The following is a 72,089-nucleotide window of genomic DNA, read 5'->3' as shown; positions in this document are numbered from 1 at the left end:
CACTGTGTTTTGGGTTTTATTACTGGCTGTGTCTACACCACAGTACTCTGGACACTACTGTCGAGCTGCTATCAATCAATGAGCCCAGAAGTTCCCATTAGACTTTTACATATTAATCTCTCCTCTGGCTGGTTCTTTCTTACATGTGTAGAAATCCAAACCAATCTGTCCTGCAAGCTTCCTATGTTCTACAGATGTTTGCACCTTGAAGTCAAATCTAAAGAATCTGGAAAATAAGACTCCTGGTTAATTATTTTTAAAAGCATCAGCCTCTTTATTTTGGTTAGTTTTAGAAAATTCTACCGGGTTCTGCTTGTAATAAAGTAGGTTAGTTTCCCAGTTGTCATTTTGAATTCGAAGTTGTCCCAATTTACAAGCCGGAATATCAAAGTAATAATATTAATTATAATTATAGCTGAGATGTGAGATTAAAGTGGCATGGATGGAAGTCCCAGACAGTCTTATCATTGCAAAATAACACACGCAAAGTATTCAGACAAAAGAGCCAGCCTTTTAACATTGTAAATCCACTCAATACATTGTAACACTTGCTGCTTGGTGTGTCTCAAGTTAGACCAAACATGCACTGCATTTGTATTTGTATTAGCATTGTGTACATGTGTGTGATAGTCTCTCTGTGTAGGCTTGGTGAAAAAGATAATCCATAAAGTCTATCTCATTCAAGGTGAAACATTTTTCATCCCTTTTTTCACCCTTCCTCATGTTCTTTTCTGACTCGTGAAAAGGCATTTTGTTGCAATCATATCAAAGAGTACATATTCGTGCAGTGGACCATGCATTCACTCTAAGCACATGGAGAAACACAAACCAGAGTGAAATAAGGCTTAAATCATGTTTCCAGTCATTAATATAGAGTACACGTCCTCATACAGTAAATTTATCAACTCTGGAATCCTACCCACCCAAACTGAGATATGCTGTACAGCCTGTGTGCCAGATACTTCTTTCACATTAAATCACTGGCCACACTTTTCAGCCAGACACAAATCTGATAAAGTAATTATTGAATCACTCTTGAAAAAGTTATTATTTGTCAGACCACTGAAATATGATATCAAATACAAGACAGGAAAATAAAGTTCCATTACCATTTCTTGCTTTCCTGTTCAGCAGCATCGCTCAGGTGTACGCACATCTTTGAGACAAGATCTTTGAAGTCGTACACACACTCACCACCCCATCCTAACCAAAGACCAATGGATGATGGTGATATAAACAGAAATAGGTGATTGATTTCCAAAACCAAACATAGCTAGACAAAGGGGACAAGGAGGATGACTATTGAGTGTGAATAAGCGTTAATAGATTTCACCTCACTTCTTTGCCCAACAAGTTGGTATATGTGTTTTTATATTAGCGTGATAAAGACAAGATGGTTTTTAACAACCTTTCTACCACCCTTATTTTCTTTTGTCAGCAAACCGCATCAGAAAATCCAAATATCCTGTGAAACCATTTTGTGAAAACAGCAACACCCACTGTGCAAAGTCCCCCTTCTTACTCTCATTTTCTTTCTCTTTCACTCCCGCATCGCTTCTCTCCAGGGGAATTTCCGTGAAAGAGAGAAAGAGAGGGAGTTTGATAAATGACTGCATGCTTCCTTGATGAACTGGGAATTGCCTACACCAACTACATTGTCCGTGTTGTATTCAGAACAGAGCAATTAGCTGACATGTATGGCCTTATCTTCTCTGTGGGAGTACAGCTGGAGTGTCATCTTACTGCTTGAGAAAAAGAGAAACAGACACATTCGCCTGAGTCTCCTGGTTTTATCCTTTGTAACCATTTGTACTTTTATATCCAAGCTATTTATGAATGAGAGTCACATTCACTGATAAAAAAAATCTGTCGACATGATTCACTCATGTATGCACAGCTGCACAGCTGCACAGCTGTTCCTGATGCTGATGTTGTAAACCTCTCACTCATACTATTTAAAAATCACACCACAGAAAAAACTCCTCCCAGTGGTAATGTCATAAATTTGTACAAAAAGACAGAGATCTGCAAGAAGAGAGGATGCAGGTGGCCCACTGAGACCCAAACTAATCTTACAATGATGGATGTCATTCAGAAAGGCACACAGAGTCCAGGTAGGCTGCCCAAAGGATGTGTGAGGGACTGATGCAATCCCCTGTCAGCTGCTACAGGCTGCACAACTATCACTATGAAAAACATGTTGTATATTAAAGTACATTCAAAGCTCTGTATTTTATATTTAAAGTATTGGTATTGGTGATAACATCCCATGGCATAATTTGGGATTAAAAGTTGTTAAATTCCAAAACTGACATATTCTCGGTCAGTCAGCGACTGCTCATTGTTTTTCTCAGCTGAAGTCTCATCAACATGTGAATGCACGTCATGAGTACTTTTCAAATCAGTCTGTGTGTTTCATGACAATACCCCACAACAACATCAATTTGACAAACAAAACTCCAGGCATGTTGCTTACTTAAATGTCTCTAAGGCTCTATTTCATAGTGAAAGACATTTCAACTGAACCTCGAGTGATGCTACCGAGTCCGTTGCCAAAGCATAAATAAAATGTTTACAAAGTGAGGTATGCCATGGTTGAAGAAGACATTTTTTTCTAGGTTCTTGACTTTATCTTTAAAGATAGGAATAATATTAGAAACTGAAGATAAAATCTTCAGTTTCTAAAAATAAAAAAATAAAAAAGGATATTGTAACATATTATTTTAACAGATTGAAAATGACATCAGTTTCTGGCTTCTCTGTTTTCTGTCTAAGCAGGGGAGTCTCAGAAAGACAGTGAATGGGAACAATACCGGACGGAAAGAGCTCTAATCTGATGAAACAGTTGTATTGGTCTATTCCACATTCGACCAGCGCTCTGCTAGTAACTTGTGTTAATCAACCACCCTGCCACCAAATGACAATTTTTTGACATACTGTGGTCCACTTCGCCATTTGCCATTTGCCATTTGCCATTAGCTGCCATGCCATCCCACATGGAAAATCATCTATCAGTTGGGCAACTTACTTTTAAACTCAAATGTGCTCAGCATACTGATATCACTCAGGAATGGAAGGTGTTGAGTTTGGAAACCTATTGCCTTTTTATCTATTTGCATTTTAATCTGAGTAGGAAATTTAAACTGGAACAAACCCTAAAGTAAGATTTCCTACTCCAGCCCTAGCATCACAATCCAAGATTGCTGCTCAACAGTAGTAAAAGCTATAGAAATAATAATGATAATAATAATAGTAATAATATTAATAAGTAAATTAGAGTGTGGTTTAGACCAACGTTATCTGTAAAGTGTCCTAAGATAACTTATGTTATGAATTGACCTTTTAAATAAAATTGAATTGAATCTAGCGATCACAGCCCTGCTAGCAGGCAATGGTCCTGGACTCTCTGGATTGCCTTGAAGAAGTAGTTAAATTTTTTGGTAAATACGCTTGTCACTTTCCTTACTGATAAGAGAAGATTAATGCCAATGTCTAGAGCAAGGGCATGGTCAGCCTAGCTGACTAATCAGTCCCTCCAGGATTTTGCAATGTCGCGATCACGCCAATTTACGCCAATTTTACAAAACCCCATGAATTTGGTGCAACTTGCAATTTGGACCAATCACCGCAACTATTCCGCAAATTTGAACAATAACCGGAGTTTCCAGCAACTTCAACCAATCCCAGCAGTCCCACGTAAACTCTGATAGACAATTACCAAGCGGGAGTGAGAACGGGTCAAATTCTTTTCCTTTTTTCTGACATGCAGATGAGACGTGTGTGACTCGAACATCCCACATTTACCAACAAAACGTACAGTGGATGAGCATCCTGCCAACCTGTACACTGTTTAACTTCAACGTAATGATGTTTCACTCTAAAGTTGCTAAAAAAGCTGCCACTGTTTAAATCCTGTCGACTCTCTGCCCCTCGCAACTGACGCGCGCACACACACGCAAACACGTTGGATGGAGGCAAAACCGGAGATGAGACGTACAGGACGACCTAAATTAAGGACAGCAACGCTTGTTGTTGTAAGTGTGATGAGAAGTTAAAGTCCAATAAGATGTAACAACGTAAAGCTCAACAAGCCACTGACAGACATGGTCATATTTGATTTATTCAATAAATATATTATATATAATTATCTTAAATCCACCAGTCATTTTCAAATTATACCAACATTTCCAGCATGACATCAATGTTCACGTGGTGAGATGTGTATCTCAGGTCAAAAATTTTAGTTTACCCACCTTAAGGGGGAGATGTGATGATAAGTGACTGCAGGCCACGGTAGTCGGAGTTGTGGCGTTATCTGTGTTCGCCTAGAATGATTGATAAAACGTGTATGCTCATCAATAAAGAAGCAGGTTAAACTCCAGTCAGACTAACAAATTCTTTCTCAGTTATTACCATTCATGACAGAAAGTGATGACTGTTCCCATGAAACAAGCATTACATACAGTATCCAGTGGCAATCGTTTAATCAACTGTTTGTCTGGGACAGGCACAAGCCGCTGTCTGACCTTTCTCATGCTGGTAGCTCAGAGATTGAACTATACTAATGACAGATGAATGTGCAGAAACAACACTTGTGCAAGAAGATAATCATCAATTTATGCATTTTATAATGACAAATTCAAAATTGGAAGCAGACTGTTTCCTCTTATGAAATGTTATGCATCATTGATTAGCTGCAGATGACCACTAATACATAAATGTGAGCTTAGTTTGACAATAGTACAGTACTTTGGCATCATCAACAAGAGAAGAGCTCAGCAGTTTAGGTTTCACTGACATTAGGATAGTAATCATATTGATATCAATTTTGACCTTTTTCATATCTTGTGTGTGACAGATATAAGGTAAATATCTGCACATATGCAATTTATTTGACAGACGTTGTTGTACGGTACCAGAATTAGTATGTAGTTTTATTTATATATAAGCCAATAAACAGTGTTACCCTGGATCTGACTTTGCACTGAGCCAGCAGAACCCCCATAAGCAACTGTAATTACTATTTATGTATCGCCCTGATGTGAATCCAACAGCAAAACACATTCACTTAACAACCACCTCAAGACAATAAGCTTGGCAACAACAACAACAACTTAAATCACATTTACTACCAATGCAACTACTACACATATCTATAGGCAGATAGCAGCAGAACAAGAACAGATTCTAGCCTTCAGTAATATCAGCAGTGTGATATGGCCTTTCTATAGCCATTATTGCCAACTATTGTTTGTGTGTGATTGTGATTCAGCCATTTTCAACTGAATTACAATGTTTTAGAATTACACCCAACTGGCATATTGGCACTGGCATGATGATTTCTTTTTTTATTTTAAGTGGGCAGGTCTGACAGCTTAACAATTATTTCCATCTTCTGAATGAGCACAATATTTACACAGTCATTGTGAAAAAGGCCCCGCTGTCACAAGGTTTCCACAGCTCCTCACCTCTCCACCTGTCTCCTCCCATCAGTCATCAGAGCTGTCAGCGCCACATTGTGAACAAGGGGCCCGTTCTGTCACCTATCCATCTCCAATCGCTTAATCAAGTAGAAACCTGTGGGGCATAATTAAGGACATAAGTCTTTTTCTAAACGCGGCACCCGGGTTGACAATAGAGGTCGCTTTTGCCTTCAATCAAAGCGCAAGGGACATGCTCACATGTGAACGCACAATTTTGCCACCACCTCGCTCCTTCCAGAGAAGCGGATATTTACATAATGTACATAAATACGCAAAAACAAATTTAACTTGTCATGCTTCTGTTTCATCTGTCCTGTCACAGCTGATTGGGCAAGTTAAAGCTATAGTGCGTAGTTTCTGACCCCCTCATGAGGAATTGCAAGTAATGAAAACACTATCGGCGGGTCCACATGATACAGGCCTTGGCTCTATTTATTTATATATATCTTGATAAAATAAGAAATTGCTCAATCAGAGCTTTGGCACTCTTCTGCCAAACAACCAGATTGAAACTACAACTTAAGACGCCCCGGTGGGAAATTCATCAAGGCTTCCTCTTATTCATTTAGTTCAAGTATATCCAACAACATTGTGGGCCTTACTGTACTGTAGATTGTGGTGTGATGGAGGGATCACACAGATAATTTATGACCACGTTTTAATACATTTGTTAAAATATAACCCAACATGCAGGCACTTTATAGCTTTAGCGTGCGTGGTTGTGTTTGAACCACCTATTTACCTAATAGGCTTCTTCAACTTCTTGTCCAGCACCGGTCTATTATACTTCCCCCTATCCCTATGTCTTCTTGTGTCCCTGAGGATGTGATTGCATTAGAAGTGTCTGTGGTCCCAGTGGGAAATCCCTCATGTTGCAGCTGGTATGTCAATAGTAACTGATTTGGCCCAGGACTCACTGGCTGCTAAATTACTCTGCAGGGCTGACCGGGTCGTATGGAAAATACGAGATGAACAAGGAGGGGAGATAGATGAGATGCGAGAGCAAAGGGAGAAGGAACATGAAGCTGATGTGTTAAAAGAAGTGTACAGTCAGGAAGGAGGGAGGACTAGAGGAGTGTAGAAAAGGAAAAGCTAAAAGAGATGGTAGAGGAGAGGGAAGGAAGGGGGTAACAAAAGATGTCCATGCCAGGGATGGGAAAAGAAGAAGCACGAGGAATATAAAAGAAAAAAGAGAAGAAGAGGGAAATGAAAGAAAAAGAAGAACAAATGATGGAAAGCTCTCAGAACCTGCACACCAATATCATAATGTTGAAGAGTAATTCATTAAAACTTCTGTTTTAAACGACACCTTCCATCCTTCTGTTCATGGCACATATGCAGTTTACAATGACAACAGGGGCCGATTAACCTTTAAAACACTGAGTAACTTTGAAAACAATGGTCCTTGAGGCAGATAGGTAGACTAAACTAAACTTCACATTACAAAGGAGAAGGATTTCAAGATAAACTGTATTAACTTTCCTTGATTATCTCATGGTACTATTATTTCACAGTCACAGTATTATATAAATCCCAATATACCTTTTTCTCAAAAACCCGCAGCCATAGAACGTGTATGACTATTTTGGTCATGGGTTTCATACATTTTCTGTACTTGCAAAAATATTATTAGATGGAGGACCTTGGGAAAAGATTTTATCAAATGGAGGTCTGTAGTCTAATTTCTGTCTGTTTTGAGTTCCTTGACATGACAAAGTTGGGAACTGGTCTAAGGCAAAGGCCATGTCACTGTGGCATCCTGGTTCCACTCTGGCTCTTGACCTTTGTCACTTGTCAGCCTTCTTTATGTCTTCTCATGTTTCTTGTTGCTCTACTTTTAATTTCAAAGGCAAAGAGTGTGAAAACCAAGTAGCTGTTCTCAAAGCAGCAACTGAGTAATTTTTGTGGCATCAAAACCTGGAGAAAAAAAACTAATGAATCCTCCCAAATGATTGCAACACCGCAGAGTGGCACTCATTGTACTTCAGTTTATTACAAAGGTCCTTTTGACAGACTTTGTTTCTGTCCTTCAACAACAACAATGCTTTGTGTACCACTCCGTTATCTTATCACATCATTATTAATCTTAGCACCCAGTTGGATTCACACCTCACCGAACAAATCACTTCATTCCTCAACTGTCAAATAACAGATCTGCACTCTGTAATTTCACACTCCCCAATAACCCTCATGTTTATAAAATGGTAAAGCAGATCCCTCAGGGAAAATGATATATAATTGCATCAGATTGATGCAACACAGATTTGTGCTTCCTAAGCATGTCACTTTGATGACTTCTGTTGATCTGTGATGTTTGCAGGCAAACTGAGGGAGCAATCATTGTGAATTTCTTTCATCACTTGCTTGGCTTTTCACATCGCCAGTGACAAAGAGTATTAACGGTCAACTAAAAAGATAACACTTCAGGGTGAGGGTGTAACTGAAACATGCTCCTACATGCCAGAAGGCTCACTTGCAAACACACACTCATACACAAGCACACAACCTTAATGAGAAATTGAGAGCTCTGCAAGATTTACATCGATTCACTGGTTACATATTAGCAGCATTTGAAATGGAAAGGATGATTTTCTCATTCAATTGTGGTGTGTGTAGTGCTGACTTAGCACAGACATGCAGGCCCCTTGTTGCCAGGTTATCGATGGAGACAAAAAAAGCACATCTTGTGATAACATTACTCAAGTTTGAACAAGGCTGTATCAGCTACCTGTTGACCGGAAAACAATGATTTCACATTGCAGCCTGTGTGAGGCTTTAACAAACATACATTCAAGCCTGTTCTCCCTCCTCCTGTTTTCTAAGTGAATAACTTTCTCTAAACATTTTCTGCTACTTAAAAGCCACCAGGGAGCAACCAGAATCAAAAGGCCTCTTGTTCTTGAGAGATAAAAGCAAAAGCCACCAAATTAGTATTATTCCACAGCACTTAGTAAGATAAATAACCTCCAATATCTTTATTTCTATAGATCTCTGGTGTGACTACCGAGCAAACTCACCTATATTTCAAAAAGTGAATCAATGTGTTTTTTACATCTATGTGCTTTTCGTTTAACCTTCTTCCCATCTGATTTTTCCTGATTTGTTATTCTTTTTTGGGGGCGGGGGACAGTTGTTTGCGGTGTGAAGCATTTTTCATATTAGAAAAATGCCAGTTAAGAGTAATAATCGTTTCATTTGGGTTATTTGTCCACTGCCATCCCTCCAACCCTCCCTCCCACACACCCACACACACTTAGCAATGGGTTGCAAAAGGGTTTTTATTTTTTTTTAATTTCTTGAAATATGCTTTTTAATTTGGTCTCATTGAGTAATGTCTTCCTTCTGCTCGGAGCACTACTGTGCTCCAATTAAACTCATTCTGTTCTGGCTTCAAGCAGTCCGAGTTGCATTCATTTGCATACAGACTTGGCAGAGAATGCTTCTCTTAACTCTACTCCGTTTAATATATATGAAACTGGGTGAACTGGGAGCAATCCTTTTATCTTTGAGGATTTGTTGCTACCATGTTGTCTCATGTTTTAGCATAAAACAGTTGTCCTATTTTTACTTTAGTTGTAAAGCAAGCCAACATGATTTTTTGTGAGAAGAAAGAACACATTATTTCTTTCACAAGTGAAAAGTTGAATTCACAAGTAATAAAATGCACCATTACATCATACATTAGGGTTTTTTGTTGCTACATTCAACACTGGACCTTAGTGAGTCGGAGCAGCCAACAGAAACCCATTCTTCTTTCTTTCTGTTTTGGTTAGTTTTGTTTATTTAAGGTCACTTGCACATAACTTGGTTCGTATAGCTCTAAAGCCGGCCATGCTGGTGTTTTACTGGGTTGGTCTATGATGCAGCAAAGACAGGTGCCTTTGGCTGACAAAATGAGAGTCAACTCTGATGATCCAAATTAACTTCAACCCCAAAAGCATTTAGGATTTAGCTTCCCTACAATTATATTATATTTTTGCTTTGAGGAAGCTTCACAAAATAAAATTAGAAGTAGTAAGGTTTATTTTTAGGTGCATACTTGTATTTTGTTTTTTTTAAGAACATGTCCACATTCTTAATTAAATGCAATTAATTTTTGCAAATGTTGTACCTGTATTCTTAGCGCCTGTCTCTTTAAGCTGCCCTCCCGAAAAAGCTCCCTCTGCTCTGATTGGTCAGCGTCTCTGGGTCTACACCATCTGTGCTATCAGGCTCGTTCGAGATGAGCCAGGTCTGCGCAGAATCGATCCCCAGCGATCGCCGCCCAATGCATGCCGGTTAGATTTGTGTCCGACTTGATCCCGACTTACTCTGATGTCATGCACACATACAACAACCACATAAAGTCCAGTCGGCCGCAGGTTTAAGACACGGGCAGCCCAGTTGCTTTTCACCATCGTCAAGTACCAGGCGGATCCAGGCATGACGGGAAATGCTTGGCTCTCAGTCTATTGGTTCAGAATTGACTCAACATGATGACAAACTCTATAGTTTTTGAACTGGGGGGATTGGTCTGATTTAAAGGCTTATTCTGGACAGAAAATGTCCGGCTGATAGTTACGTTTAGAATTATAGAGACTCAATCTGTTCAGGTTACAGATCGTCTCGTCTGTTTTTTAACACCAGCAACAGATCGCGTGTAGAACATTTTGACAGCTACTCTGTCTCAATAAAAACAACTGGAGACTTGTACAAGCCAATATATGGGGCTGATAACATTTTATTAAAGTGAAATTGAACCAGGATGTAAGTGTTCCTGAGACTTCCTGTTCAGCCTGAAGGCTGCTGGAAATGCCTGGAAATCGTTCGACTCTACCTTGACGTTTTGTCAGCTCCCCGGCTGCTGCCACCTGCTCTTGTCTACTTTATAGGCGAGGCGCAGTTCATCTCAAACAAGCCTAATGAGTATGACAACGTGGTAGCTGCACTTTCTACATATAAATTATATACTGTTGTCAGTACACGATCCGTTCTGCCTGTACTATCCGTCCTGCGCATGCGCAAGATGCTCACGCACGAGGATTTAAAATACTGCACGAACTGTTCCACAGTAGCAATCTTTCCCTTAGCCTCCACTGGAGAGGTTATTTTAGTTTAGCTAACAGCTAATTCGGCAAACCGCTAGCTGAGACAGCACTGTAAAAGACACTCAAATATTATATATATATTATATTATTATGTGCATTTCTCTGTGGATTGTGTGTTGAGTGTTTTGATACTTTTACAGTATTTATATAGCACCAAAACTTGCTTTATGATAAAAAGGGATATGGAAATCTCACTTTTTATAATATGCGATGTTGGGTGACGTTAGTTCCTGTTGACGTTAGAAGTATTTTCAACAAAGCTCATCCCTCCCTCGTTCTCATCCCGTCCCCTCCCTTCTGTGCTTCGGCACACTAACCCCCCACCCCCAAATCCTTTTGTTGGTTATTGGCTGGAAAGCTGGAACACTGTGCATGCTTCGTGGTACAGGTGGGCACAATTTGTTTTGGTAGACCCTTGACTGTCTAGAGAGACAGAGTGTGTTCTGGTGACAGGCAGCTTGTGGATAGTGAGGAGATGTTTGCTGTATGTGACAACAACTGTTGTAGCCTAAAATACGCATCACGTTTAGAGCACCTTTAATGAACTACAGAACATCAGAAACTTTGGCTCAACTGTACAAAAGCAAGTTATAATTATAGTATGACCTGTAGGATTGTATTACCTGTAGTGTTCAGTGGTGCAAGATAAAACCAAGTGTTGTTTTGCCATTGTTCTATAGCTGTAAATGTGTTATGGTTTGGTGTTTTGTAATATATAACGTCCTTGTGATTGTGTTATTTTTTTTGGTCTTGCATATGTTTTAGTTCTTGGTTGCTCCCTGGTTTTATTTTAGTAGTCTGGTTTTCTGTGCTGTCTTGTCCTTAGTTTTACTTCCTGTGATTTCTTGCTCTTGTGATTACCTGATGTCTTCCACCTGTTTCCCACTCCTTGTGTCACCTGCCTCTTGTTATCTCGTTACCCTCTGTATTTAGTCTTGTTGTTCCCCTTGCCCAATGTCAGATCCTTGATGTGTTACTGTGTACCGTTTTGTTAGTCTTCCTGTGTCATGTTAGTGTTTCTGTGTTTTCTGTTTTTACTTGGACTTTATTTTTGGCTCCCAATTTTTCCTGCTTGTTTCCAGGACTCTGATTGTTTTTGTGCATTTCTGGATTCATTAAATCATCAAAACTACCTTCAGTTTCTGCCTCTACATTTTGGGTCCGACATTCACCAACCTTCCATAACAAAATGTCTAAAATCATCCTACAATACACGAACAATTGCTCTTCTTGTTATGGGATGATTTTGACAAGATTCATTATTTCTACATCCAGTATACTATAGATGCATAGATATACCCACCATGGTTTGGCACAGTTTATGTGAAAACTATCGTAACGAAATATAAAGTGCTCTCATTAAAAGGTGGTGCAGACATCTACGTGTCTTTCGTCTGGCTAATAGTTACACAGACAAAGAACTGTTTGCTTTTGACATGGTGCCACATCGTAATGTGGTTGTAGCTTTTACAAAAGCACTGGAAAAAATATGTGTTGATGTCGCATGAAAAGAGGTTATCCTGTAATTACCTGGTCCCTCTCAGACTGCAAAGCCTTTTTTCATTTAGTTGTTGCGGACATGTAAGGGGATCCACAAAGATGCATTAACCACTTCATAAGGGGGATCTCTAAAATGTTTAAATGAGAGAAAACAACGTACTGCCTCCTGGGGTAAAATGTGAGGGGACTATAACTAAGACATCTAAAAGCAAAGATTTTTCGGAAATAAATGGAAAACCAAACTTCATTTGCACAGTTAAAATTACTCAAGTTCATGAAAAGTATGTGTAATGTATAAAAGCTCAGGACTTACTTTCGCGCAATGCTTGCGATTGGACTGAATATCCCAGTAACTTTTAGTAGTTTGGAATAGTAATAATGCTTCATTTTCTTCACCAAAAAGCAGGTGATTAAATACTTTAGAACTTCAAATTGGACTTGGGTTTTAATTTAGGGGAAATCTTTTTTTTTTTTTTACTGACACAGTCCAAACAGTGACCAAGGTTCATGTTCCTGTGATACCGCCACCCTTGACATGACACAGCAGCGAATCAATAGTGTGTGATTACACAATGGTCACACCAACACTTTTATGCCAGCATTAGGTAATGCTCTCTGTGGCCCTTCATTAGTATACCTATAAATATTGGACTGATTAACCTGTCAGGGCTTTTCATAGAAGCCTGTTGCATATATATCAAAAGCCACACTGGCCCAGCTTTCTTCTGTTTGTGTCCTTGCATTTGTAGAAATAATACTCAAAGGGGCTCCTTTTATACACTGAGGAAGTAAAGCCTTTGATATTCATCTGTCCCTGAGTCCCAAGTTTCATTTAGATTAAAGATTTCTACATACTGCACTCCCTGATCCTTCAGTCAAAATTATTTAACACACAGTCTTGAAACCACTGGACTGGCATTGTAATAACGCCTGTCATGGCTGTAGCAACTGCTAATGTTGCAACTCAGAAATCTAACTTGTCTAAATTTGATAAAAATATATTTTAAATGGTTGGGAAATTAGGTGAAACACATTAATGTAATGGCCCAGCACATTGTTACGTTGATGGAGGTGAGCAGTTATAGTTATAAATATAAATGTGAGTGTGCCTGTACACCCTCAACCCCTCCAGGTTTTTTCCTCAACTAGTAATTAGCAAGTATAGAAAATGATTCATTGACATTACACTAACTACTTAAGAAGACATGTAATTCTTATTTTCAGGTAACACTACCACTTACACGTATTACTATTTGTTTTGTTAGGTTTTCATACCCCAAGCCCACTTTTCAGCAACAAAGATTTTGATCCTAAATTAAAATGCTTTCTTTATATATGTATGTATATATATATATATATATATATATATATATATATATATATATATATATATATATATACACACACACCACACCACTTTTTTTTTAAATAAAAAATTCCAATCTCTTCCACAACAGTCAACAAGATCCAATGCACAAAAGCAATCAGTCAGTCTGAATGAAGGGAACCACTTCACATTGGGGGAAAGCCATTTCAAATGAATCCGATAGATCTTTTGGTTGGTTAAGGCTTAAAAAAATGAAAAAAAGAGCCAAAACCATCAAAGCACAACAACAGCAATAGAAATAGACAAGAAGTAAAAACCCTTAGAATTGAGGGGAGCTGCTGGACCTGGTGACACCATTCCTCCAAAGCTATGCTGGTTGTCCAAACAATACATTCATCATACAGCAAAGGGACACTCAGTTGTTAGGACTCAGGACACTGCCCTGTGCCTCACCGACAGATATTAGATTTATTAAAAGATCAAACAATATTAAAATAGTTTATTATTTGAAAGTAGAGCTATTTCCACAAAATGTATGTTGCAATAAATTGTCGAATCTTTAATAATTAGGGGCAGGAAGAGTTGAGCATCAAGGCAGTCGTCAACTTATCTAACAATTAGACAACCACCTCAACTAGCTCTATCAATAAACACACTAAGGTATTTATAGCGGAGATAACCTGATCCATTGTCCCACTAATCTCCCTTTGTAGTCGGGCCACTGTTGTTTTCATGCTGATTGATGCAGTTAATTAAATGTCACCCTTTACGACCATTATAAAGAGAAAAATCTAAAAGCCGTCCGGCTAATTTTATAAAGACAAGCCAGTTTCATATTATCTAGGCAAATTAATAATAGGGGTGGGGGAATAAGTGCAACATCACTGCAGTTTCCTGCCTCATTATGAATTTCTCTCGAGATTCCCTGTTGTTGAAACACAGACATAAAACATGACTGTCAAGTCAGGCAGTTATAGCAGTGTTAAACTAGTGTTAAACTACGTTTAATGTAACCTGATTAAAAGAAGAGGGTAAAAAAGAAATGAACACAGGAGCAAAACTGTAATAGATAAGGTACACTCACTTACTGCAGTCAGTGCATTTTTTGTACAAATATTACCAACTTTCCACAGCAAGTGAGTGTTGATACTGTATACATTTTAAGATGTTTTCAGCCAGAGTGTACATAGTCAGTGCCATTTTGTCTCGTGCTTTAGCCAGTAAACAGTTGTCCTATTTTTGTCTGACTATCAGGCTGCTGGCTGCCCCACAGGGGTTTACCCCTCTGGCATGTGTGACCATAGCTGCACACTCTTCATTCCAGAGAGTGAGATGCACTTAAACAGCATAAGGGAAGGCTCAACATTCTGTTTAACTTTTATTTTCCACATGTACTATATGTATTTGTATGTATGTCACATGCTACCATGTTGATCTCATAGCTCTCTGTGAAGTGGTTTGACTAACCCTGTTGAAAACAGCTATGAATCTACAAAGAAATCCAATAACCTGAAAGTGTATATGCTGAACTGTATGTCCTTGTCTTCCTTAACTGATAGTCTTGAGCCACGTGAGTGTGTAATGAGAGTGCTCAAGTTGCCATTGATTTGAACACACATCAGTGTAGGTGTAGACCTGCAGAGAAGCAAACAGTAAAGTCACACAGTTTGCTTGTACACAAACTATGATTTTGGGAACAGTTTTAAGATTGATTGATTTATTTGATTAGGACAATGCACATTAATCTACATTTCTGTAACTGCGCAAGTGTCAGCCAGTGGGCAAAGTTTCAGCTGTAGTCCTAGTTATCTAGCATGCATGTCTTCATGGTGGGAAGAAACCTGAGTACACGGTAGAAACCCACGCAAACACGGGGAGAACATGCAAATTCCACACAGAAAGGCCCTGCCCGGTCAGAGGGTGAATCTCTGCAGGGTCAGCTTGCTGTGAGGCAGAAGTGCTAACCACTGGGCCAACATACCTAAGATGTTTCAGCTCATTGCTTTGGTTTTACAGCTCACTACTTTACTGTTGTGGTTTACCTTGCTCTCAAAGGCCCTGATTCATGAAACATGCGTACGACCTAAAACAGGCGTAGGACAGCCGTGCGCCAATTCCTACGCAAAGCTCTGCATTTATCAATTTAAACGTGAGCGTAGGCTGCAAAAAAATCTCACGTCTGGTCGGGCCTTGTGTACACAAGTTTTCAGTCAGTGTGGACTTGTGGTGCAGCACGTACGGAGTGTCGGAGCCAGATGACCCAATGCCCAGAGAGCAGTGTCCATCACAGCTCCCACTGGAGGCTATACGAAGGTTTCTACGTTAGGTTGATACATACATGAGGGCCTAAGTGTCATTTTTGGTGGCAGCAGGCAGCTGATTTGTAATAAACCCACTGTACCTCATAGAAAACTGGCAAAGTCGGGAACTTGTTGGTGAACATACACAAAAGATCAGATGTTTCTGTCAGGAGCATATGAAGACCAAAAACAAATCTAAAAAGAGTGTGAATATCAGGAGGCCAAAACACACCATATATTGTGTGTATAGTGCATAAACTTAAAATTTAAATGGGTAAAAAACAAAAGAATCATAACTCAAGGTCCACAAATGAACATTTTGTGGAGTTTTCAAATGTATCTGTAAGTCTTCCTTGGCGGGAGAAGACATTTTTCTTCTTTGTCACAGTTAAATGTTTTAAACCTGAAGTTGGGGACAGACGTGCGGGGACATACACTGGATTTGACACCCATCAGTCTACCACAAGATGATGTGTGGCATCATGAATTCCCTCACAACAGCCTCTCACAATGTATTCTCAGACAGCTTTTCCTGGCCACCCCTCTCCACGCCTCATCTAAGATATATTCTCCCCTCCTTTAACATGTCATGACAGGCTGTGTGCGGAGCATTTAAAGCATTGGCTCGAGTGACACTCGTGTCCAGATAAACTAGGGGGCTGTGGCAGACCTGCGTATTCGACCCGCGGACAATAAATCTATATGATGCATGGCACTGCACCTCATCTTGTCAAAGCCACGGGCGTATTAAGTTGCAGAGCAACGGTGGCCACTCTCCCAAGGTCAACGTGAGAGGGGAGGGCATTAGTAATGGAGTAGGGACTGGGGGAGGAGGGGGATTGAGAGGGCCAGATTGGAGGAAAGGGAGCAAGGGTAGAACAAAATGGGATGAGGGTTTAAAATACACTTTCACAAGAGAAACATCTTCAGTATCAAAAACATGCTGTAGCAAACCCTTTGACACAGCAGCAAACTCCCTTGTGCTGTTGACCTTTTGCTCCTCACGCTACGTCCGCTCTCTTCGCTACTCCTTTTGTTTTCTCTCCATTTCCTCTCCTCGACTCCACGACATGTAATTATGTTTTCTATCTGACAATATGGCGTTGGTTGGAGCACTTGCTGACAAAGATCTGCTGTATATCTACTCTGTCCTTGTGGATTGTTTTAATGCACTGCAGCAATACCTGGAGACACTTCAACCTTGAGTTGTGCAACCTTTGGGCCAACATAATAACAACAGAAACAAAGCATTAAAGCCTCCATAATCTGTCTACAAAGCAGGATAAACAAATCAAATGAACTGATTCCAGGCCAGATACTGAAACACTGGCAGTCTGGAAGTGGAAATACACCCAAAACTACACAAAAATAAAAAAAGAAATTGAAATTGGCAGTAGTTGTTTAATTTTTGAAACTTGCAGCTTTGCTTCAGACTTACCAACCTAAGTCTATTCATCGTTACTTATATAACCACCAGTATCACAGAATGTTATATGTGGCTGATCATACTTTACAGACGTCATCCACGTGTGCTGTGCACTACAGCATAGACATTCAGCTGGTCTGGTCCAAATTCATGGAGTTTTTATGATCAACGTGTCAGCAGTATGTTGCTGATGTATATTCTTCAATCTGTTGATGCTACTGTGTGCATCTTCGGTAGATGTCCCTGTCCCTGGGTTATGTTTACCTAGGGGTTAGTGATATTCCCAAAAGAGAAACAATTAGCTGCATTTCCCATTGTCCTTTGAGAGGCTTAATGAAATGTAATTGGAGCCTGGCTCTGCAGCTGTTTTCTTTCTTAAATGCAGCAGCATCTAGCTGCCAGGTTGCAGACTGCAACTAACCGACCATCCCACCGCTCAGCCATCCCTAACAGAACCCATGGTGGCTTTCAGTTAAAGAAAAAACCTGAAAAGCCTTCTCTAGACCTAGTTTTGGTTTGTCGTTCTGGGCTACTAAAGAAACATGGAGGGGCAACGTGGCGTGTTTGGTAGGACTCGCTCCTTTGTAAATATGAAAGGCTCATTATTATCTGATGAAAATACAACAATTCTAAGTTTCAGGTGATTAAACACTAATGAAAACAGACATGAATATTGTATACCACCTGACAAATATAACCTTTTAAAACCTACAAGTTGATCTGTAATTGCCTTGGAAAAAGCACTGGAGAATACATATTCACAATAAACAGGGCAACGCAGAAACATTATGCCCTTTAGTTAAAGAAAGTGGAAACTTTAGCAAATGTAAGTTGGTAACATGGGACCTCTATGTGTGCACATTTTGACAGGACAGCTCTGAAGAATTAAAAAAATAACCTTTTCACGGGTGGTTTTTAAGAAATGTAACAATCGTTCCATCTCAGATTCAGGAAAAGAGATGAGACAGAACAATACCATAACATGATAACAAGAGTCCATAACAAATCAAACACATGATATAATAACCAATAAACTTCCCTTTTTCTGATTTACATGCAACATACTGTAGGCGCTCTGTGTTGCCCTGCTAACAATATTTGTACTTCATTTTCCCAAACATCTCCCTGGAGTCGGCCACCGAGTTGACCTAGAAATCCAACTAAATACCAACTGCCCAGCCCCACTCAGATGATTAGATGGGGGTGGTATTCACAATAGAACCCAAGTGTCTTAATTCAGCCCAATTACAGGTAGGACTGTAGATTGGGAAGATGTCAGAGTAAATGTCACTGTATATTTTTTCACGGGTAATTACCTTGCTTCAGTGACAAGCGGGCTATTTAGTGGGACGGGAAAAGAACAGATCAAGAAGCGGAAGAGTAAGTTTCCCATCTGATTCTGTAACTTTCCAGGGGGCACATTTTTACCCGGCCATGTGTAATTAAGAACACTGCTCTAACACCAAATGCCAGCACTTGACCACAAAGAATTGCATTTAATGACCAACTAAATGCTGACATTTTGCACCTGTGCTTGACTTTGTCAGTGGATCATATTGTTGGTAAGTATGGCAGCAGCAGAAATATGCACAGAAAGCATCCAAAAGAGACTTTAACCTCTTTTTTTATCTGCTGCCAGACACAAACTGTTCTCTTAGGAAGTAATTAGAGCCTGCATTTGCTAACAGCTACTAACAAGATATTCTTTTTTTCCTTTTTATTTTAACTTTCCCCAATTAGGATTTGGACATGCTGTCCTTTCACCACCTAAATAAAAAAAAACGTATACATTTGTTAAAACAAGGGTAACCTCTTCTCTTAGCCAGTGCTGGAATATATGGACAACTTATGGGTAGACGCCTGACAGTTATGTTTTAGCATTTCACTGCTGCTCATTATTCCAGTCTGAATCTGCCAAACCCAGAGTATGTGCTTTTAGTGCTGGCAGATGGAAAGAATGATGATTCCATTTCACAGATAGAATCAACCAAAGCAGAAAAGAAAAAAAAAGTCATTGGACAGCAGAAAATATGCCTGAATTGATTTCCTCTGTGGAGAAAAAGCAGCTCACATGTAAATTATCCCAAAACTCTGAATATCTGTGACAGCCCAGAGTCATGCTGAGTTTACTTCTGCTTCACCAAGTATTACCCAATTCTCCAAAGTGACCTTATTGCTATCTTCTGGTCTAAAAAAACACCAAATGGAGTCGCCTGTAAATCTCGTCTTTGACAGAAGTGACTGTGTGTGTGGGCAAATCTAGACAATGAGTCAGCGCCTTATTTCCTTGTGCCAAATAATGAAAAATGTATTTCATTTTAAAATTAACTGAAGACAAGTGTGGACGTAATAAATTAAAAAAATATATTGATTTCTATTTTGACCTGTGAGTCACCTACACAATTTATCAATTAGACTTACTTGTCATTTGAATAGTAAATTACGCTGAGCTCATATTTTAATGCTAATGCATTTATGACCCGAATCAAATAAGTTACTGCTCACAGTTTTGTACTTTTCAATTGAACAATTAATTTCAAAACTGCAATTGAAATGCAGTCAGACTAGAATAAACAGCAAACAGCTGATCAGTGGAGCAGCCGCTGCTGCTGATTGGCTCCTAGTTCAGCACCACGGACAGCGTCGCGCATCAATACGTGCCCAGGGGACGTTTAAGCAGCACCACAAGAGAAAGAACAGCTCCCGAGTCTTTAAGGTTCACTTTCTCTGAATCGGGCTCTGAGTGGCTTGACTTTAGCGCAGCACTGTCTTTGAGCCGCATGATGATCGTCTGATCGGTCTGCCGCTAGATATCCATGCTGCCCTCTTCTCCACTGAACCACCAGCGTGCTCCGCCCCTGCCCTTCACCCAGATGGCAGCTGCTGGAGAGCGGCCAACAGTGATTTAAATACGGTCAGAGAGGGAAGCTGTCTGTGTGAGAGACGGGAGCGTCTCAGGGAAGAGTGAAGTGGGCCACGCGCTTTTTTTGTTTAGTTTTTTTAATTTTCGAACACCCCCCTTTCCCCTGAACTGAACAAAGTGTTGCTATCCCCAACAAAAACACTTTTTATTGTCCAACATTTCTATTTGGCTCTACTTTTTCCACTTGGCATTTTGCTACAGCAACAAGTGTTGCTGGCTACCACCGACAGCTCATCTATTTTTACAAAAAAAAAAAAAAAAAAAGAAATGCAAACGACATATTAGCTGCCTTTCAGTGCGCCTTGGCCACCCAGCGAAGGCTATCACTGCCGTGACACCAGGCTGCGATGATCGTGTCCAACGTGAGCCTGAGCGGCTGCGCAGGGGTCAACAGCGCTCTGTGTGCCGCAGCCGCGGAAGGGCACTTCGAGGGAGGCTCACACCGGACCACCCTCACACCGACAGGGAACCTGATCGTGGCTGTGTGCCTGGGCTTCATTGGCATTTTCGGATTTATTAACAACCTGTTAGTGCTCGTGCTCTTCTTCCGCTACAAGATACTGCGGTCGCCCATCAACCTGCTCCTGATTAACATTGCCATCAGCGACCTGCTGGTGTGCGTACTGGGGACTCCGTTCAGTTTCGCCGCCAGCATGAAGGGAAGGTGGCTCATAGGAGAAGGCGGCTGCGTGTGGTACGGCTTCGCTAACTCCCTCTTTGGTGAGTAGATATGCAGAATCTAAGAGACGATGTTCATTTGGACGATTAGATTTTGTGTTTCGGTTACATTCGTGAACTACTGTATTATGGTTTTATTTCAGATGTTAGTGATGGCACGCTTGGATCCTTTGCAGAGCACTGCAATTGTTAGGATGTTTAGCTCAATTTCTGGGATCGCAATGAAGGATTTAGACACATTTGAAAGTTGTATGGGTGTTTGCGAAAAACAGTTATTCAGCACTGCACGTAGAAGCGATGTTGCGGATCATAGCCTACTTAGACAGGATGCACATCCACTATCGCGGTCCCGGATGATGCCTGAACATGGGCAGGTTTTGTGTCCAGGTGATGAACTGTAAAAAGTCTTGTGTGGCTCTTCCTGGTGCGGTATTGGTCATTATCTCCGGCTGGGGCTGCATGGCAGACTGTTGAATCACTTCCAGCCACTTAATAGGCTGCACGTGCATGCATGTTCATACCACAATACAGCTGGGGATGTTCGGGAGGCATATGGTGTGCTTAGCACTCCCTTCACAGACTTTTAGTAATTTGTTCAAATGTCATTAGGAACTCTGAAAACCTGTTACACAGGACTGTCAGTGGGTGATTTGGCTGTTGCATGTACTGTAAATAAAGCAATGTGCAATGGCAGCTAAATGCATGTTACCGTCTGGAGTGGAGGTTCATTTAGCTGCTCGTGCAGGTCTGTGGTGGGCTGTGGGGACACGGGCTTATGAGCAGGCTATGGCACATGCATCAGCATTTGTAGCAGAATAAATTCACCCAGGGGTAATATTTAATGAGAAAAGGGAACTCATGGTCTATTTTTGCTCAAGAGTGCTGTTATTGATGCAAATGGGGCGCAATGAAGCAATTGAGAACAATGGACTCACTCTCTCACCTGGAATTGGGCCAAGCTGGGATTCTGAGGGGTGTGTGGTGTGGGGAGTGGGGGGTGGGGGAGCTTAGTGTTCATGTTTGGAGGGACAGGGGTGCTATGTTAAAGTTGCAAATATACAGAATAATACCCATTTCCCTGAGCAGTCTATCAATCAACGCTTAAAATGGAGTAATTTGGATAAATCAGGCAGATGCAAAATTTGAGAGAAAACTGATTTGCAAATTGAATGCTTCAAACAACAAGGCTCTTCTATGATCAGGAGTTAAGAGCCTGACTGGAAGTTATTTAAGGCTTTTTTGTACATAAATGAAACACTGGTAAACATAGTTGGTTTCTTTAAAAAAGGAGTTCCTAAATTCATTGATCATTGGAATAAAAATATGCCAACATTGTGAATGGTTTTCAACAACATACAAATTAAATATGTAGAGCATTTCAGAAACGGAGACATTCCTTTACAAATGCACATTAACTGCACATTGCATTCTGAACGTCCGTAGTCAGTACTCATAGCTTTATTCTCACAAAGTTAGGGTAAATGGCTCATAAATCTCACACAAAAAGGTTCTCTCTCACTCACTTCAGTGCATCCAATCTCCAGATGTTGAAAGCCTAGCTCAGAAGGGGAGCTCCTATCGGTAGCCCGCACCCACAATTTAAACAACACACAAGTCAACCGTCACGGCTTCTGACACATGTAACTAAATGTTTTCAGTAGGGCTGGACAACTTATTCATAATTTATCTACATTGAAAGTCTAAAGCTATCAGAGACGTATTTTTATAAAACTAAAATGTGACTTTTTTTCAAAAGACATTTTCATTTCAAGCAATGTGTGCTCTCCTTTTAATTCTAATGTTCAATAAAAAAGCCTCAATAGCTCCCGATTTGTGTGTTTGCTAAAACATATCTCAATCTTTAATACTTTAGTGTATTTGCCAATGAACTATTGGGAGGACAAAAAAACGTATCACAAAAAATCAAATTGTCGTTCATTTATTGTTTTCAAGGTAAAATATGCAATTAATCGTGATTTTGTTTTTGGGTCATATCGTGCAGCCCTAAGCAATTTGTCCTTATCTAGAGTAGAATTAACCCATGTTGAGCCACCTCCAACTGATGTTAAAAACTGTGAAAAATAGGTAAAAACAAAAAGGGTCAAAAGATGAAAGCTGTGTCTGTTGCTCGTCTGCACCTCTGGGACTTTGGGACTGTGCATTTACACATCTGACAGCATAGCATGGGCAGTTTGGGAGACAATGTAAGACATCCAAACTGTCCCCCACCTTCTAAGGAGAAGACAACCAGACTGTAAAAGACACCCTCTTTGTGTCCATTTGTAGTGGTTTCACATCTCGTTGTTGTCATTTGATCTTAGTGGTAGTTTTGTGTTTCTTTCTTGGTTTTTCTTACACAGTTGCCCTGTTGCTTTTCTGCTACAATTTTCAGTTCGTTCATCTTGATTGAATTGAATTTTCCTTTCTATAAAGAGCCTCTTGAAACTGTCAAACTTTTAAATTGAAAACAGACTCACAAACGCCACTTCCTCTGGGATAAGTTGGCAAATTTCAAAACAGAATTACTTCATTTCAGTCATGTCGCATAGAGTGAAGCGAGCCCCAGACGTTTCTCAGTATCTGAAATGTACTCTGATTTTATCTGCTGTCTCGCTAACCCGAGAGCTGTGTTGAGATTAAGCAGCATTGAAAGATGTGTAACACTGTCATCCACAAGGAGCCAATTTATTAAAATCTGTCCAACAGGACTTTGGTTTCTACAAGCTAAAACAGAGCAGAGAGTGAGTGAGTGTTTGAGAGAAAGAGAGAGAGAGATGACTCAAAGACATCATTAAAACCTCCATTGGTTATGAATGAGTAATTACTCAATGGGCTCATAAAAACAGTGAAAGAAAGACAAAGGGTGGTTTGGAATAAGTAAACGTGAAATTGATTGTTTAGATGATAAATCCTGTGTGCTGCCTTGACAAAGTGACTGTGTCTGTCTTCACCAAAAGTCTAAAAAGCCTTTCTGAATGATCAATGTTTCTTCAAATTAGAGGGCATCACTGTCAATGACAAAAGACATTGTTACCTTGGTGTTGACACGTTGTATTCTTGCTCCCTTGTGACATGGATTTCTGTTTTCATCCTGCTTTTAGCCTATAAAGTGTTAGTATTTTGACTAACTAAAAAATAGAAGATCCACCGCTTTGACTTTATGCTGAGAGTACAAACTGAAGACATTTTGTCAAGATGTGTGTCTCATAAACTGTATGTAGATCTATTTAGCCGCTTTTCCCTCTCTATTTTACTGAACCTCTATTGTCTTCCATTATACTGTGGAGGAACAGGAGAGCATCTTTATTTGTCACCAGGTCGGCATGTTTCTGCACACTGCTGGCTGCGTCCTCCTGCCTCAAGTGGTCTCTGCACACAGTCACTGGATTAACCTTGTACCAGTGGGCCCACTTACTGCATACTGAAGTTACATTTCCATGGTGCATGCATGCTCACACATGAACCAGCACAGATGCGGCCATTGAAATGGATGAACATGTAATGTAAAGGGGAGAGGAAGCGCGTGTGGATCACGCAGGCACAGGCAACACCTGGCCTGAGTGATGGTAATTTATTGCGAAATTGTAAGAAGAAGTCTCAGCGGTGAGAAAGAAAGCAGAACAAAGCTGCTCCGCCATAAAGGTCAGAGTGAGACAGCAGGCTAATGAGCCTGTGTAATTAATAGTATATTAAAGCTGAGAGAACCTTACAGCATACATAAATATGTTGTGGGTGATGGGTTTCTGGTTTGAATCAGATATTAGTGTGAATTATCATCTATGTACACGCAGAGAGTGATTTGCCAAAGCAGTCATCCTTAATGTAATCCAGACATTTGCAATCCAATCTCTCTTTACCCCTTAGTGCTTCTCCAGCAGTTTGGGTAGTTAATATTTCTGGCAGTTAAAATAATGCCTGTGATGACTGAGGGAAAATGCACTGGGATTTGTAGAGCAAACGGCTTTATTTGAACCTGTGTTTTTGATTCAAACTGTCTTTTCCTGGATATATCAGACACGTGATACTGAACCAGATGCTTTCTAAAAGACAAATGAAACAGAAACAGTGCGGGAACATCACAAAGACGGCAGAACAAAGATTTTCCTTTTTTTGTTTCAGACATTATCAGATCAGAAGATGTTTCACTGTTAGGTATTAGATCCAGCTACTGCTTTGATTCTGATGGAGGACGAGAAAGATGGGTGCTACGGGTATCTTTGACTATGACATTACATTGCCTCGAGTAAAGATTTTCTCGTCACTCACAGTGTGTCACGAGAGAAAGAGTTGTTCTCATCACGGCATGTGATGGGATCAGCTGATATAATCAAATTTTCATGTCAAAAGTGATAAATCATAATCAACTACAACACGTTTGTAGAGCTCCAGGGTTTGAAGGTTGCTGTCTGTTGGTGCGGCAACATGATCATTGCCAGAATCAAATATTGATTCCTTGGGGATGTGTCATGGAGGAGAGCTGCTAATCAGCTGCAGTTTTGAGAAATGGTGATTGGATTTGGCTCCATTCATACTAGATGTTATTAGTCTCTTCTTAAAGATGTGCTACACCACAAGCTCCCAGACTGGGTGTTGGGAAGAAAGGCCTCACAGAATTTACTCAGAAATCAAGTACTCATTCCTGTTACATTCTCTTCCTGTTAGTTTTTTTATTTATCAGGAAATCTGGGAGTGTATTATCCTGCTCATACCATTAGGGATGCACCAATACGATGTACTGGATTGGTGGATCCACTACTGGCCTTATTTTTGCTCAAGTTACATTCATACAGTCTCATTGGGCTACTGACTCTTAGAACAACCTTTAGTGCAATCCCTGGCCTCACCTTGCTTCACATAAAAATTATCCCGAGGAGTTCCACTTGGTACTCTTATTTCCAAAATTAAAAAATCTCTATACCTCACTGTTAACAGATCAGTTATTGGTATTAGCAGATGAGTTTGAGTTATCAGAATTGTTACCAGGAGAAAATACATTAGACTGGTGTATCCATGTTCTGTGTATGACTGCCATCCATCACAAGCAAACAGACCAGCCGCATTCAAAGCATCATCCATTATTTATCAGATTTTGACATCTTTGAACTAGTAACAAAATATGTTATTTGTCATTGCCATTCAAAACAACCCCTTGACTTTGGAACGACCTGCCCGAGGAGATAAGCCTTGCAGAATCAATGACTCTTTTAACTCAATTCTCAAAATCCATTTTTATAGACTTGCTTTCATGTGATGATTCTTTTTATTGTCCCTTCTGGTCTATCTATAGGTATTTGAGACCAGGCTATTTTCAAGCACAAAAGGCATTCATTCTGAAAGTTCCGTCGATGATGCTTGAAATGTTTGACTTTGAATTTACTGTAGCGAGTGGCTAAGAGTGAGCTGTAACAAGCATAGTGTTCTGCAGTGTAAATAAATGTCCCCTCTCAGTACACTACACAGTGTGTACATACTGTAAAGCAATAATAATAAACGTGTCCTGTAGATCTCAAGATCTCCAATCTCGCACTCAACGCTGCACTGCCTTTTTGTCCTCAGCAATCCACAAGCCAATAGGGACACTTTAATCTCAGAGCTAAGTTTGTTCCCATCTTGTTTTCTTACGTTTCCCTCTAATCATTCATTGTCCTGAGTTGTCGTTGCATGGACCACCTATTTAAAGGAACATCCAGTTCAGCTTCGCTGCAAGGATGGCCTTGTGTATAACAATGGCTTTAAAAAAAAACAGTAGAAAAAAGGCCAAGGGGTTAGCACGAACTGTGAGCTACAGGGTCTTGTGCCTCTGAATTACTGAGAAAGAAAAGCACTGAGAAAAGAGAGAGAGAGAGAGAGAGAGAGAGAGAGAGAGAGAGAGAGAGAGAGAGAGAGATAAGAAAGCTTCTAAAAAAACAACAACTTCTGTTTCACCGCATTGCTTCTGTCAAGCAGAGACATTACAGGTAGTGCTGCTGTTTATGATTTACAGCATTGTGTATCTGCTGCATGTGAACCAAAAGATTTGACGGTTCCACAACCACGTTTGCTATGGTCTAAGGTCAATTTTTTAAAAGTGGTATACACACAATGACAATGTTTTATTTTATGTTTTTATCAAAACCCATTCTCTCTTTAAAGCTAAAAAATAATAAGATGAAAGCTACTTTTAGCTGCACTTTGGATTTCAGAAAGATCTTTACATCACAGTGACTGTGTATGTGTTTCCTCACCACAGTAGATAAACATGTCTGTCTGTATGTGATGCCCTCATTAAATGTGAAGTACAAAAGTCAGGGTAAAAAAAGTGTAATCACCCCTGAGCATGCCTTCTACAATGTTACCTCTGTATGTGTGTCTACCCTGTAGGCATCGTCTCCCTGATCTCCCTGGCTGTCCTCTCCTATGAGCGCTACAGCACCATGGTGGCGCCCACTGAGGCGGACTCCTCCAACTACCGTAACATCTCCCTGGGCATCACCCTGTCCTGGGTCTACTCCCTCATCTGGACCATGCCGCCACTTTTTGGCTGGAGCCACTATGGTCCCGAGGGTCCTGGGACCACCTGCTCTGTCAACTGGACGGCCAAGACGGCCAACAACATATCTTACATCATCTGCCTGTTTGTCTTCTGCCTCATTGTGCCGTTCCTGGTGATCGTGTTCTGCTATGGGAAGCTGCTGTGCGCCATCAGACAGGTGAGGAAATATGGAGACGGGGAAAGCTTCTACTCGACCTGCAATAACTGCACAAATGAGCCTAGGTGCTCCTTCAACATTGGCTGCTGTGTTAAAGGTTTCGCGGGGTGAGAATTTCAACACTAAAACCATAAACTCCACAGCCCAACAACCCTGTTACTTAAGGAGACAAAATATATTCCCATAATGTTCTTTACAGCTTTAAAACAGAGAGTGCCCCTTACTGCCAGAAACTGCCAAAAACTAAGCAGATATTAAACAAATGCTAAATAAATGGCTGAATCTATATATTGTTTTTTTTCCAAAGTGCTTCACAATTTATTTATTCACTCTTGCTGCTCCCAATAAACTTATTACGAGCATCAGCAGGAACCGGTTTTAGTATTCTACCACATATTCTACCTGTAAAGCACAACACTGCAGAGAGACAAATTAAGCAATCAGCTGGTGAACACAGTGCAGCATTTAGTAGCTGAAGGTCCAGATATTTCCAAAACCAAGAAGAAGAGAAGATAGCAAAACAGAGCTAAAAGAGAGCCAGAGACGTATCCCAAATGAATGCTAATGTTAAAATAAGTTCTGTGTCTGCTGGAATTGTAAAACAACTGTTAGAAAACTGCTTTTTCATATCAAACAACAACGTTGCAATAAGTTAGTGTTGTGTTTACAGGCTGTTTCTGCTGACGCCCAAAACAGTTAATTAAGATTTTCCAGTTTCCATTACCCAAAACTTTTTTGTAACATAGTGGGACTTTCAATCTAGAGCAATGGGAGTTTTCCCAGTGCACCTCTCAACTTAAGAACAAAAGCCAGAACAGTGGAAGTTACATGTAATTCTATTAAAGCCTCTAGATGCTGGATACAGCAGTAAATAAATAACCAAAATACATAGAAGTTAAAAACAATATTGACACCTGCAAATTAAATGTCACAAGAGACAATGTTCTTGTCCTTATTTGGACAGGTGTTTCAGACACCTTCTGTAAACAATTTGTGCCTGTGCAGTGCAGAATGTGTGTCCTGAAACATCTTTTATTAAATCCAAGCACATCTTAACAGAAACATTAAGTTCAAACAAGAAAAGCAGACCATGACAGTTGTGTGCAAGTGTGCATCCTGATGAGTACTATGTAACACAATTGGATTATTGAATTCCTCAGCTATAATTGAAATAGATCTACTGTTGGTATGTCAATGAATTACAGCTCATAGATTAATTTGCAGAGCTGACCCTTTTGTTGCTGAGTAACTAAATCTAAAAACGTTATCTCGCTGATCTGACATTTTTCAGTTCAAGCTATTTTTCACCCAAAGCTGTGAACTAGTGAACCAAAACCTGCAGCTGCATTTCAAACGGCTGTTTTATAGCAAAGCTAATTGCCGTTATGAATCATAACCTGTGGTTTCATGCACTAAAATGACTAAAATGGGTGCAGTCAGTTTCTAGGTCTTTGTCAAGCGAGCTACATTTTCATTGGTCACAACACACGTGCAATTTGTTCACACATTTATCTAAATGGATTTATGTATTAAATACACTGGTCTCATATTCAGAAGGAGTTATGAGAGAGCCTGAATTTATCAAGCAATATGCAGGGTCTCTATTATTCTGCATCAATGGTTTTCACTTTGTTCTTTTTCTTTTGTCCCCTCTCATATTTTACTGTATCTATTTGCTGTGTTTCCTCAACACACACTGCTCTTTGTGTAGATGAAGAAAGAGGCAAAAGAAAGGAATAGCATTTCGTTCTCTCTCTCTGTCTCATTCAGCCCTTTTCTTGCTCTCTCTCTCTTATATATCTATTATGTGTTGGTTTCAGCTTCATTGCCCGGTTTTCCTGTCCCTTCTTTGTACAGGGTTAAATGTATCTTTGCTCGTTTGGCTCACCGTGCTGTTTGGGGTTGTTAAAGTGCTGCTCAATGAAGCAGGGTCACATGTGGGAAGACTGAATTAAGTCTGGGTTTGTTCCAAGTTGTTGTAATTTCGCTAGTCAACCAACCATCAGATGTGAGGGAGGACGCAGAGGGGCTAGGACATCTAGTTTTATAGGATGTGGTTCACTACATGTATGAAGGAAATGATTGGCCTACACAAATCACTTCATTTTAGTTGAATGCTTTATCTTAAGAATGTGACCTAATGTGAATATGTGCTTCTTGCTCACTTAAACTTTGCATCATCCTCTCAAATAAATTGCTTGCTGGTGGGTTTTTAGTAAAATAAAATGGACACAGACAGGAAAGAGAAGACAGGCACAGACAGCAATAAAGGCAAAGCTAATACCTGCTTGCCTGAACATGCGTTTTAGTGTCTGGCATCTCTTATTTTCCTGTGATTGGAAATTTAAGTTTTTTTCAGTGTAGAAGACAGGAGCTGTGTGAAAGAGAGGGGTTTGTCCTTTTACAGGCACTTCAATCAGGGGACATCTTGAAACAGATGCGTGCTTCTGAGCTCTGCTTTGGGTTATTTGTTTGGGAGCAAATTAACCCTGTGCCACGTTGTCAATGTCTACACTACACTACACTGCTGGTAAGGTAATGTGACTTAAATGATGACAGAAATATTGACTACATGACCGCAATGCATTTACTTACATGAGTGTATAATGCTATTTGCTTCACATATAGCACATCAAATGTGTCTTAGTTAATTAAAGTCAGTCTGTACAGATATGAAACATGCCTATATTATGTAATTTACATCTATTGTACTTATAACTTTTACTGCACTATTGTCAGCAGGTGATCTCACGATACAATAACATTTGCTGAAGAATTCAATTGGAATGAACAAATGCATTCATTTGACCACATCTAAAGCTTCATTCAACAAATTACACACACAATATCAAGATCTAAGTTGAATACATTCGTACAATCAAAAAATAAAAAAACTGATGTAACTACAAATTGTTCGTCTTTTAGGAGATTTCCATGGAAACTAAATTAGGTCCAATTTGCAAATGTGTTCCCCCCTTTTTTACCTTACTTCACGTGTTGTTTTGTGCACCCAAAATAGTGAAATATAGACATGAACCAATCCATCCAAAACAAGTAATCAATCAACATCAGTATCAATTACAGCACACTCACATGCTGTGTGCGCGCCATCAATTGCTCCAAATGTAGCAGACTGTGACTTTATTGCTCTTGCAGGCACTTCTGGGCACCTTCACCATTCACTTCAATCTGGACTGACTGACTAACAGTGACCAATGGGTTGGCATTTTCATCCCTAATAGCTACAAACTCAATCCAGAATTTCTACATGTTATCTGGCTAATGAACGATGAATTAATTAAACAACAGCTGTTATCTCCGATTGCCAGTAAAATTGGCAAAACCTTGTATGCCATTACCAGTACGCTGTGATCAGTTTAAAACTGAAGGACATGGGGACAGAGTTTGGGTATTTTGGTATCAGGGACAGCACTGTTATGATGTTATGCCACAAATGCAGTGCAAAAACATAATAATGCAGAAAGTGATTGGTTTTTCACCACAAAGTTACTTTTACATAATGTGGTGTCTCACTTGATATTTAAGATTAAATAAAAGACAATAATCATCAAATTACATTATTTTGATTTGGTAAACTACAAATTATTTGGCCTGAGGACAGAAGGCATAACCAAATGGTTGAAGTGATGCCCTTTGGCTCTGATAAACTGAGTTTGGTTGAATCATCAGAGCCAGTAAATTTCCTGATCCAAAGACCATCTGTCCAGATTATTTCCTTCAGTTAGCCTTAGCAACAAAAATGTCATCAAAGCCATAGTAGAAAGCAGCATCTTGTTGATTACTGCTTTGACAGAGTGACATGGATAGACTACAATAATGAAACTTGCAATCATTTTCATTATTTATGTTCAAGAAAAGAAGATGGCAAAATATGTACATGAACACATACACACACATCTAAGGAGTCTTCGGTTAGATCACCATTGGCTTTCCGCCTTGTCCCAACATCTTTACCCTTGGCCTGAATTCATAATGTGACTCACATGGCCCTGTGGATATCAAGCGACACTCAAGTGCTACAATATTTCTCCAACATGCTGTAGGCTATCAAGGCACAGAGGCAGAGCTGGAGAGAGGGAGGGAGATGAAGATATCAAGAAGAAGTGAAGGAGGCAGACATGAAAGGAAGTAAAGGAGGGGAGGAAGGGGAGAGCAACAGACTGTGACTGCTGGGGTCCACATTTTGTGCTGGCCCACATCCAGTGCACTGACCTTGCACTGGTCACGAGGTAATTTCATTGGCCACACATTTCTTTCCACTTTTGTTTTTATTTCTTTGTTCACATTAAGGCCCCTGATGTTCCTCACCACAAACTCTAGAGTGATGGTACAACTCGACTTGCTCTTTTTGGTTTTCCATTAGCAAAGGTTGTGCAAAGTAGGCTAACGGGTACTTTTTTTTAACCAGTTCTCACTCACAACTTGTTAAATACAGACACCCGATCAGTCGGATACCGACGCAAAAATCACCCTTTAGTGTTCGTATGGAATACACCGGGCATAGCAGCAGCGTTAGCTGACATAGTAATAAGGCGGACAACAGGTGCTAGTAGTATGAAAGACCGACAATCCACTTAAGGAGGTTAGTTAAAATTCTGCAAACCACTCATGGTCAGAGACAATCTTCACTAGCGCCACATGGACATCCCGCACAAACCCAGAATTTTTAAAACAACCAACAATAGCAACTACACATTTCTGTAAACTAGATTTTAGTTCCTCTCTTTGGTTGCTGATGAAAGGATTCAGCAAGTGTCACAATAAAGATTATGTCACAGCAATTTTGCACTGCATTTCTATGGTGACAATCCCACCTACACTGAGGGGAAATAAATGGGAAACAAAAAGAAAAAAGTACTGAAATTAAAAAAAAAGTGAGTTGAGCAGAGCCAAAGCATGCAGTGACAAAAAAGGACAGACAGACAGACAGACAGACAGATGCACAGCTGTGAAAACGCTTCTTAGCAACTCTTGTGGGGGAGTGGCGAGATGCCGGAGGCTGGTTCTCTGCAGAGTACACAGCATGCTCAAAACGTAGATTAACTCTCCATCAGATTGGCTCCAAGATGAAGCTCTAGTTCTCTTTGTTTTAGAAATGCCTTGTATTGACTCATTGTCTTGTTGGGTCCTTGATTTTTTTACTTGTATTTCTTCTTCTCTGCATTTCCTTTGCCATAATGTAGTATTTTCTCCAACTCGTTCACATCAGTTTTTGGACTTTTCTGTTTTCTTGCTTGTGAAAAGCACATCTCCACACAATAGGGCTACAACTCATGATTATTTTGGTAATCAACTAATTTGTTATCTCTCTCTCACACACACACACACACACACACACACGCAAACACACACACACACGCACACACGCACACACACACACACACACACACACACACACACACCCACACACACACACACACACACACACACACACACACACACACACACACACACACACACACACTCTCACATTCCCAGCTTTCTCATTTACCTTTTTTACTATTTTCAAAGCTCTCTTTCAATCTCTTTCTCTGAATCCTCTGCCCTCTTCACATATTCTTTCCCTTTCAGTGTGCCATCATTATCCATCTCTCTCACCTTGGTTGTCTTGGTTGCTATTATTGCATCCATTACTTCTCTAGCCCTAATCACCTCTCCACAAAGCAAACCAAAGTATGCCATTTTTGTATGGCAATAAGAAAGATGTTAACACCTGAAAGCAATTTCAGAAAAAAGGTGTGTTTATTTGTGCTTTAGAAGTAACCGCTTTTTAACAGGACTAAGAGTCTACAGTGCTCACAGCTCTGTGAGGCTGTACTTAGACACAGCTGTGCTTTGAGCTAAATGCTTATTGTAGGATGCTAAGGCTATGGTAATTAACACTAAACACTAAGTACAGCTGGTAGCTGATGGGAATATTAGTTTCCAGGTAATTAGTCATAAACCAAAGTATTGGACACATTTACATTTTGAACTGACACTAGACGAAAGTCAAGGAATCACCAAGGTTATTATAATTATTGTTAGAGGTTTCAGGTACAATACAGGTCATTTTTGCAACAATCCACAACAACATGCACATTCCCAGAGCCAAGTTGCTAGCATGGCTAAACAGACTTTCAAAACTTTGAAGCAGTTCAATTGAAGCTAATGTTCAGTAGTCATTAGTGTTGCTATTACATTAAGTTTGCTTTTTTTTTTTTTTTTTTTTTAAGTGAATGAAAATGAAAATGTCACAAAACCCCATTATTTATTTATAAAAAGCTTTCAGCTATCTTGCCTTCCTCAGAGTGGTGACATTGTTTTCTGCTTTCCTTTTGCACAGTCCATCGATCAGTTATGGGACTTACAGACTTCAACTTTCTCAAAACAGTTGTAAAACAAGCAAAACGTACTGTTGATACTAGACAATACACACTCACAGTATATTTCTAATGCCAGTATTTAGCCCCAATGAAGGGTGTAGGTACCATTATGTATTTTCAGATGATGCAAATGCTAGGTACAAAGCAGCACCTTTCAAGTCCAATAGCATTGGGATCCCTGATATCTGCTAACCCCTCTTTTTCAATCTGTGGACATGCTGGCTGCTCCTACATCCAAGCTGGGAATTTGATAACCTTATGAGGAACACGTCCTTTTAAATTACGGTCAAAAGTGCAGCCGACGTCCAAAATCCACTAGGAAACCTGAGAGAAAGATTAAATCTAGTGTGACAGAGCTGTAATCTGGTTTGAGCGTTAAAATTGATAATGCGTTCCTCAGCAGCTGCATTCCAGTTGTATTTGTCTTGTTTTAAAGCAATCTAGTGTGACATTGTTTATGTGGCAGTAAAACCACGAGGAGCCTCTGTACATCAGCAGATGTTAATTGATGTTCAGTTTCCCAGTAGCCATTGTACTGATCAAAGTGTCAGTTACAGTGTCCTCAGAGACCACAGCGGCTCCAACGTCAGACCTTTACCAGTACACGGTCAATCCAGCTCTAACACAGAGGTCAAACAGGCCACTCCCGTCAAATCCCAAAGCCCCCCGAGTCAGTTGTGACCATTTTAAGCATTAATCAGAAGCTTTTCTAACACTATGTTAATCTTAGTCAAGGACACATGTCAGGCACATGATAAATAGTAAATGTAGGAACAAGTTTTATCTAATAACACATCATGTTTGCTCTGTATTTACTCAGACAAACCACAAATAACAAAATGTGCAAAGTGTGTTGCACTTGAGTAATTTACACTTAAAGCATGCACAACCTTTTTGTGAGCTAGACTTTCAAAACGACAAAAGACATTTTATTTTAAGGTGCCTTTAATAGAATAGATTTTTGAGAGCTAATGTTTCTTGTGTCTGGCAGAATAATAAAGAATAGAATAAACAGTAAAATGGAGGGTTATTTGAGTTGGGTGGTATTAAAGAGTAGTAATATACCATTAACTTAACTTATCTCCAGTCTATAGTCAATGTCCCTCATTGACCTTCTACTGAAACAGTAGCAAAAATAGCAATCACAGTGGTATTATTTAAGAATACTACATTATGAAAAGGGTCCTGGGGTTTAAAAAGGTTTTGTATAATTCAACATTGTTTTTACCAGCATTTCATATTGACCGTACAAGACAAACGTAAGGCATAGTTTTTGTCACGTTAACATACAAAAGCTTTCCTGTTTGTATTATTGACCCAGTCACTCAAACCCCATCTACCACATGGGCAAAACATAAAATAATTAGTTAATACCCTGTTAATTATTGATATTTGAACCATCAATCATGCACTGTACAGTGAATGTGCGTCTTCTAATTCCCATTGCATTTGCTTTCAAACTGGGCCAAAAAGTTTTGAAATTATCATCCCAGGTTTTTCTCTTGTGCTGGCATCCCAAGCGGAAAGTGCAGACATGAATGTTACCAACTGTAAATCACAGCAAAGACATACTGGCAACACAGCTGGCTGTAGAATCAATGCAACGTGTGGTTGGATCATACATCTAAAATAGAGCTCTGAAAATATTTTCCACAAAGACCTTGAGTTGTGTTCCACAGTACTATAGTGTCAGCCCAGTCTTCTTGGGGAAAATGTTATTGATTATTGGATCAGCAGGCAACATCTAGGCAACATTCTTCTTGCAACATTTAGAGCCAATATGACTTTGCTATCTGAAGTATTTTTTGAAGCAATGAAGCAAGACAGAAAAGAGAAAAGTATGGCTATATATGTTGGGGGTAGTGAATGGGCCGGGGTTTGTGCCTGATCAAAGACCTTTACTTGAAAAAATAAAAATTTTAAAATATTTTGACCATAACCACAATCCTACATACAGTCTCCTTAACAACCATACCCTTGTTGTCATGTGCAATTGTTTCAGGAGGAAAGAATTTGAAAAAAATGTTCCCAGAGTTTTCAGAGGAATTCAATTTATCAACATTCTTGTCTGGTGACAGGGAAGGGGTTTACCGGTTTTGTTGGCAAATTGCATTTGAAAGGACCTTTGAGATGGGAAAGCCTTGCCAAACACATTAAAACTGATCCAATCATGACATGTGGACTTTAAAGGGTGAAGCCCTGAAATGGAACACAGCTTAAAGCCGTCTTCCAACAGTTGTGTCCAAAAATGAAGATATGAAATGTCATTTATTTGAGTAGCTCTCAAGCAGAGCCAAAAGATCACCACTCCATTGATCTTTTTATAAACACACATGAAGTGTTGTGTCTCCTTAAGGAGCCAACTTTGACTGAACCTAGATGGTACCAACACATTTAGATTTAATTTGGCCGACTAAAGGAATTAATTCAATATAGGTGATAAAAAACCCTGTGGCAATGCTTTCATCTGACAAAACTAATAGTTGCAAGTAAATAGCTTAAAGCAAGAAGCCTCTATTTGTTTCTTTGTTGTGTGTGTGTGTGTGTGTGTGTGTGTGTGTTTTTGTGTGTGTGTAAAAAGGTACTGAATGCATGGTGGCCATTGTTTCTCCCTTTACTTATATCCTTGGCTCTCCGCCCGTCCTGACCCAATAAGCAATGTCCTAATTGGGGCATTTGAGTGTGACACAGTCTCTCATCTGGCACTGCCAGCCTCTGCAGTCGTCTGTCTCTAGGATGCAACAGCATTTCAATGTTGGCTGACACGCATTCACAATGATTCATCCCGCAAAGCTGTGATATACAGTGATGTGTTCCTTAAAAATATAGCAGTCATTCTTTACTATATGGACACTTGTTTATTGAGGGTTGGCTTCCCGCTGTTATGAAAGTGTGTGCTTACGCCGGCTCCGCCCCGTCTGTGTTTCTCCTAAGGATCTAACACACCTCTTGAGGATTCTGTATTGGAAATGGGGCAGCAGCCACAGACATATTATCGCTTTGAGTGGGTTCATTTTGACCTATTTACAAGTGTGGACTTGTAACCCAGGCCTCCCTAATACACGCTGTATGATTATGGAAAACATTTTGGTTTGTAATTTGAAGCTCTGTAATTTACCCTCTGCTTCTTCTTGTGTCCTGTAACCAAATTGTCTTCCTCTGCGCGACATTTTGGTCCTCTATTTTAATAGGGCTGCACAATTAATCACTATTTGATTGAAATCGCAATATGAAGAACTGCAATATTGCAGGTATGGCCCCACAAAGTATGTGTCAAACCATTCTGAATGAAGTATTGTGACGCTGAGATATCCCAGCCTGCAAATTGTATTCTACAGACTAAATAATTTTTGTTCAGTACAAATCCTTGCAGAAATCACACTGTAAATCATTTTAATTATTTAGATTTTAACAATTTTCAGTGAAAATGAGGATAATGATAAAAGATTATCACTCCCTCCAATATTTTGAATTATAACGCAATCGCAATATCAGTAAAAAATAATCGCAATTAGATCATTTCTTCATATCGTGCAACCCTAATTTGTAACATTTCTATTTCTCATAGAATCTCAAAATTTTTCATAACATCAGACCCTTGAGCTTTAGTTCAGATGGTTAACTTTAAAGTTTCCCATCTGAATGCTAAAGGCCGGAGAACGCTTCCACGCGTAGCTGACAATAAACTCTAAAAACATTTCCCTCAGCCTTAGGTTGGGATTGCAGTGCAACGACCGGCATAATCAGGGTTCTCATTGGATTTCTCTCCATCTTTTCAGCTCGTACTCTGTGACCAATCCGTTACCTTTTCTGCAGTTCTGCATACTGCAGCAAAGTTTTAAAAAGGATTTTTCATACTGGGACAATCAATGATCTTGAATGTGTTTCAAACCATAGATAGGGAAATCCTAAGGGTTGTGGTTGTGTGTGTGTGTGTGTGTGTGTGTGTGTGTGTTTGTGTATGCACGTGTGCTGGTTCTAAGGCAGATCCAGCCCACAGCTGAGTGATGAGCCATTAATTGATGAACCACATAACAGTCTTACTCTGTGTGTATGTGGTTAAACATGCACAGGGGTGGGAATAACAATCATACAACATGTGGTACATGCAAGTCTGTAAGAGTTACACTGTACAGAAAGCATTTTGTAAAATGTCTTATATAATATCTTGAAACAATTATGTCATCAGGGTATAACAAAGACGCTGCCGAGTTGCATTATGGGAATTTTACTTTTCCAGTGTTCTTTTTTTATTCTGTCTGTCTCTAGTCAGCTCCCCAAAGTAATTATATTGCCACACTAAATCCCTAAAATGTCCCTTAAGTCCTGCTATGTTTTATAACCACACCTAAAGAATATAATTGTTATATTCCAGTTCAATCTTGATGGTATGAGCGTCTTTCTGCCATTTTGGTTTTGCTCTCAATGAATGCATGGAACATGGAACTGGACTTCTTGGAAGGTCACTGAGGTCATTAGGTCTCCTCTGTTTGTTGTGTGTCTTTGGAAGTTTGGGTGTGAATATAGATGGAACACATATTGAGTTTTCTCAGTACACAACCACTGTAAAACAAAGGGCAACATTCAAGATGCATATGGTGGCTCGGTGCAGTTTACGGCACTAGCTGTTTAATAATTTCTGTAGTTCATTCAATTTACTGGTGAAGCTCTGAGTGAGTGAGTATGTCCATTAATAACCAATTGCATGATTGTAAATCTGTCTTTGTGTCAGTCCACTTGTGACTAGCAATGTAACGGTGTGAAAATGTAACCGCATGGTTATAGTGATCAAAATGATCGTTGTTGGTATTATCACAGTATTTTTAAAAGTGTGTTAAGTATGTTCAGAAAGCACCGATAGGCCTACACAAGCTGAAATAGCTTTAAAAATGTTCATTTTATTACAAAAATATAGGCAATAGGCTTGTACAAAAGCCTAAAAGTAAATAATAGTGCACATTATTAAGCATATAACAAGAAATTATACTAAGAATTGCATTAATTTCTCTGTAATAATTAATATAAATTTAACATATTGCTCAGTAACACAACTTGAGAATAAGTCACATCTATTATAGGACACGGCGGAGCAAACAGTGAACACCCTTAATAGCTAAGCACATGGCTCCACAGCACTAGTCTGTTTACTGGCGATTGCACGTTGCTAGCAAACACAACCTGAATATCAACATGTGGCTGCACAAGTAATATAAAACAATGTGCACATCTATCAGCTATGCAATAAGAAACACAACAACGGAAATATTATCAAGACCATATCTCTCTCACAGGCTAAATTTCCACATCTTAGCAGAACACTTTTTGAAAATAGTGAGGCAGTGAAACCCATGACAGATTAGTGAGCTACAGAATAGTCTTAACTTATGATCTGGGCTACCCACATCACTTCAACAAGTCTAAAATGGAAAAGAAAAGAAAAAAGATCAAGAAAATCGTCTGCTACATTCTGTCCCTTTCTCCTGTGAATATATTGTGCCTGTGCAGCAACTTCAGGATACTCATATGAAGCTGGGAAGGATTCAACACAGGGTTGCCACACCTTGGTAATCCACCGCGATAATAAGGATATTTGAAATAAAAACCGTAAATGTTACATCAACATTTCTACTGTGGTTTACCGTTACACCAGTAATTGTTACATCCTTACTTGTGACTGTGAGTTTGATTGAGCGTAACTCAAACCCTTCAAATGAGCAATGGAATTGGAATTTAACACTCACTCTTTCAAAACATAAAAGCCATCAAGTGTTCAATTTAGTTCAGTGTAGTGAAATTTTGCCCAAAGATTTCCACCTATAAGTTAAATTTACATTCTGCTGGGGTTAGTTTCAGTAATTTAGAGATTCATGCAGATGATTTTAGAATCAGGATGTGAGGCTTTCTTGATTTCAAATATGTCACTTGTGTTTGCCAAAAGCAGGCATGTGTTGGAGTTGCCATGGACCCTTCTTCAACATCTTGCTCATAGCCAGCAAATATAATCCATTTGTTCTTTGTATTTGATGAACTCTATGAAGACTTCTTTATAGAGTTCCCCCACCTCTCAGTCTCGAGTCCCCTTAGAACTCCAGATGCAGGATCTTTAGACGTATCCAAAAGCAATCTAACTGAGAAAAAAAATCCCTTTAGGTCTACAGTTCAACAAGTCAATTCCATGTTGCCTCCACAGTGCTCCCCTCTCCCTTAGGTAGAGTGTTATTCCAAATAAAAATGAATGTCCTGGCACATCTCAATCCTAAACACACACCAACCTTGCATTTACAACATCTGTTCCTGAATTCCCTCAGCAGCCCAACAGAGCCTCACCCTGAATTAGATTTCCAATTCCCTCCCTTTACAAGTTGTTTGTCTGTCGAAAGCAGCTGGTGATGCTTATTCCCCAGTGCTCGACACATTTACTTTACTCTCCCTCATCCAATAAAAGTTACAATCATGCTCCTTTTCTGCACAACGAGGGGAAGAGATGGAGCAGGTGGAGGGAAACGAGCATAGAGATATGGAGAGGTGTGTGTGTGTGTGTGTGTGTGTGTGTGTGGGGGGGGGGGGGGTGTTGGGAGGGTCAGTGAGTGTTTGTAAAGAGACTCAGCAGAGCGTTGGGGATTCTTGCTGAGAGAGGCCCTTTGATGGGGATAGGCAGGCCACAGGAGGCTGGTGGAGTCTAGGACTACTGCGGCAGACACAAATCCTGTGATCAATCATGTTGAGAGGCCAACAACTGCGCTGGCAGAACAACAAGGCCGACTCGGGAGCTGGAAAGCTCAGGAAAAACAAGCCAGTTGAAAGTGCAGTGCCTCCTGTATGTCTTTTTCCTTCTGGGCGGTGTGTGTGTGTCTGTGTTACTGTTTGACTAGTTGTCTGGGTGCCCAGGTGCGTTTAAATATAAAAATCATGTCTTTCAGTTGAATTATGTTTGTGTTTTTATATAATAGTTCTTGAGACTATATTGCATGCAGAGTGGGTGTATACATCTGATCATATTTCTGTTTCAGTGTGTGTGTACTTGTGCGAAAGCCCCAAGGCGCCAGTGTGTGTGTGTGTGTGTGTGTGTGTGTGTGTGTGTGTATCTGTGTACTTGTGTGCAAGCCCCAAAGCGCCATCAGCAGACTGGAGTTGTTTACAGCTGATTGTCCCCCCCCACCCCCCTTAACCACTTCAAGTAAGTAACTTCAGAGATCTGTCACTTATACAAATCACTGACATGTTTTGATGTGACTTTTAGCATTAGTTTAACGTTTGTTCTTGGTGACTGCAGTTTCCCCCCCTTCTGACAGAGCGGGTGGAGTGGAGAGGGGATGTGATGGAAGGGTGAAAAGTGAGGATGTAGTTTTCTGAGGCCATCATGTTCTGGTGCCAGGATCTGACTTTGCTTTGATATTGTAGTGTAGTTTCAGCTGTCACAGCCCTGCCAACGGCAGAAAGATCATACCGAGGACTCTTCCTAACAAACCAACAAAGATTTACAGTTACTTTTTTTGTGAACTTTCTGCAATTATGGCAACGCATGAAACAAAATGAGCCACTTTTACTACATTTACAATCCCTGTATTGTGGAGCCCTTGCTTTCAGTCAGACGCCAGAAGAGAGGGTGTTTGGAGAGTAACATATATAGAGATGTTCCGATACTATTTTTTGCTTCCCAATACCGATTCTGATACTTGAACTTGCGGATCGGCCGATACAGAATACTGATCAGAAACCAGTGTGTCATGTATTTTATAATGTTTTAACAACTGCATACTACTATCCATGTGTGGATGTGATGTGCTTTCTATATTTGTTGTAGGTCTGGCTCAGAATAAACTCTTTGTGAAACATGAAAAAACACAAACAATGAATTCCACAGAACTCTCTTTTATTATCCAGTTTGGCAGTCAGTTATAACGGAAAAAGAACATAAATAAAACTACTTTAACGTAGATTTTCTTTAGGTGTTTTTTTAATGTGGTATCGGATCAGTGTATAAACTTGAGAACTTCCTGATACCAACATTTTAGGCAGCAATACTGATACTGGTATCAGAACATCTCTAGACATATGATACGTTCATGTTTACCGAATAATCATATGAAGAAACCGTTATGATCAATCAGTTTTTAAGGAGGATGAGTTTCCAAATCTCAAGAGCCGTGGCCTAAGTTCAGAAGTTTCTTCCTCATTAAATAACCTTTAAAAAGGGATCTTCTATTTTGTTCTTCTCTAACCCTAATACTCTTCATAACTTTATTCACGGCAATTGTCACAAGATGATACATTTTTGTCTCTCAGCTTTTCAAAGTTAGATGCAGCTGACTTACAGACATGTAAATGAGGAAAAGGTTTTTGTGAAAGATAGGAGATACAAAGTGAGAATTTACATTAAGTGCACTCAGAAAGCTGCTTCTAATCTTTCTTTCCTGGTTGAGGTGGTGTAGTGTTGCAAAGCTGTTCCAGCTCACCTCTCCAAAGAGTTTCACAAGTGTTGACGGTGTATTCTCACAAAAATATACTAATTGCTTCGAATAATTTACCTTGAGTCTCCGAGTCTCTAGGTGCACATAAAGAAGACAGTCGGAGAAGGTCATTTGTTCAGCTTGCTTAGCTGAGTGCACTTACATGACACCATCTTTTAATGTGGTGTGTGCATGTTTGTCAAACTAGCAAGGCAAACATGGCTGCAGCTGCCACACAGTTCTTTCCAGCGAGGTGACCGTTGGCCAAGCTGGAAGGATAAATGGCTGATTACAACATGGGGCAAACTCCGACAACAACTGGCTAACATGTGAGAGGGGAACTTTAGTATTCTGATTGCAATTAATAATTGGACTCATGGGAGTCTCCATCAACAGAAACCAGTAACAAATCTACCTACCTTCACGCTGCTCTTCCCGCCCCCATTTCTCCGCCTGCGTGATTTTCAATCTCCCACCTCTCCTCTTTCTCTTCTCTCTGCTGCACGATTCCCACCCATACGCTTTCACCTCTCAAAAAAACTCTCAATTATACCTCCCTATTTCCACACCCTCTCCATCTTCCTTTGACTATTCTCAAACCATCGCCACCACCATCAATCTGACAGTCTAATAGACAGTGTCTGATGCTGCTGAGGGCCGGCAGCAGCTGGGGAAGGCGCAGGAGTTACTGACTGCCTTCAACCTCTTACGGCTGAGGTGATTTTCAGCAGCCGGTAAGGGTAAGCCGAGTGTGGGTCGTGGAGGAAATAATTAAACAGAAGTTGCAAGCCAGTCATCGCCTCCTTATTCAACGCTGCAACACAGGGGTGAGCGTTACAATATGATGACTTTACAGCTCTTGTCGGAGCAGTTTCTAAAATTTAAGGAGTCAGAGTTGTCAGTTACAGTGGGGCTCGAAAGTTTGGGCACCCCAGGTAAACATTTGTATTAATGTGCATAAAGAAGCCCAAAAAAAAAGATGGAAAAATCTCCAAAAGCCATCAAATGACACATTAGACATTCATATGTCACAAAAAGTTAGATTTTATTTCCATCATTTACACTTTCAAAATAACAGAAAACTAAAAAATGTCATCTGCAAAAGTTTGGGCTCCCTGCAGAGTTAATACCTTGTACTGCCCTCTTTGGCAAGTATCACAGTACAGCAGTCTTTCAATTCTTGTTTGAGGTATCTTTGCCCATTCTTCCTTACAAAAGTCTTCCAGTTCTTTGAGATTTCTGGTCTGTCTGTCACGCACTGCTCTTTTAAGGTCTATCCATAGATTTTCAATTATGTTGAGGTGAGGAGATTGTGAAGGCCATGGCAAAACCTTCAGTTTACGCCTCTTGATGTAATCCACCATGGATTTAGAGGTGTGTTTAGGATCATTATCCATTTGTAGAAACCATCCTCTCTTTAACTTCAGCTTTTTCACAGATGGCATCAAGTTAGCGTCCAAAATTAAAACCTACAATCTGAGGGCTGTTAATGGCCAAGTTATTGTTGAGGATGAGTTCTTTAATTTTCTTGCAGTGAAAATTATGACTCAGGATGAGCTTGTTACTGTGCTCATACTACAGTAGATTCGGTGTACTTTTGAGGAATATATCTCTGCCCAAGGATGCTATTTTGTGTTCTGATGTAAATTGTAACATAAGTTCTCACCGTGACGACCTTTGAACTATGTATAAACGTAATGTGGGATCTGTGTAAGAGGCCAGCAGGCCATTATTTATTTATCCTTATAAAAGACAGAGCATCAAGCCAGGGTGGAATAAATATGTGGTAATTTATCATGCTGAAGCTAAGGTTGCATTTGAGGCCTGGGTTCAGGCACGCAGGCTGAGAGTGGGGCCAGTCTTGGAACTCAAAAAGCGTACTAATGCAAGTTATAAATATGCACTACGTTATTTCAACAAACATGAGCAAGAAATAAGAGCAGACTCTATGGCTGAAAAGCTCATTGGTAGTGATGTAACTGGGTTCTGTAAGGAGGTGAGAGCTCTGAACAGGGACAATACATCATTACCATGCAACGTAGAGAGAGTCTCTGGGGCTGATTACATAGAGTTGTGGAGGCAACATTACTTTGACCTATTTAATTGTGTTAAAAGCAAACAGTATGAAGTTGACCATGTCGTCAATAATGAAACAGTTGGAGTTACAGCCAATGAAATCTATCTAGCTTTTACACAGCTAGTTGAAAATAAAGCTAGCGGATCAGATCATATTACTGCAGAGCACCTGAAATGGGCCAACCCGAAGGTTGCAGTTGTCCTTGCCATTTCTTTTACTGGCTTTATGTCTCATGGGGTGTTGCCAGACTCTCTGTTGTCCATTACTTTTGTGTCCGTCATTAAGGACAAAGCGTATGATTGGTAACATGCAAATGAACCATCTCATGTATGCAGATGACTTGGCTGTTGTCTCTCCCAGCAGTGTGGGGTTTCAGGAGTATATGTTACAATTACGGTGTTGAAAATGATGTGAGATATGATACCAAAAAGAGTTTGGTTATGATCTGTGGAGTGAAAGAGGATAAGGACCTTATTTTTCCATCTGGCAGGGCAAGTGCTAACTGTTGGTTTTAAAATGTATTTGGGTCACATCCTCACAGATCAAATGCCAGATGATGACATGTATAGGCAGCATCACATGTTATATATATATATAGATATATATATATATATATATATATATATATATATATATATATATATATATATATATATATATATATATATATATATATATATATATATATATATATATATATACATATACATACATACACACACAGGCTAACATGCTTGCCAGAAAGTTCTCCTGGTGTTCTGATACTGTCAAGATAAACCCATTTAAACCTATTTATTTTGGACTGCTTTTTACACTGCCCCCTTGTGGGTCAAGTTTAAAAAGGCAAGCTTAAATGAGCTGCGGGTTGCTTATGATTGTTTGCACATTCTTCTCAGGAAACCTAGCTGGTGTAGTGAAAGTGAATTGTTCTGTCAAGCAAGAGTTATTACATTCTCTGCTTTACTGAGGAATTTGATGTATAAATGTATTGGTCGCCTGAATTCTTCTTGTAACTCTGTCGTTTCATATCAGATTGAACCGAGGAGGTTCAGTGCTTTGCGATACCCTTATGGGATTATAGCTGTCTTGTTTAATTGGTGTCTGTCTTGTCTATCTGTATCTATTTTTTATTTTTTTTTATGGACCGTGAGTCTAATAATAAAGACTACCTATCTATATATCTATCTATCTATCTATCATTCACAGGCAGACCAATTTTATGTGTATTCGGAACTGCTGGAGGACACTGGGGATATTACACAAGCCTGCTGGCCACGTATCAAATAAAGAATAACCCGGATCCTGCTACAAAAAACAAAACACTTAATTGAGCTAAAAAAGTTGAAAAGAGACTCCCTCCACCAAGGTTAGATTAGGACCTAATCTGACTTTAGTTGAGGGAGTCACATAATCATTAGGTCAACAGATTATTATAAGGTAATAATAATAGCATCATTTGCATTCTTTGCATTCTTAAAATCAATCTTGGAAGAAGTCCGACTACAGTTTTTGACTTGAAGGAAAGAATTATGTCTATTTAGCTGCTTGCTAAAGAGCAATATTAAGCTGACAAGAGTATTTGATTACACTGATGCTGAGCATGAAGGTCCAAACTGCTTATTACAGAGCTGCAACAGCGACACTAGTCTTGTTTTCACCTTACATGCAAGCGTATGTACGTGGTCCGAACAAGGGCACCAGACTTTAAAAAATTAGCCTTGCTTCATGATGAAATGCCACATTGCTTGTAAGGAAATAACGGGAGAAACAGGTGAACAAGCTGTAAGAGTGACATATTTATGCCTACAGTATTTGAAACGTTCATGTGTTTTTTTTAAAGTTGGTGCGGTGGTATCAGTACAATTAGAATATACCTAAATCAAATTACATTTTTTATAATTAGATTATTACTACATGTGTCGATCAGCTACACCTCAGGAAATTAAAACACATTTAAATTTTAGATAAATGTGTGCCATTGAGATACTGCTGAATTAAGCAAGAACAATAGTTTCATTTCTGGCTGGCAAACAAAGCATTTAATTTCTCCTTTTCAACTTTAGCTAGTGTTTAAATCAACATACTGTATGTAGTCAACAGAATATGCCTTATATTGGGGTTGAACTATTCTCTTTGAAAGTTAACGATACTTGTAAAAATGATCAAAATGATAGGATGGACGTTAGGAGTCTGTGGGACATTTCCCCTCCAATAGACTTTTCTATCACAGACAAGGCTATTACAACTTCTGTCTGAAGCCTGCAGGGGCCCTGACCTGATTCTAGACGAGGAACTGTCATACAAAGCCCACAGTGCAGCCCCAACCAAAGCCAAATAATCCATCCAATCTGAGCTTTCCTCACCCAGGCCTCTGCTTAGCTCTTTGCTCAAACTATAATCATCCCCCGCCTTGACCAATGCTGCACCAACTGCAGACTGCTGAAATATTCTTTTTAACTGAATCAATTATTCCCCCAATTTTAGCATGTCCGTCGACTATTCCCTCCTTGAACAAAGCTGATAATAATAAAGTTGCGTCCTGAAGCAGATGCAGCCCATCCAGTGCTCTAAATTCTGCCACTATAGTACCTGCTACATTTTCCTCTGTTTGACCTGGTCAGCAATTCTTTTGGCTCTGCTTCTATCTGCCTCTCCAGGGTGGAAGAACCTTCCTTTTTTTATCTCTTCAAAAAGTACAGTATATTGCTCAATAAGTGCTTACTTCACATCTGTCCAGTTAGATTAGGTTTGTACAGGAACTGATTCCACCATTCACTCAGGGTCGGGACATGTTGGTTGGGACATATCCCTACCAATATTTAGCGACTACTGATTGTCCCCATCATTCATTTTGACCACCAAAATTCAAAAGTCACTTAAACTTTGCTTCAAATGGTGTTCTGCCGGTCAGAGGGTCTGACGGGGATACCACCATATCAGCAAAGTTATAATGTAGATCACAGCAGACTATAGGGAAGGTAGTATTATTTCTTGAAATATTGCAACTTTATTCTCAATTAATTGCAACTTTATTTACAACATTGTTTCTTCAAATATAACTTTATTCTCAGAGTCTCAAAGAACACAGATATTTGGGATATGTTTTGAATGTGCAGAGAGTTTTGAACATCAGAGCAATTAAAGGGGTTCAAAAACTAACATTGATTTATGTATCAAACACATGCACACATGCAAAAATGTTTACTTCCCAAAAGAAGGACAAGTAAAGTAAATGTGCATGCCTACATGTGTGTTGACTCAGAAGGGATAACAAATTAAACATGTTAATCCACAGGAGAATGTACAATTGAAAACAATACAGGATCCCTGAGAGCCTTGCTGCATTATATTTTGAATTGTCACCAGCCTGAATTTTGTGTTGTCGTTTTTTTTTTTCATAAATTACATTTCCACCATAAAGTTAAAAATCACCAGAATACAGAAGAATATTAGTTTGACGCTCAAAATTTTACATGAACAGCTAATTGTCCACAGTAAAAGGGTTCTGTCAAATTTCTCACACAGTTTACCACCATTATTTATCCTCTTACAAGTGACACGCTGTGATTAGAATAGATGGCTTTGCTCCTAGACCAGCCAGTTCTACAGTAGATGACAGTGTAACAGCATAAGACCCCAGAGGGACTGTCTTCTCCCACAGACACAACATGACAGACATATTGAAAGCAGGTTTTTAATGTCAACTTTAGTGTCATCTGGAAAAAAGTCTGTAGCAGTCAATATTCTCATTCAAGCGTTTAGGCAGACCACAATCGTTGTGCAGTGCTTTGTGTAGCACTGTAATAATTATGATGCAAGTGGGTCAGTTTTTTGATCCTGTTCTCCAAACTTACTGTTTTATGATAAAAACATTGTCCCAGAACACCTAAAATTTATCGGAAATACAGTGCATACAGTGTTTTTTTTGTTGTTGTTTGCAAACGTATTAAAAAATAAAGAACGGAAATATAATATGTACATTATTGTGTTCAAAATAATAGCAGTCCAACATCAATAACCTCATGAATCCTATTTTTTGGTAAAAAAGATATTTCTACATGGCCGATAATTTACTAGTAAGTCATGGAAAACAAACAGACCCAAAAGTCATGACATGCATGCTGCTCATACTGCGTATTTCAAACTGTAATTGAAAGGGCCATGTTCAAAATAATAGCAGTGTTGTGTTCAATCAGTGATTGATTCTGTGAAGAAACAGGTGTCAATTATGACTCATATTTAAGGAAGAAAGGAAGCAAATGTGTGTGCTGGTCATTGTGCATTTCACACTGAAGTTCTCAACAAAATGGGTTGTTCCTGACGTTGCTCTGAGGAACAGCGGACTTTGATTTAAAAGTTGATTGGAGAGGGGAAAGCATATAAAGAAGTGCAGAAGATTATAGGCTGCTCAGCCCAAATGATTTCAAATGCCTTGAAATGGCATCCAAAGCCTGAACGACGAGGGAAAAAACAGTCAAGTACCATTTGAATGGATCGAAGAATAGTCAAAATGGCAAAGGCCTTTTTCAGTTTATACAGTAAATGTTAAAGTTTATAAAGAAAAATGCAATTAATGATATTTTTTTATAATAACAGTCTAATATTCTTTTTTCTTCACTTTCTGTAAAGGTAGGACACAAACTTCCCAAAATTGGTCATGTTTTGATTTGGAATTGATCCTGCAGTGTACCAAATGCATTGATATTATGGAATTAAACGATATTCTAAGGATTTTGAGCCATATTCACTTATTTTTTAAACACACTGCTATTATTCTGAACACAACTGTAAGTATTCACAGCCTTTGCTCAATACGTTGTTGTGGCACCTTTGGCAGCAATAACAGCCTCAAGTGATTTGGAATATGAAGCCACAAGCATTGCACACCTATCACTGGCCAGTTTTTCCCATTCCTCTCTACAGAATGTCTCAAGCTCCATCAGGTTGGACAGGGAGCGACGGTGCAAAGCCATTTTCAGATCCCACCAGAGATGTTCAATGGGGTTTAAGTCTGGCCTCTGGCTTCTGCACCATTTGGCCATTTGCACATGGGTATTGTTTGTTGAACAATAATGAAAATAAACGTATGGCCCAGGGGAAACGTTCCTTGTTAATCTGGCAGTGCGTGCTGTTCATGCCCCATAGTGCCTACCAGAGGGAAGCAGGAAAAACAGGTAGTGGTGAGCACGGTGGGTAGTGTCTTTGAGAATGGATCTGGTTCTGTTAAGGCAGCAGGAGTGGGTGAGCTCTTTCAGGGAGGGCAGAGGGCAGCCTATAGTCTTTTGGGCTGTGCCTCTGCAGAGCACTCCTGTCTGGCGCAAAATACCCCGCATACTTAAGTCAATTAAGTGCTGTGAAGATATTCTCTCCTGACAAACATTGCCCGTCAAACAGTTTTTGACAAACTATGTTACACTTGTCGATCCACATTCTGAACATCAGTGTTGCATGGACTACTGCCCATGATTTACAACTCTATTTCAAACTATCAAGATGCAGAGTTCAACAGAAAGGGGCTGCGACTCTCAGTTCACCACCTGCTCAGTGCAACATCATGTTGTCCACCATTGAATAAAACATTTTGATGCTCATTACTGAGCTTGTAATCTTGTTGTTTTGGACAATAGGTTGCAACAGATATGTGCCGTCACAGAGACGACACATTAATATTAATTTTGGCTTTTGGCAGTGCGGTTTAGCATATGAAACAATTTAACTGCAAGGCAATCAATCAGTTAGCTCTTTTCAGCAACCATCCAGCTTTTGATTGCAAACATTTAGCGCTTACTCTCCATTTTCTCAATTTGTCTGTGATATCTGCCATCTTCATTTATTTAAATCAGAGCCAAGATCATTAGCCACCTATTCTCCAGAGCTGACAAAGTGAGAACGTCTACAGGATGGGAACATAGCCACACTGGAAGTAAAAAAGAAACGTTACAAGCTAAAAAAAAATGGGTAACTTTTTTACAAGTATGAAACAACTTAACATCAGAAGGCAGTAAAAAGACAACGTGTCTAAGGGTACCCTATTTATCAGGGCTGTATACAGATGCCACTGAACTGTCACTCAGCTCTTGGCAGAATAGGTAGCAGTTTATAGGAATATTGGCTGTTGAATTCTAAAGTAATTTTTGTATTTTGGTTTGTTTGTAGTTTACACAGGACTCTTTCAGGCAAACCCGCCAAAATCAAATCATTTCCTCAGGACCTTGTTTTTCGGACTTTGTCCTGCCAAGTTAGAGATTTGATGGCAGACAAAGTCTGCCGCTCTTTGCTGTAATTCACTAACTAATAACATAATAATTTAATTCACTAGGCACAGCTGTTCTTCCAAGCTTTAGTTTTTTCCTAATGTTTGAGCTTTGTGCCCGGGGGTAAGAGAGATAACTTTAAATAAATGCTTTCTTTACAAATACAAAAACAGAAGAGCAAAAGTTCAAGGCTTTTAAGATTAACCAGTCCATTTGTTGGCTCAAACACAACATGCAAATGTAAGCATATTTAGCTAACCCGCCTACTACTCACAGTAGCAATGCTAATGAAGTTTTACTTCCAGGGCCAAAGAGCATTTCATACCACATTAGTTTGTAGGGTAACAGGTTAGATAAAAAAAACAAAAAAAACCTGTCCAAGTGCTACACCAATTGAGTAGTATTTCCCCAATGTGTTAAAACTAAACATCACAGTTTAGCCTAAAGTTTAGTGGCTCTGTCCCGCCCTCTTGGTTTGATCCTTGTCCTAAACTTCGTTTCCCCTGTCACATTAAAGTGAAACATATTTGACAATACAAATATTTAGATATAATCTTGTGACGGTTTGACACCAGCCACAACGCCAGATCGGATCAGGGGCATAAAGTAAGGGGGGGGGGGGGGGGGGGGGGGGGGGGGGACCAATGGACTCTGCTTCCTTCCCCCCTCATGCACAAAGATTTTCGAACTCTGCTTCATTTTGATCTCAACTACACACTTTAAAGTTTCTTGCATAGTTGCTGCGCTATCAAGTTGGCAAAATCTGGCCACAGACAGACCTGGCAAAGTACTTAATTACACACACACACACACACACACATCACGGTTGTGATGTCGGGACTTGTAATTAAGAATAAATCTCAACCGCCATACCTGTCTTGTCTAAGAAAGCTAAGCAGCAAAACTGGGTTATCTTACGGCTTTTTTTCACTGCATGGTACCTACTCGACTCAACTTTTTTTAGTTTTCCATTACAAAAAACGTGCCTGGTCCTTTTTTTAGTTCCACCTCAGTAGAGGTTCCAAGAGAGCTGAGGCAACATTGAACAACACGACATTTGAAAATAATGTGTCTTCTGGTTGTGGCAACAGCCTTCTACATTCTGTGTGTGTGTCGCATAACGTCACGGCAGTTTCCTGCTATGACGACCAGCCACGCTCGCCTCAGGCATGAGGCGGGACTAATCTGCAATGGAAAAAGGAGGATGGGGCACCGCGGCTGAGTCAAGCCAAGGCGAGGCGAGGGGAACAGAGCAGGTACCATTACAGGAAAAATGCCATGAGAACGGAAAAGTCTGATCTTACATTTGTTATTAAGAACAAAAAATCTTCTATTTGTCATTTCATCCAGCAAAAAACAGTTTGTTGACTACCTTTGTCTGAAATCAAGGACTGAAAAAAAGGTTTTCATGACAGAAACTCGAATAAAATAATCTAAACTTGTTTTGTATGAATGAACATGTACGAACCCCAAATTAATTATTAATAATGAATGAGTATATTAATACACATCTGAATAGTGAGGAGCCTACAGGAATGCATGAGTTTACAGCACGTTGTGCGTAATGTAAACTGAACAATGCAGAAAAAAGAGCACTTACAGCAAACACATTTCCAACTTAGCACAGTGAAGCAAGTGCTAAAATGGAATTATCTACATATAGAGGAGACTCAAACTAATATAGACGTTTCATTAAGAAGTAAGCAGGGAGAGATAAAAACATTTAAGTCATGCCATTTTTATGCTTGAGTGATTTACTTGTATGTGTGCCACTATGTGCACAGAATATCTACCTTTTGAGTACACCTACCTTTCACCTCCCTTAAAAAAAGAAAACTTGCCACAGCAGGTGCCTCTTTTGAAAGTGGCTCCCTGTCAGTGTGTCTCTCCATGGCGATGATGTTGAGTGACAGCCGCCGACACGGCCATCAGGCTGAGGTGCACATGGAGAGACTGCTTAAGTTTGTGGAGGGTGAAGATGATTTTTCAGTTAGCAAGTACGTCCATGGGTAGGTCACTGAGTATAAGAATAGTATCAACCTTCACATCTAAGTTTGCCCAAGGATGCTAATAAGTAGTGTCTTCTACACATTTCCGTCTTTTGCTTTTACTTTTTGATTATGTTATTAGAGATGTGGTTGGCAAAAATAACCAAAATAAAACCCAGGTTTACAGTAATACATTAGTTTTGCACTACTTCATATTTATGTTTGAGATTCCCAGGAAAATCACATTCATCATACATTCTTTTTTTTCTTCCGCTGCCTCTGTCTCCTCACTGATGAAACCTTCTGAAGAAGTAGAAATGCGGTTTCCTGCTCTCTTTGCCTCTCTATAGAGCTTTCAATCTCCCATTTCAAGTTGTCTGACCTGCCCTCTATTCTGTCACCCCTGTATTTTATTTCCTCTCCTTCTATCCTCCTCTTCCAACTTCTCTCTCCTACAGGGGAAATTTGGATGCCTTGTAGCAGCAAAAGTCAAACCCCCACATATCTGAGCACACTGTGTCAATGCTCGCTAATTGTCCTAGTAATAATCCTCTTCTCGCTCATTTCCTCGCTGTCTCCAGGTGCACGGGATCAATGCATCGTTGAGCAGGAAACGTGAGCAGCGCGTGTTATTCATGGTGGCAATCATGGTGACCTGCTACCTCTTGTGCTGGCTGCCGTATGGCATCATGGCCCTGATGGCCACCTTTGGGCCGCCGGGCCTGGTCACACCCGTGGCAAGCATCATCCCCTCACTACTGGCCAAGACAAGCACATTCATCAACCCAGTCATCTATGTCTTCATGAATAAACAGGTGAGTGTGTGTGTGTGTGTGTGTGTGTGTGTGTGTGTGATGCTGTTACAAAGCAGCAGGCAAAGGGTTGGGTACCGTTCAATTTTACTCCTGAGACCGGCACTTATACCTAAAATTCAGTTCCGGTAAACAACTGTACTTGTAACAAGTGATTCCAAAGCTATTTATCATATTTACTTAGACCATCATATTAGTTAGGAAGATTTAACACACCACACAAAGTAAAACACCTTCTTCTTTCCTTTCGAACCTGTCCCCACAACCTATCAAATTAAATATTTATTAAGTTCTTGCGCTACACTGAAACTTTTATTCTTGTATTTCTATCTTTTTTAATTTAGCCTGTTCTTATTTTTTTTATCTCTTTTGAATTTCTCTTTAATGTTTTAGGTTAAAGCATTTTGAATTGCCTTGTTGCTGAAATGAGCTATAAAAATAAAGTTGCCTTGCAATCTCCAGCCTGTCAGTCAAAAGGGATATGCAAAAGAGCTGTTCACTACGCCCATGTAAATGTGACTGTACAAAGCTTACATCAGAGCTAGTCAAAGACACTGTTGAGGGGGACACATTTTAAGAAGGCCAAAACTGAGTGAATAAAGAATGCAGACCTCCCAGGCATTGTCAGATATTGTCATCCACATGCATATTAAATAGCCATGAGGTTAAGCACTTCAGGGGGGAGGGGTTGCTTTGTCTTCTGCAGCAGCTACGTTTACAAGAATTTGTCCAAATTTGTCCACTTTTGAGATAAGTAGCAATCTAATTAATCATTAGACTACAAACCTGAAAAGTTTTGCTTTAGCTCGTTTGCAAAGCATTGCTTTTTGCAGAGTAGATAGATAGATAGATAGATAGATAGATAGATAGATATTTATTGATCCCAAAAAAATGGGAAATTACAGTGTTACAGCAGCACACAAAATATGCCCGGTTAAAACGGGCATTATCCCTGGTTGCTAGTGTCATCTAGCAACCAGGGATGAAGTGTTGAAGAGTTTTATTGTCTGTGGTAGGAATGATTTCCTGTAGCGTCCGTGGAATTGAGGAGTAGACTGAATGTTTGACTGAAATGATTTTAGCAGCATGGTAGCAGCTTAAAATGATCCCAAACCTTGTCCTTTTCTCTTGCCTTTCTTTTCTCTATTTTTGCTGTCCTTCATTTTGAAATGAATGAGGCTTCGAGGAAAATCAATTTGCATCAAGGATTTTTAGCAACTGAAATATTCAAGTTACTCGAGGAATCCTACAATCTCCAGCCTGTCAGTCAGTCAAAAGAGCATGCCTAGAACACTCCCTGTCTGTCTAGAAGTTTTAAAACTTCCTGTTTTTAAATGTTGCCATTATGTTGCAGTGAACGTAGCCTGCAGGAAGTTAAGAAACATGCTTTTTAGGCATTGCCGTGACTCACTGTGACTTAACGTTAAGAAACTGAGGCAACATTAATTTGTTCCATCCGCACCTCTGTGTGTGTCAGAGCGCAGCCCCACAGGTAGGCAGTAGTACCGACGTAATTAAAAGTATTAAAGAAAGTATTAAAAGTACTCAATGTGGAAATTCCTCACATTTTAGAAACTGGAAATGATCAAAACAGTTCTGTCAATCAACTAAAGCAGTTATAAAGTTGGGTAGTAAAAGTTTTTAATAAAACATATTTTATAAACTGCATTTTGTGTGCAAAAAGCTTTATGTGTAAAGTAACTAAAGCTGTCAGATGAATGTAGTGGAGTAAAAAGTACAATATTTCTCTCTGAAATGTAGTAGAGTAGTAGAAAGTGGCATTAAGAAAAGACTCAAGTAGAGTAAAAGTACCTCAAATTTGAACTTAAGTGCAGACTGTACGTCATTTAGTACAGTACTTGAGTACCGGTAAATGTACGTCTATGTAAGTTGTAGTCCACCACTGGTTTCACGGTGTTTTGATTACCCTTGGCCAAGTCCTACTTCAGACAATATGATGAATCACTTGGGGAGGTATTATCTTTAATTGGGGTAACCTATTTTGAGCTCTTTGTTATAAGTGGCTTGGGACTATTACATCTACTTGCTCTACTACTTTGTTGTGTTTAATTTGCCTGTGTGGAGGTAAATAAAGGCTGACACAAAGACTGCATGTCACATGCCCGTCTTAGGGGGGTTCTATTCATCACTATTTTATCACCATCACTGCTGGACGTTTTTAAGCTGTGTGCTCTCCTAATACAGTGGGGAGAACAAGTATTTGCTACACTGCTGATTTGTCAGGTTTCTCTACTTACAAAGCAGGTAGAGGTCTGTGATTTTTTATCAGATATACTGGAGACTGGCTAGACCACTCCAGGACCTTGAGATGTTTTTTACAGAGCCACTCCTCAGTTTCCCTGGCTGTGTGTTTCGGGTCGTTGTCATGTTGGAAGACCCTCTTCCATGCTCTTCCTGAGAAAGAGGTTGTTGGGCAAGATCTCGCGACACATGGCCCCATCCATCTTCCCCTCAATATGGTGCAGTTGTACTGTCCCCTGTGCAGAAAAGCATCCCGAAAGATTGATGTTTCCACCTCCATGCTTCACTGTTGGGATGGTGTTCTTGGCGTTGTACTCATCCTGCTTCCTCCAAACACGGCGAGTGGAGTTTAGACCAAAAAGCTCTATTTCTGTCTCAGACCACATGACCTTCTCCCGTTCCTCCTCTGACTCATCCAGATGGTCATTGGCAAACTGCAGACGGGCCTGGACATGCGCTGGCTTGAGCAGGGGAACCTTGCATAAACTGCAGAATTTTAATCCAGGACGGCGTAGTGTGTTACTAATGGTTTTCTTTGAGACTGTGGTCCTTGCTCTCTTCAGGTCATTGACCAGGTCCTGGCGTGTGGTTCTGGGCTGATCCCTCACCTTCCTCATGATCACTGATGCCCCGTGAGGTGAGATCTTGCATGAAGCCCCAGGCCGAGGGAAATTGACGTCATCTTAAACTTCTTCCATTTTTTAATAATTGCGCCAACGGTTGTTGCCTTCTCACCAAGCTGCTTGACCATTGTCCCACTAAAATATTAAAAACAATAAGAGCAACCAAACGACATTGACAAGATCAGTTTTGTACCTATTAAACAAATGCGATGTCCCGTCTTAACGAGCTTTAGAGATTCATGTGTCAGATTTTGTTACCTTCGAAAGGAGCCAGGATAGCCGTTTATCCTTTGTGTATCCTATACTAAAATGCCCTATGTTAATGTTTATCTAACTTACTCATCTAATCGAATTATCCGCTAGAAAGAGAATAATATATTTCTTAAAACGATGACCTATTCCTAAAAAAAAGTTTGTTTAAATAAGCTACGGTTAAAACTAACAAGAAAAAACACTGACACATTTGACATCAACATATTCCCGCTGAGTCACGCTCACTTTAAAACCAATTAAAAGCGCAATAAAAAGGAAAATCTCAAAAGTGAAATGACCTTTTTTCCTCTAACTTGCTCCTACAAAATGTGTAGGAGCCCATTATTTACATTAAGAAGCTGATTAGGAAAACACTTTTTCAGGCCTTTAAAAAAGGTCTCACATTCTCATTTTCAGGTTCAAGTTGTCTTTTTAGTTTCTACTAAAAACTGTTTACATGCTTTAATGTAAAAAAATAAAATAAAAAATCATTGTTCTCGCACTAAATAAACCTGTAGTGACACTCTTACATACTCAGTTTGAGTGCCTGTCTCATTTAGCCCCCCTCACAAAAAACCTATTCCTCTCAGATTGGTCAGCTTTTCCAGGTCTTCCATGTCTGCACTGTTGGAGTCTCTGCACCGTCATTGCAGCAGGGGAAGGACTGTAACTACACTGTAGCAGCACTTTCTACCTATGTAGAGTAACGTTGTGAGAACCATTCACATTACAACCGTACTTAAGACCTGACGGCTCGTTTAAACACACGGCTTTGGAATACCGGCTGTTTGCATTTCTCTGTGGGTTGACAGTTTATATACTTTCACAGTTTTTATATAACACCTAGACCTGCTTTATGATTAAAGAATACATGGACATTAACTTTTTACAATATGGGACCTTTACATTTGTGGACACAAATGCTTGAAAGTTCAATAGCGCAGTCGATGAAATGCTGCAAACATGTGACTGTACATCTGTCACAAGTTAAAAGAAAGACGGAATACTTTTTGGGCCATCAGCTTCTAAACAAGAAAAAGACAGAGCTGGCCTCACTCTGGAGGGCCAGAGTGACAGGCGACAGAATGAAAGCCAGAAGGCATTCAGGGTTGGGAAGTGAACTCCAACATCAGACAAGTTTCATCAGTCATTCTTTGTGTTATGCCACTAGTGGCCAAAACGTGGAGAACAACATCTGATTATAAACAAGATGTACATAAATACTAAATTATCAATTGAGGTTTGGGGAAAACAAAGCCTTTGTATACAAAGTCAATGCATAAGTTAATTTAAAATGGAATGTGCAATGCTGGCTTGTTTGTGTTATTTAATGTAATCCACATAATGATGGAAACAAACATGTTGCGTTGAATCATTCAATCTAAGACGTTTTATTTAGAAATTTCATATTCAGCAAAGACAGAGCTTGGAGTCTAGAACATTAGTTGGCATTGGATCCAAGATTCTCTTCCCTGAATTAGATTAGGTTATTTCTAACGAAGGTCTAAGGTGAATTCGAATCAGGTTTAATGAGAATATTTGCTAAAATTCAGTTGTGAAACAGGATTTGCTTAGAGGTCAGGAGGTCATTGTTAAATGTATAATAGAAATGTTGTAAAGAAGTTGATAAAACATTCCTGTATACCAGAGTTAAGTGCTGACCGGGCTGGCTGTTAGCTGGCTGATTGTGGATGTGTCCGCAGACCGGGCTGTTGTCAGCCCTCATCCCGACTGAAATCTCGCAGGGCCGGGAGACTGAAGCAGAAGACAGAGGTGTGCTAGCTAGCTAAACAACCATTAGATTAGTTGTCTATCTATACAGTTAACGTTACTGAGGAATTTGTGGGTTAGTCCAGAGTTTTTAACTGTCAAAACAATCATACTAAAAGTAAATGAGCGTGTTGAACGGTGTCGTAATCTTGTATCGCCCACCAAGAATTAGCTAACGTTATGGACCTAGCATTAGCCACTTGCTTGTCAACACGCACCTTTACAGTAGGCACTTAAGCACTTTTCCTCTTCATTCCCCCTACAGGCTGGGAGGGGAATTGCCCATTACTGTTATCATTACCATTATTTTCATTAGTCTCAGTGGTCCCATTCCAAAGAGTTAATTAACCACTGAAACCATTCTGGAATCATTTTAAGGTACAAAAGAATCTTTGGTGTTGGATCGATCAACATTGAAATCAAAGGTGCTCTGAGCAGTTGGGGTTTGGTGCCTTGTTCAAGAGCACCTTGGCAGTGCCCAGGAGGTGAACTGGCACCTCTCCAGCTAGCAGTCCACCACCATACTTTGGTCCATATGTGGACTTGAATCAGCGACCCTCCGGTTCCCAAACCATCTCCCTACGGACTGAAAAAATAAAATAATCAAGATCTGTAAAGATTTTTACGGAATCGTGGGTTAAAAATTGTGATACAAACCGAGCCCTGGGTTTGGTGTATTGTTACAGCCCTATTATTTACTAAGTAGTACATAATGCAGGGATGGAAGAAATGGAAAGACATTCAGCTCATTTTTGCTTGCGAGTTAATCCACCCTTCTTTTGTTTACACACTTCCTCATTATCTTGCCGCCGTGCTCATTATCTTGCTGCCGTTGTGTTGTATTCAGGTCTGTTTTGTTTCAGTGTTATTAAAGCATGTGTTAGTCATTGGGACACTGTTATCTACAAATATTTATGAATATTAAGCCAAACAAATTCCCAGCAGCAATTATTTCTATGATGACTTGCCATCCTCAGTGACTATACACGTTTTCTGCCTGTGTTTATACAGCCACTTTCCCTGGTGTGTGATAACAGCAGCTGCAATAATGCCAAGAGAGAGAACCCACAGGGAAACCATCTCCCCTGTCAATGGATTGTCAGCTCCCTTATGCTGCAACATTTTAAGCAATGGCTAATCATAAACTGGATTAAGAGTTGGACTGCTGGAGATTGTCCTGGCTCTCTGGGTGTGTTTTGAAGAGCAGCACTACACTACAGTAAAGAACTAAAATTTGAACAGAATCCATCCACATCCTAAAAGAAATTGGAAAAATAGTGGCCTGAAATTAGAGTTGAATTCTTTGTGTCCCTTTAAATGAATTTACTCAACTTATAAAAGAGTACATAATCTAATCAATTTTTTCAGCTGGCACTCAACTTGCATGTGTAACCTCTCTCTCTTTGAACAACTCACATAGTCCGATTTACATATTATTGCAGGTGAGTTTTGCCCTTGGTTGACAGATATTACTTTTACAGAGGGAACGCCTTATTGTTGACGCCTTATTACTTGAATTTAGGATTTATATTTTGGATGTAAAATGGTCTGAAACTTAACTCCTCAAACTTTGTACTTTAGGCTTATCAAGGTCCTCTAGTTAAACTTCTTGTACAAAACAATACATTTACACTTAAGAAGCTTTGTTCCTAAACGCAGTTTATCATGGTGAGTAAAAGGAACAGCAGATAACTAGAGAATTGTCATCCTCTCAGCTTTTCTCCTTAATCTAATCTTTATCATCTCATTCTGTTATTTTAAGTGAAGTACAAAATGCTGTGTAAGGTTTTAGAAGATATTCTCTTCAGACTCAGAAAGATTTCATGTACTATAAAGAGAATTGTACACAGTACTGTATATTGCTCAGTACATCTTATCACATTTAAGCTATTGAAGTGTTATGCTTTGCCATAAAGTTAAAACTTTCCTCACAGTTACTGTCAAGAATTATTTATTTGTGAAGTTGGAACTCAACACAAAACTACACCCTGTTATAGATGTTGCTCCATCATTATGCTCCTGTATTTTCTGTCTCACACTTCCTTCCTACCTGATTCCCTGCTGACTGATCTCACAGGGACATTTTAACCGACACGTCCATGACCTTATGACAGCGTAAGAGCAAAAGTGGGAGAAAGGGACACAGAATTTCCTGTATGTCATTTTCAGTCTTCAATTCCTCCCAGCCCGTTACTATGGAAACTGTGAGTTGAGGCGAGTTGAAGACTAAAAATGCTGTACAGATACAAGTAGCAGCGGCTGTGTGTTTGTCCCATCAACAATAAACGGCTCTCACAGCCAAGAGTCCTGATGTGGATGTCAGGGACCTGCACCAAGAAACCTAGAAATGATTGGTAAGTTAACACTGAGTCATCATTTTCTATCATGTGAATAAATGGTTCCCTATGTGGTTTTAATACAGTATGTCCGCTGAGAGTAGGCAACATCTTTGCTGCCAAAACTTAGGCACATTACAAAATGATGTAAATGGAAGAGGACTTGAACATTAAAAGGAAAAGTTCAAGAGTTTTCATAGTTTTTGTTTTCCTTTGAGCGTTAGATTAGAAAATTGATATGGCCCCCACTGAGTATCTCCACCCACAGCTTAAGAACTTTGCTTTGCAAGGGTGTCCATATTTTTCTCACAAGCCAATCAGAGCAGACTGAGCATTTCAAGAGGTGAGCTCAAACAGACAGGAGCTAAAACAGAGCGTTTCAGATAGAGGGTAAATACAAGTATAGTGACACAGTGACATTATACAGAATTAAACAGTTGCTAGTAGAAACCCAAAATACAAGTATGAACCTGCAAATGAGCATGATAGGTCTTCTTTAACACAATTTAAGTTGTTTCCGTCATTTTAAGAATTTTACAACACAGCATGAGCCATGGTTGGGTACCGTTCCTTTTTTACCGGTACCTATACCTGGAACAGCAACCTCGACCTGTCAGTCTCTCAATAGGGCATAGTTAACTCTATGGTGCCTGCATGTCACAGAGGAAGTCTAGTGTTAAGCACACCGCGACCCCTTTCGCCTTGCCATTCTATACGCATTCTATGTGGAGTTCTGAAAAGTGTAAATACACTTACAACCACTTTACAGGAATTGTTGTGACTTTAACAAACCTCAGACTAGAGTCAACGCTGTTTTGCTCTGTACGCACCACAGCTCTGCATGTGTGTCGGAGCTCTGGAGTCTGTCAACCAGCAGAGGACAAATACGCTCACGCTTATGCACTCTCTCTCTCTGGTACCAAAATGAAAATGGAACTAAAAAATGGTGAACGGTTTTATTTTCTCAAGTATCCGGCTGTACTGTGGCCCTCCTTTATGGGATTACCTGCCTGGCTTGACACATTTACTCGCAGTTTGCGGAAGAAATGGAGGACTATTCACATTACTTGCATTATTGGATCAACTTAAGTTAAGCAATTGTTAAATGAAGTAGTGGGCTGATGTAAAAGAAGCCTTAATCCTCTTACCATTTACTCACTTCATTAAGATCACCTAACCTGCATATGAATTAAGTAACTGTCTGCAATTGAACTCTTCTCAGACTGTGGTGAGAACACTGCAACGTTTGGGATTTAATACCAAAAGGACCACGACTTATTAATTTTGCATGGATAAAACCAATGATTGAATATGAGAATACTTCCTACTGAATGCATAATTTTGGATTCATTTGGACTTTTAAACATTTAAACAAAAATGTCTCCTATTGCAGAGCAAACGTGTGATAGCTGCTAATGATAGTATATTTGTGTGAAATAGATGAGCAGCTTACTTTCTGAGATGATGCCTGACATTTGTCCTTCTAACTGTCATCCTCTGCCCGTAGAGCATCAGCCAAGATCATAGAAAGCATCACCCTTACCTGATCTGAGCAGTCTGGGATGACCCTTCCTGAGTCATCGCCAACCCTCTTTAAAATACTCTGTCAGTGCATCTTGCTCTTTCCATCTCCCTGTCATGCTTTATTTATTCATCCGCCGTTGCCTTCACCTTACTCTTGACCTTAGCCTTGACGCCCCTGTGTCTCGACTAACTTCATCCTCTACCATCTGTCTGTTGTCTATATCTCTCTCTCTCTCTCTCTCTCTTCCATCTGTCTAACACTCTTCAGTGTGTTGTTTGGACAGCTGAGGGGAGCAGGGAGTGTTCAGTAGCACCACAGAGGCATTGACTGTTTCTTTTCTTTGCATCTACGCACTAGCCCTCACTGTTAGATGACCTATAGTTCACGGACAGACTGACAAAGGGAATGTACAGTATGTGTTGCTCATAGATACATTGTGATGAGAATTTGTCAAGGTTTTAAAAGAGATTTTAATTACGTACTTTTATTTTTTATAGGAGAAGGTTTTCATGGCGTGAGTTGTATGTTCTTTTTTCTCTAACAAATCTAAATAAAAACTTTTCATATAAAAAAGGCCAAATTATCCAAAACAGCTGGGCGCTGCTGTTTTTAGCAAACATTTCTCAAACAGGAGTAAATAGTGTATTACTTGAGGACTGTTTTCAGCTGCACATCACCTGGCAAGGCAGCATGGCTCATTTTTTTAATAAGATATATACACTGTATATATGCTTTTAATGTGTACATTTGACTTTTGTAATATGTCTACCCTAACCAGGTGCTGTGAAAGAATTTCAAAATATGTTGTGCTCATGAGAAAATGTAGTAGACTATAAGTATACCTGAAACTGTAAGTATACTAAGTACACTACGTTTACTCAAGAGTGGCGTATTCAGACTCCACATTAACAGGGGCAGAGGAAGAGGACTTGTGAATTGTCTAAATTGTGGTCCAGTACCTGTGTTTTGAAAATATGTCTTGAATGGGGTTGGAAACGCCTGGAATAAAAAGTATACCTGAATACATTGTTATGCTTTCGACCTACTGTTGGGATCTTCAATTATTCAGAATCTTCCTATCTGTCCATCAGCGGATACTCAGACTTTGACACAGGGCATCTGTGATGTGCAGAGGTTGGTGTAGAACAGGAAGAGTCACATATAATCATAATCCTGAGACTTCCAGATCCATTTCTTGGATTGAAAAATATATTCACGGGTTTCTGGGTTGACAGCAGGACCTGACAGTATCAGCGGGAAGGTCCCTGAAACTGTGTGCTGACCAACTTGCACCAGTGTCAACAATAATATTCTACCTGTCACTGGCTCAGTCTGTCCACCATCATTCCTGTGCTCGAGAAGACAAAACTAGTCTGCCTGAATGACTCGCACCCAGTGGCACTAACCTCTCTAGTAATAAAATGATTACGTTACATTTGCTCCTCACAACCCAGCACAGTGGAGCCATTACAGATTTTTTGAAACATGTAAAATTACAAATGTTAAGGGAAAACGCATCAAAATAGATTCATAACAAATTAAACAATACAAGGCAGTCATATTGGACTGCTACAACATGAATAAATAAATAACGACCATGTCTACAGAACATGTTTTACATATTTTGTACAGTATAACATAAAGAGAACAGGACAACTTTTCTTTTGCTTCTGATTCGTTCTGTTTTGTCATCTCCATATATTTCTTCACTTACACTGTCACTCATAAATTACAAATACATTTCTGATCACTTTCGTATTTTATGCTTTCCCCAGTTTTACAGATGTTTCTATGCCCTGCTGCGTTGTGAGGCGGCACCTCGACGAGGCTCGAGCATAAAGAGCTCCTCCAAGGTCGCCACCAAGGTCATGAGAGCAGCAGTCACTAGTACCCGCCGCACCAACAACTTTCTATTATTGGTAGCCACCCTGGGCCAATCGACCGCCACCTTGCCCCGACCAGACCCCTCAGTGGAAGCAACCATTGATCATACCAAAGGCCCCTCTTCAGACATTGACAAACCTGTCGTAGCACTTGTGGCTGATGATTGGCTATAACCATAAAATTACTGAGGCTCGGAGAGCAGCAGCCTGCCAATCCAGGTGGAGTTGATGCTGCGATTGCATCAGCTTTACCCCAGCTAGTAGACATGATTGACCATTAGGAAAGCCACATCTTGGACTGCTTCGGGACAATTTACTCTCAGAAGCTACGAGTCTGCGTTTCTCTGCAGATGATGATGTTGTTATAATTTTTGGAGAAACCCAATTATGTTAATAGAAGATAATTGAGGGGATCATTCATCTTCTGCAATATATAATGTTTGGTAAGTATTCACTTGTGAAAAAAATGCGTTCAGAGTGCAAGAACGTTGCATTGATTGGTTACTGAGTGTAGTTACAGACTGGAGTTCAAGAACACAAGTTGTTTACTACCCTAAATCATTTTGAATTATTTTCTAGAGTAGACAAGGTTAACAAGATAAGAGAGTAGAGTGATAGTGGTTATAATTTTAATATGTCTTCTTGGCTTTTTTCCAATGTCAGTTATTTGTATTTAACTGATAACTTGTCACTTTAAAATGCATCAGTAGTTTTCACTTCCGTTGTTAAATAAGTCTTTTGATGGAAGTAGCATTGCTAGCAGCACAAACATTTTGTCAGAAATAGTGACTTAGGAATAATGATGTAGGTGCATGTTGGAGAGTTACTGTATAGTTCCTATAGAATGTGCATGTGCACTTTTGCAGTATGACATGCAAATGAGACTGAGAAATACAGTATCTAGTAATATTCAGTTGATGGAACAGAGATTATTGATACTGGCACCATGTGTACACAATTTGTACAGAAACAGATTCCACAGCAGTAAAATAAAAAGGTGCAGTTAGCAATGCTCCGCAAAGTTTGTTGATATTTAAAATAAACTGCCAAACAAATACAATCTCCCCTTCAGAAGCGCCACCCCCTATATTCACAGATTATTACGACTGGCCGGCCGCACATTCATATGCTGCCTGCCCCCCTCTGACTGTCGCTGCCTGTTGCCAATTGGCTGGAAAAGTGTTTTGTGGCTTATGGACTCCATTCTGTTCATTTTCCATGATACAGTCAGGGAGGTGAATTAACACCACGTTTGTTTTCAGCTCACACAGACAATAGAGAGCTGGGTGATGGTGAGGAAATATTTGCAGAATTTGACAAAAACAGCATTGGATTAACGTTTTTCACTATCTATAAATTGCAGGAACGTCCGTCCGTCATACGCATCTCTCTCACCGTTTGTCCGATAGATTTTAAACTTGACAGGTGTCTTGCTATGGGGACGAGTAAATGCATAGCCAAGTTTGACATTGTTTGAATTAGAAATGCAAAAGATATCATTTCATATATATTGGCAATAGAAGCACACATTTTTGCCGCTGGCCACTCCCCCTCTCACCTTTCACACTGAGTGAGCACAGCGAGGACCAGACACAGAGTTGAAGAAAGCAGCAGAGGTTTGGCAGCTAAAATGTAAAAACAACTCAGACTCACACAAATATACAAAGTAGCACTACTACCTACTACCGCGTTTGACTCTTTTCCTGCTTCCCACATTAGCTACATGATTGCTGAATAAACCGAACTTTCTTTTCTTCACTGTCCTGCAGCACGGGCGGATAGCTGAAAGGAACATCGCAACTGGATGGCGAAAAAAAGGCAATATGCTTTTTTACGCTATTTTGTGACTAAGAGGAAACTCAACAAAAAGCCATTTGCCATCACTAAATATCAAACAAAAGCCAAACACTACAGTATATAGCATTAAGTCGCTGTGAGCTGTAGCCTGCATTCACCACTTCTAACCAGAGGCAGAATATAAAGTAATTTTGGAGATCATTCCTTGTAATGTGTGCTGTGCAGTGTGAAAAAATCTCAGAGCTTACTGGGGCAGACGCAGCACCTTTCATCAGACTCACTCCGGGTTAATCAAGTAGGCCGACTGCTAACTAATAACATTACCAAAATACCCCCGCCAATTTAATCCCCTACTTCACCGTTACCTGTCAAGCCACTCAACCTGTATGGTAATTAACACCTCTGCTGAAGACTGACTGACTGACTGACTGACTGACACACACACAGACTAACACACACACACACACAGACTGACACACAGACTGACACACACACACACACACACACACACACACACACACACAAACAGACAGACACACAGACAGACACTCACACACACACAGGCACACACACAGACACACACACAGACACACATACAGACACACATACAGAGTAAGTTAATGGTAGGGTATACAGGGGAGTTGCATATGAAGTGGTTTGGGGTTCTTCTGTAAATAATTTTGTGGTACAATTTGGTTTTGATGAAATCTACAAGCAGCAACATGGCCAAGCAATCGGCTCGTTCCAAACAGCCACAATAAACGGGCACTGCACTAGTACCTTTAAGCTGATTCAGTCAACCCCAAAGTGCAGGGTGTACTACAGTATCTGTAAGAACTAATGTCAATCAACTCCTTTAATGAGTGATCTATAAACATCACTAATGATTAGCAGTTCAGTTTCTTTCTCATAGACATCAGACTCTACTTAAAATGTCCACAATACTCAAAGTATTTGCTTCCACAAAAGTCATCCCACGGTCTTTGAATAATTGGTGTAAAAGTAAATCCTCACAAGAAACTAAAATTACTTACAGAACATAACAAAAAAGGACTTTACTTGAGGCCACAAATGTCTTTCAGATGGAATAGGTTTGTTCTGTAAACACTGTTTGTCACGTGCTTATCTGCATCTTGTTATATTTTTTTGATAACTGATTTTGACACTTTTTGCTTCTTGCCATACAAAAAAATAACTGGACTTTATCAAAGCAGTGTACCAATGCTGTGTTGTCAGTTGATGTCACTATAAGTGCTGTGGTACGTTTTGCTAGGATTAGTGTGTATTTGTTTTGTATTTCACTTTTTGTACACTGTTTTTTATGTGCTGTTAAGCTTGTGTATATATTGTACATAAGTTGATACCAAAGCTAAAGAAATTTGAAATATTTTTTGAGGGGAGCTGTTCAATTAAAGGTTTTTTAATCTCATCAATGTGCCATGCTTTCTTTTGATGAAAAGTTGTTTAAAAAGTGGGGTTGTTGATAACAAGGAGGCTTAAAGTGTGTATGGTATAGATATATAATATGTACAAAGTAACAGAGCAGTCTTATGAAATTGATCCTTTGCTTATTGGGCAATCACTGTTTGGGGGAGGGGTAAATCGATCAGTGTGCATGAGGTTATAGCAAGAGTGATGCTCCATAAATAAAGTGTTGGGGTGGAAATGTCGATCAAGTGGTGCATTTGTTTGCTCAACAGCTTCAAAGGTTGGCATGTCCAATTAGCTATGATGAAACGAAATACTGATATAAGTCCAATTTTAGTATTTTCCAATTCATTCTTATAATAGAAGGACTACACTGCAATTGAATCCCATTGGGTCTCACTAAACCATTCCTAAGAAATTTCTGCTTAAAACTCAGTTTTAATTAAGATTCTGACATTCACCGATGCTTTCTTATGTGGGATTTATTCTTGGGTAATAAAGGAATCTTCGTGCACTTACGCACATTTGGTTATTGCATTTTTCAATCCTACAGTTTTTCATATATGTACATTATCTGATATGATTTTATATTTATTTTTTTAAATTTTTTTCACTACTTTACAAAACATTGTGGTCTTTTACAATAAATTACACACTAACACTTCACATTAACAATGTTGCCTTCTTTGGTACGTGTAGTGCACTTTTCTGTATATTGTCATCTAGACCAAAGTTTTGCACTTTGCTTAAATAAAAAATTGACCGCAAACAAAAAAGTTAATTGGAAAACTTTGTGATTGATAATGCTATTTTAAAGCACCGTAGGCCTACTCGCACAACGACATGTTTACTGCTGCTGCAAAATGTTGCAGATCACAGCCTGAGAAGGGAATGCATCTTTCAGGACCATGTTCATCTATATGCAGAGTGAGAGACGCTGATATAACCGCTTGTTTGGCAGTAAGTACCTCCACATCAGAACTATTGAAATTTTTTGTCCTTCTATTTGGAGTTTGATGCTCACTTCAGACTTTTGTTTGTTTGGGGATTATTGAAAAGTTTTGATTGTTAAATCTGCCACCACTGTAGTTGTAAAGTGCATTGTGTGCCATCCAAAAGGCAAAGAAATGTAATTAAGAAGATTGGGGAATAGCAAATGGTTGGGCCTAAGTGTCCCCGTTTAGAATGCATTTGAACGTTAACAAAATGTACAAAGAGTGAACAATTCCATAGACAAAATGACAAACAGGCTGAACCTAGTACGCAGCTAAAGAAGTTACGTCTATAATGTAATAAACAGTGATTTTCTGTGGGGAATATTACATTTCCAACCTGGTCACAAGATATGTTGGAGTTCCTGTCAAGTTGAAGCTACCACCAAGCCATCCAATGTTTTAAATACACACATGCAGACTTTGAAAATAACAAAAACCTGGTTATAAAAAAATCTTTTTTCTGAATATAGCCAGGGTGAGAAAAGGTCATACCTCAATTCAAAGATGAGAGCAGCCAAGCATAAATACATTTGGTGATTTTTTTTAAATCACTGAGTAATTCCTTTGAAATAAATGGGGTCCTATTGTTGATTATCTTAGTGCTATTTGGTTTTACCCTTTTTACAATAAGCTAGTTTAAGTTATTAGTCAATTCAAAATAAACTAGTACAGTGCCCGTTCAAAATATCCGATTGCTTTGCCTCTGGTATTGCTGCTTGTAAAATTCTCCAAAACCAAATTGTACCCCAAATAAAAGGACCACAAACCATTTCACATGCAGCTCCACTGTCTAGCCTACTACTGACTTACAGTGTAGGCTACTTCTTCATCAGAGGAAGACATTGTCTTCTATATTTACCTGACAAAGAAGGGGGCAGATTCTGAATTTAATAACCAAATATCGGAATGAAAATGTGGAGTAATCAGACATTTTCCTCACAGACTAATGGCAGTGCGCTACCCACCCAGCCCGTTATAAGATCTGATCACCACACATCTGCGATAATCAACTGCCAGAAATAGACAGAGTAGCCTGCAGAGACAATCTCACATTTAGCCGGGCTCCAGACAGTTTATGATTGATTGATTGATTGACTGATTGATTGTGTGTGAGTGTGTGTAATGTTATTAGTGTTAGAAATTAGCAGTAGACTTAATTAACCCAGGGTGAGTCTGATAAAAACTGCTGTCTTTGCCTGGTAAGCTCTGAGATAGTCTGCATTGCATAGCACTGTGGAGGAAGCTCCACGATTAGGTCATGTTCTGCCTCTGTTTACGAGTAGTGAATGTACAGCTCACAGCAACTTAATACGATGAGGTGTCTGGCTTTTAGGGCTGAAACGATTCCTCAGGTGACTCGAATAATTTATTAACTAAAAATCCTTGATGCAAATTGATTTGCCTCGAAGCTTTGTTTAATTAATGTTACCAACATTTTAACGCTCACGGCATTGCTCGCTGACGCTGTTTGCAACACATGCAATTAAGACTAAGATTATAAATTAAGAAAGTGCATGAAGGTCTAAGAGAAGAGACAGGTTGGAGAAAACTACAGAAAATGTCCAATATAAAACATCAGTAAAATCAACTGCTCATGGAAAACTACTGCTTCTAAAATGCAATTGTTGTTTAACAATAATCTCAAAGAAAGTCAAGAATGGGCAGGGCATAAAGTGCACATCCATGTACTACCTGGCAAAATAGTTTATTTATGCTGTGAATGTATAGTTGTGCACAAGAGGGACAGTAGAAGCACATTATCTTTATTTATTACCTTCTATTCATATATCACCTTTCATGAAACCCAAGGACACTTTACAGAATCACAGTGGCTAAACTAAGGGAAGTTGTAGGCTGTGGTAAACAAGCAGTGTTTCAGGAGAGAGATGGGCCTGCAACACTAAAGGCTCTGTATGTATGTATGTATGTATGTATGTATGTATGTATGTATGTATAGTGGCTTGCATAAGTTTACAAACCCATGCTCACATTGATTAAAAAGAGGAATAAGAAAAACTATCAACTTTAGCATGGGTGTGCAAACTTATGCAAGCCACTGTATGTATGTATGTATGTATGTATGTTCACGCTACATCATAATGTGTGCCAGCTTTTGTATTCTTTCATGAAATAATGATAATGTTAAGTCCATAAATGCATTAAAACAAAAATCTTATACAAAATCTTCCAGAGATTTAACCACAGCATGTTCTATAAGCAGTGTAGCAATAAAGAAAGATGTTCCTCTGGTAGCCTACTGATAGCCATGGTTCCAGCAGCACAGGTGGCAAAGTGTTTGTTTCTGACTCCTGTTAAACAAGCCATACAAAAGCGATTATAATATCTGCCAGTCTGCCCTGTGACCAGTGGGCCCATCCAGCACTCTGATGATGAAAACAAGTTGCAAATGAGTGCAGACAGCACGGGGGATTCCACAGTTCATTGCTTAATAAGCTACACTGCCAACTGAAACTGCCCACCACCTTGGCGCTCCTTTTGGGCTAAGGTTGAAAAGGTCCCAAACCTTATCTTATGAACATTAGTAGATTTTTTCTTTTCATTTACCAACATTTGACAATATGTGGTTTACACAGAATAAGCCTTTAAATCCTGCCTGCGTCTCAGAACTGTGGCCGCCTTGATCTCGGGGGGTTATTGTTGCTTTTGTGTGCATGACGTCAGAGCAAGTCGGGTTGCGCCCGTTGATCACGTTGCTCTGGGGGATTGTGCAGCAAGAAGCCGCTCCCAACAGGCGCAGAGCTCCACTGGAGCTCTGACTGCTGCCTGTCCGCCCAGTCGTTTGACCGCATCAGTATTAGTTTAGGATTGGTTCAGTTGATTTTAACACCTGATGCAAGGTGTAGGCCAACGGGAGAACACATGAACAACCTGAACAACCAGCTGTATGTATCTGTATGTATATAAAAATGTTTTTTCCAGCAATCTACATCTAATGACCAATAGACAATTAATGAAACTTTTTTATGAAGTTGTTTTGAAAGTTCAAGGTGGTAATCCAGCGTTATCATTTGTTACTTTTTCTAATACTTTCTTTAAACCGTATCAAAGCTGTGGTAACTTACTGCTGTACTAACCAAACATGCTGCTGCTAGTTTACATTAGAAGCATTGAACTTGTGAAACAAGGGGTGGCTTTCATTGTAAAGAACTCTCAAAAACAAAATTTAGTTGTCACCGACAACCAAAAAAGGAAATTTTTCACTTCTTGACAGTGGATCAGTTTGAATATTGCAGGGAGTAATGGAACAATAAGTAACAGCCACAGTGAGTTGTTAGATTTCAGCCGCTCAAGGTGTGATTCAAATTGACATGAGTTTGGTTTGGCTGCACTGTGAAGAGATGCAACAGTTGCTATCTCAAAGTCACTGCTATAGAATTGCAAGTGTTAAATATTCATGATAATTCCTTCTTTTCTTTAATCATTGGATTTATAGAAAGAACACATGCCCTCTATCACAACTGATAAAAAAACATAGTTTCTATTAAATCAATATAATGTATGTATGAAAGAAAAAACAGCAACACAGCTATTCACATTAAATAGTATTTGAATGTATGTCTTCTTGATTATTGCTATTTTTACCAACACAGACAGAAGAAATGTTTGTAACAAAATCCATTTAGAGCGTTAAAGGAAAACTAAGTGAGTTTGTGTGCGTGCCAGATTGATTTATGTTGAGGTTGCACAGTCTCTGTAATCATCCACAAGCACAGGCCAAGCTCGGTTAAAGAATTTAATTACTCAAAAGTCAGCTGATGGGGATTAACTGTGGAAATGTGACAAAAATGGAAGGTTATAAGCCTGGCCTTGGTAATTG

General features: G+C 39.6%; 1 protein-coding gene across 1 annotated transcript; it reads left to right on the top strand.

Annotated features, from left to right (window-relative positions):
• The first annotated feature begins 20,106 nt into the window (after positions 1-20,106).
• On the top strand, positions 20,107-64,970 carry LOC117954284 (pinopsin-like). Its single transcript, XM_034887963.1, has 4 exons — positions 20,107-20,766; positions 27,085-27,413; positions 53,150-53,383; positions 63,924-64,970. Exons 1-4 carry the CDS (start codon positions 20,394-20,396, stop codon positions 64,203-64,205), a joined length of 1,218 nt encoding a protein of 405 aa, XP_034743854.1. The 5' UTR covers positions 20,107-20,393; the 3' UTR covers positions 64,206-64,970.
• Positions 64,971-72,089: the final 7,119 nt, after the last annotated feature.

This window comes from Etheostoma cragini, chromosome 12 (genome assembly GCF_013103735.1).
Source record: "Etheostoma cragini isolate CJK2018 chromosome 12, CSU_Ecrag_1.0, whole genome shotgun sequence".
NCBI classification, from domain to species: Eukaryota; Metazoa; Chordata; class Actinopteri; order Perciformes; family Percidae; genus Etheostoma; species Etheostoma cragini.
Note: the sequence above shows the minus strand (reverse complement) of the source record. Positions and strands in the feature narration are given on the sequence as shown.

Excerpts from the sequence above, each read along its gene's own strand:
- LOC117954284 (XM_034887963.1), top strand. The coding sequence starts at position 20,394 with ATGATCGTGTCCAACGTGAGCCTGAGCGGCTGCGCAGGGGTCAACAGC. Across the intron at positions 20,767-27,084 it reads CTTCGCTAACTCCCTCTTTG|GCATCGTCTCCCTGATCTCC; the intron begins GTGAGTAGATAT and ends TCTACCCTGTAG. Across the intron at positions 53,384-63,923 it reads ATGTCTTCATGAATAAACAG|TTTTACAGATGTTTCTATGC; the intron begins GTGAGTGTGTGT and ends TGCTTTCCCCAG.